Genomic DNA, 72089 nt, shown 5'->3' with positions numbered 1-72089 from the left:
TTTTCCTAATCTGAAGCATCTAGTTTTGGACCAGATCTACCTTAATTTTAGGCTTTTATTATTTAGTACGTTTTTAGCTATTTTTCCTATTTTGGATTTGCTAATTTAAGACCAAATCAACTTTTATTTAGGGTTTTATTATTTAGTACATTTTTTATATTTTTCTATTTTCAATCATGCCTTATAAATAGCATGCACTCATTGTAATAAGGGATTATTGAATAAAAATCATAAAAGGTGAGGCTTTGCTCTTCTTTTGGTTCTTCAAGAACTGTGAACTTATCAGGGATTCTTCCTTGTGGCCTTCAAACATTATACCTTTGGTTCGTGATTCATTATAATCATTGGGTCAAGGTCTGTTACTTTTACCTTTGGTTCGCGTTTCACTTATAAACGTTGGGTCAGGGTTCTATCAAAATCTGAATTTTAGCTTTCTTGGGCAATTATTCCAATATTGTTTGTTGGGTCTCAAAGCGTGTCGATTGAGGTTCGCATCAGAGGGAGAGAGAAAAAGACAATCAGAAAGTCCCAAAGCAATTCAAATATAACAAGTATATTGAATAGAGAGTACGTATGCATGGGGAATGCCTGAACATGTGACATGCAAAAGAAATTTTGTCATGGGCTCAGCCCAATCCAAACCTACCAGCACACAAGCATATTGCACACATCTAAATGCATGGAAATATCATTATAATGCAAATGTGATGCAATGTATGAGATTTTAAACACATTTAAATGAAAACCCATCCCAAAATTACAATAAACACTCATCAATTTTGAAAAACCCTAAAAATTTTCAAAAACCCCAAAATCTAGGTTTCAAATCATGAAAGCATGAAGAACGAAGAAATAAGAGAGCATACCAAGTGATTTGAAGCAAAGAAAGGCCGAAAATCATGTGGGTTGAAGGTTTTGAGTGAGAAAAGAGAGTTTGGGAGGTGAACTGGTGCGGATAGATCGAGAGAGATCCGAATCACAAGAGGAGCTTAAATAGATTCTCAATAAATCTTGATAGATGAAGGTATCGAGAGGTGTCGAGCCATCTGTCGAGAAAAATGGTCGTTGACAGATTCAGGTGTCGAGGAGGTATCGAGGAACAAAACATCAGAACCAAGAATAGAAGCTCGATCGATCGACCAGGTGTCGAGAAGCTATCAAAGAGGCAAGAGCTTTCTCAATCGATCCACCAGGTGTCGAGGAGGTGTTGGGATTGCGATAAGAAAAAGCTTGAGAAGCTCGACAGATAGTTAGGTATCGAGGAGGTGTCAAGCCAGCTTTTAAAAACGGTTTTTCAAGAAGAGAAAAACACAGACATAAATGCAATCTAACATGCAACTCAATCAATGATCCAATCAACATAATAAGCTCTCAAAATCATCCCTCATCAAGACTTTTAAGCACATGGATCCCAAAAACACACGCACACACACACACACACACACACACACACACACACACACACACACACACACACACACTAAACAAGTCTAACTAATTTTATATTTCAAAAAATAAGTCAAGACAGTTTAGTGACCATACATTAGCACATGTAAAACCTTGTGATCGTCAAATCACATTATACCTGCACATGTATCAAAAGTAGCAAAGAATATTGTGTGTTGTATGTGAAAAAATCGCAAGATTGCATAAGTGTCAACTAATTATGACGATTTGAAATATGAGAAAATAACTTTAACTCACATACAATCATAACTATTTTATGGGAACTATCAATTTCGAGGTACATCCTATTGTTAGGGTTTGTGCCCTAAAATCCAATTTATTGGCATGTCATGAATAATTAAGTTGCTTAATTATTTGAGACTATTTATGAACTAATGGGACATTATCTTAGTCCATGAGATGCATAATGTGATTTATGTGAAAAGTCATAGAAAGATATAAATCACAAGTTCTTTGTAAACTCAGAATTTTAGTTCGTAGTCGGTGATGAAATTGAGCGTTTCATCTGCGAAGACTATAACATATCAACTAAGATGATTTGTCTTGATCATGGAAGTGGAGACTTCTAGTTGGTATGTTGATATGTTTTAAGAGTTAAGACATATTGAACTGGACCGCTGTGAGATTTATTATTCTCCTATTGACTGTCAAATGAATAATAAAGCTCACAACTTCTATTTACATCAACTCTAAATCCTGAGAGAATAATGGACCTGATCATGAGATGTAGGTTACTTTGATATATCAGGAGTGAGATCTATAAATTATAGTCAAAACCTCAGTATGTTGGGCAGTCGCATTTAGTGTTGATGGAACATATATTCTCAAGATGGAATTCATAGTCTCTTAACGGAGATATAAAATATTCCCTTGAGATAAGTTTAATGGGTTTGGTTATTCAGAGTGTTGGGCCCAACCACTTTAGTAAAGAGTTATTAAAGTATATATATTTGTGAAATTAGATTTCATAAATATATATTGAATAACATAAAGGATTAAACTGGGTACTCAAGGATTAAGATATAGTAATCTACAAAGTGGTAGTCAACATTTCATGACTTTGTATTACTACGAATATTTTAATGAAGGGGTTGCATGTACAATAAAGTCTTGGGAAATAATTTATTGATAAGGCCTAGAGTGCAACTATATTTATATAGTGGTATTAAATATAGTTAATGGTAACTTTGGACTTGTCAAGAGTTGACAGAAAAGCCCAAGGCCCATTGGAGCTAGTGTCTTATTGGTCCCTTTTGGTCCCACTCCAAGCCACAAACTTAAGCTCAATTGGAAAGGCCCAAAAGGTCAACCCAATTAGATAATTGGTTAGATACAAGAAGGGAAAAACGTTCAGAATATTAAGAGTGAAAAAAAATCATTGTGAAATGGTGTGTATGTGAGTTTTTGTCACTCTCTAATCACCCTTTTGTTACCGATTGAGAGACCACACATCTTGGGTATCAAGTGGAATTAGGATCTCAATTTCAACATTATTAGCAGGAGGAACGAAAACAATATTACTAATAGAAGCAATATTAGAGGAAGAAAGACCATACCCTAAACCTGTTCAATTCGAAGCAGATTTCTGAATGCTAAGCATCTTATCAAGCTTTGCACTTGAAGTCCTCTCCAATTGAGCTCTGACTTGAAATAGCTCCGCTTCAAGCTTCTTGGCCTTGTCATCCAAGAAATTGTTCTCGAACTTCAGTGCTCCAATAGTCTGATTAACCTTATCAAACTTTATGAACAGCTCTTCATGATCAAGTTCCACATCACTGAGTTTCTTGGTGGCCAACCTATATAGTTTCTCATGATTCTCAGAGAGCTTGTACAGTTTCTCATAGGCTATATGGATATCATCTTAATCATTCATCTTCTAACACTTAGAATCCACCAATTCTTCTTCTTCGTCCACGTCTTCAACAATCCCTTCAGTAGGATTGACTGTGGTAGTGAAGGCTATTAGGACATATGCGTTTCACTTGTTAAGAACTTATGTCATTCTTTTATGTAATTGGCTAATCCTTTGACAAAATGCAATCAACTTGTAATTGGGTAGTTCTAGGTGTTTTTAATACTTCAAGAAATAAGGTTTCAAGATCAAGTGTTGAAGTCATCAAATCTATCCAAGAAGCAAGCTGAAGAAGTGCACAGTCATTAAATCTCGACGCCTGCTCGACAGCAGCTCAACACCTTCTATCTGTCGAGGTTTATAAAACTAGAATTTCTGATCTGATTTCTTGGGATCCGTGGATGTGTCTTTGGGCCTTCTTTTCTTCTAACCCTAAGCATATAAAAGGATTGTTTTAAGGGCCGTCAAAGGGTACACAAATTGCATAAGCATTGAGCAAACTCTGTTCAAACAAATTATGACAGAAGACAAAGTTATGCCCTAGTTTATCTCTTCTGAAGAAGTTGCTGTGTATGTGCACCTTTGGGTTTTGTGACCAAGTATCTTCTTGATATTCATCGTGGATGAACTGAAGAACTTTGCAGCTAACAACTCTTTCTAGTTGGTAATTGAAATCGCATACTGGGATCCGCGCATTGATTAGTCACGTACTTGGGAGTTGTGCATCAAAAGGGGGAACTGTCGCTATAGAATAAGTCCAATTGGGTATTGGGTTAAAAGTTCAACTATAGGTTGGTAAGGTACTTAGGATTCTTTTTCTTGTAACCGCTTGTTGTGATAATAGTGGAGTTTCGGGAGTAGTGACCTGATAATCACCCGGTGGGATTTTTGCTGTCAGGTTTTTCCCATTCGTAAACAAATCACCGTGTTATTTATTTTTCGTTGTATAATTAGTTTATTAGTGATTTATTTGTGTTACCACGTGTTTACATGTTAAATTGATTAATTAATAACTTAATTAATTAATTAATTAATTAATTTAATCACAAGGGGTCAATACGTTTGTGGCTTATCAAGTGCTATCAGAGCAGGCACACTCTGATTAGGTTTAATCTTTGCTATGTTGATCCATTGACCCCTGTTTGTCATGGATAGCGGATAGTCATGAATCATATCTCCTTTATTTGATGGCACTAACTATGCATACTAGAAAGTACGTATGAGTGCTTTCTTGCATTCTTTAGATGAAAAGGTGTGGCAAGCTATGGAGATTGGCTGGACCAAGCCAAAAGAAGCATCAACGAATTGGGATGAAGCCAAGATCAAGGTGGGAAACTTCAACAGCAGAGCATTGAATGCCTTATTTAGCGCAATCACCCATGAGGAGTTTAAGAAGATGTCCTCCATAGAAATTGCAAAGGAAGCATGGACCATCCTTCAGGTAACCTTTGAAGGTACAAAGGCTATCAAGGATTCAAAGTTTCAAAGACTCACTACAAGCTTTGAAGAAATAAAGATGGAGGAGGATGAGTCGTTCGGTAAGTTCTGTACCAAGCTTAAGGACATAGTGAACTCAGCCTTCAATCGTGGGGAAACCATTCCTGAACCCAAGATTGTGAGAAAAGTGCTAAGATCTCTACCCGAGAGATTCCATGTGAAGATTACTGCTATAGAGGAATCAAACGATATTGACAAGATTCCTTTGACTGAGCTGGTTGGAAACTTGCAAACCTACGAGTTAGGATTATCTAGGATTGACAAGTCGGGTAAAGGCAAGAGTATGGCCTTGAAGGCAAAGAACAGTGACACAGATGAGTCTTCCGATGATAAAGATTCCAAGATGAAGTTCTACATTATAAGGCAGTTCAAGAAGTTTATGAAGAATGTCAATGGGAGGAACTTCGATAAGGATCGCAGACAATCCAGTTCTTTTCAATCTAAAGGCCAAGACAAAGGGAAAAATGATACTAAGGATGGCGGTCAGTACACTGTTCCTACAAGACCAAAGTGTTTTGGATGTCATGGATTCGATCACATGAAGCAAGAATGCCTCACATATCTCAAGAGCATTAGGAAGAGTAAGGCATTTACTGCAACCTTAAGTGACACTGACCCTGAAGATGATTCCAATAATGAGAATGACGGAATATTAAATGCCTTCACTACCACAGTCAATCCTACTGAAGGGATTGTTGAAGACATGGAAAAAGAAGAAGAATTGGTGGATTCTAAGTGTAAGAAGATGGATGATCAAGATGATATCCATACAACCTGTGAGAAGCTTTACAAGCTCTCTAAGAAGCATGAGAAACTGTATAGGCTAGCCACCAAGAAGCTCAGTGATGTGAAACTTGATCGTGAAGAGCTTTCCACAAAGTTTGATGAAGCTAATCAAACGATTGGTGCACTGAGGTTTGAGAACAATTTCTTGGCTGAGAAGACGAAGAAGCTTGAAGCGAAGCTGTTTCAAGTCAGAGCTCAATTAGAGAGGACTTCAAATGCAAAGCTTGATGAGATGCTCAGCATTCAGAAATCTACTTCAGATCAAACAGGTTTAAGGTATGGTCTTTCTTCCTCTAATATTGCTTCTACTAGTGCTACTGTGTTTGTTTCTCCTACTAATAATAGTGAAATTGAGAACACTGATGTTAAAACTGAATTAGCTAGTGAGAATTTAGACAAGGGTAAATCTATCTTAGGAGCACTCCCTAAGCAGGATAAGAAAGATGTTAAAAACCCTAAGGCTAAGAAGGCTAACTCTCAAAAGCCTAAACAGAAGAAGCAGCATCTCTGTCATCATTGTAGAGCTACCGGTCATACACGAACAAATTGCTACAAGTGGTTAGCCACTTAACAGAGCAACGACATGATCACATCTGGAAGCCAAAATCAGCTTCAATCCTCTCTTGCTCCTCTTGGTGATCTTCTCAAAGCCCTCATGTTCCTTTCGAACTTGAACGGTTTCAATTCTTCTTCCTCACCACCGGTTCAAGGGTTTAATCAAAGGAAAGGTTCTTCCAAGGTGTGGAAGAAAAAGGACTCTAAGTGATTTTATCACTTTCTTCTATCTTCTTGTTTTTGTTTGTTGCATTATTTATGTGTTTTGCATTTATTTTGAGTCAGTCTAGTTTTATGCTTTTCTTTGTTTAACATGTTTTTGATTATTTGTTTTTCAGTTTTGTTTATTTTGTTTTTCATATAATAATTAAAAAAAATTGAAAAATCAGAAAAATACAAAAACAGTGTGTGTTCTGTGTACATTAGTACTTGTGTACCTTAGATGGCCATTGAAACAAAGTTTTCTAAACTTTGTATCATCTGTAGCTTAGATGAGCATTCTTATGCACAACTAAGCAAGTGAGCTTTGTGGCTCTTGTTTGTGATAAGTAAGATTAAGTTATCTCTTGAACTTAATACTCGTATCACTCTTTTTGATGGGTAGGACTAGAAAATCCTAAGAGAAAGGCATAAGTAACCATCTCACCACTGGCGCCTGTAGAAGGTCCAATGCTCCTCTAAGTCCACAAAATCTCCTCGGCAAGTAGTAGGGCACTCAACTTCGCCAAACCAAGAAAGTAGAAAGTCGAAAGGGATGCTACCTCCTAAGCCACTCCCATATTGGGTCAGAACATCAACAACAGGCATCTTTAGGCCTAAAAGCTCCGCCAATTTCTTGCAAAAGTGAGATCGAGTTGGTGGTCGATAAACTCGACACACAGGGGTAGGAAGAGAAAGAAACCGATCATACAACTCCAACATAGGGACCAAGTCCACATCCCCAATAGTGGTGCACCTCAAAGCAGGATCCCAACAAGTAATTATGGCCTTCAGTAAGTGCCAATCCAAAGAAGTGCGAAAAAGTGAAGCGACATCTCCGAGGAACTGCTTGATGTAAGCCCGATCCTTGGAAGAGAATGAAGCCCACCATCTCTTGAGCTCCCTCTCATGAAAAATCTCCCACTCAAGCTCCACCACAGTATCATAAGTCTTGAGCCCAAGAACATCCATGTTCATATCTGAAAGAATTTGGTGTTTTGATGCAGATCTGTGCATAAAATTGAAGAAAAATAATGTTTCTAAGAGCTTTTATTGAAGTAAAAAGGTAGGAGAAGACCCCAGAAATTACAGACCAGAATGTGGAAGCTCTAGGGGGGTGTGCTGCCTTTATGCACACGTCCCAAGGCCGATGCACCTTATAGGGCCGTCGCCCCAAGTGACGCACCTACAAAGACCACCGCACCTCGAGACACGTGCCAAGGTTTTTCAACCCCCTTAGCACAAACCCACCCCTATTCTGAGACTAAATCCAATGAATAGAGGGTTTTGGACAGCCCTGAAGCAAAGATTCCCTCGATTTTTACACTAACGGTGATGCACAACAGGTTCAACAGCAAACTTGCCTTTCAAAAGATTTTTTCACACAACCGAGACCGCACAAAGCCTACAAAGGGGCAGTTTATCTTTGTGCGTCTCGTTCGGCATACCGAAATATCTTGAACCTCATTTTCAAAGCCCAGTTCACTAGTTTAGGGGTCAATTCAGCCCCCATTATCAAGATATGTAATAGGATAGTGCCAAGGCCATTCCTAATCACCACTAGCAATCCATCTAGCATGGTATAAAGATCATAATGATCATTTCCCCAAGGGAACTCTTCTCAAAGCATCGGTCAATTTAGTTGATAATAGAGATAATCAATGCATTCCGCCGCACGGCGAGTCCAAAATCCCAATGGGGAGATCCATGATCATCATTAGGTTTGTCAAGGAACTCGTATCGCTAGTGCAATTCTGATCTCGCTTCAATTCGGTCGTTCATTTTAGAACCACGCAAAACCCTACACTAAGGCAGTTTATTTTGCACGGTTTAGTCTGTTAGTCGATATGCTCAAGAACGAGTCCATCCCGCCAAGAACCTTTCCTATCATGATGATAACTGCATAAAACCTACATTGGGGCTGTTTTATTTTATGTGGTCTTTCCTCTTTCTATGTCCCTCAACAGATCGATTAATGTCAGATTCTATCGGCAAAATCCGTGAAAACTCTACTAGTAAGTGATAGTTCCATTATGACTTTTTTTTTTTTTTTTTAAGGTGAGAATTCCACTACTCATGCCATGGCCCATGGCCTTTTAATTTGCAAATAAAAATCCTATGACCACATAAAAAATACAATTTTTTCTTCGATTGCCCATGTAACAGACAATGAATAGTGAAGAAAAAATATTAGATCTATATGAAAGTTATATGCAATTAGTCACAATTTACCACCTAGGATAGTTTATGGTAAAAGTTGCGGGCATTTGCAAATATCATTTTGAAGTATAAAGCCTAAAAGTGCATTTGGCATTGATTATTTTTGCCAGTTTATTTTACTATTCAGCTTATTTTTGCTACTATTCATGGGTCCCACTACACTTTTTGGTATTATTCATGAGCTCCACTGTACTATTTCAGCTAACTTCTACCTTTATTTACAGTACTTTCAGCAAAAAGTTTTCAGTTTCAGCTAAATAAGTTATTCCCAAACGGATAATGAATGCTCATCTTTTTGTCTTTTTTTTTTCTTTTTAATTTTTAATTTTTCCCCCATTTCTTGTCGTTCTATTTGTAACTTTTATAAAAATATATTTTCTTGTCTCTAAAATTTTCATGAAGTTTATTTTTTGTCCCTAAAATTTTAAAAATTATTTTTTCAACCCTAAAGTTTAAAAAAACTTTGAACTTTTTGTCCTACATTAAATAAAAATAAAAATAAAATTATAAAATTATAAAATAAAAAATAAAAAATAAAAATGAAGAAGAACACACATATGAACAAGTGGCATAAAATTATTGGTAACATATATGAAGATCTTTTTAAAATTTAGAGCTAATAAAGAATTTCTTTTTCTATAGTTCACATATGAAAAAAAAAATGATCATATTAATGTTGTAAAGACAAAAAGTGTAATGTTTTCAAATATTTTTAGACAAAAAAATTTAAATTAAAGTACAAAAAAAAATTTATGCAAGAATGAATACAATAATTTAGCCAAAAATTTAAATCATAGATAGGTTAGAAAGTTGGACTCCAAACATGTTTTAAACAATTTTTTTCAAACCCACTACGTGGCAATTAAAAAGACCATTTATGTGTATTTTTAATCACATGATTTTGCTAATGAGTTATGTGACCTTTTTTTTTTAGAATACTAAGTATTTTTTACACACACATGGGGAGAGAGGAGAATGTCATATATATATATATATATAGTCTTATAAATCATCTTGTAATGAGTTAGAAAAGATAGTTCCAAAAATATTTGGAGCCAAATTTTGTTGTGTTAGACAATATCCCTCTTACACCCTAAGGATTATATGTTTGATTACTATTTTTTTTTTCTTCCATGAAAAGGAAAATAATTTTATCCTTTATAATTAATTGTAAAATTTAACGCTATTTAGTTGATACTTATTCCTTTATTTTCTTTTTTCTTTTTTTGAGTTGATACTTATTATTCCTAACCTCTTGGTTAGATTTTATTTTATTTATTTATTTTTAATAGTCTAGGTTAGAAGTTAGAAGTTAGAAGTTAGTCTGATGTCCATGTAAAAAGAAAAAAAATTTACCACCAAAAGGACAATATTGTAAAAAGATATCATTATGAAGGAAAGCAAGGAGAGTGCGGTGGATATAATAATAAATAAATGGCAAAAAACTCATTTTTGTCCCTACATTTTCACGAGATTCTTACTTTGGTCCCTATCTTTTATTTTCACCACTTTTAGTCCCTAAAATCAGAAAAGCGATCTTGTTTTTGTCTCTACCGTCAATGTCCTAACGGCAAAGTCCTAGGTGGCAGACGGAACACCTTATTAGCTGACGTGGCGCTGATGTGGCACTAATGTAGCAATTAAAATATTATTTGGCATTTTTAAATGCCACGTCAGCATCTAAATTTAAAAAATTAATTTATTAATTTTAACTAAATTAAAAAAAAAAAAAAAAACAGAAATAAGAATCAAAATTCACATGAATTAAGATCTAAAAGTATCTTAAACAAGAACACCAAGATCACCAACTTAGACTTAAGAACAAAAACCCAGAAATTAGAAAAAAAAAAAAAAAAAAAAAAAAACAAACAAACAAACGCTTAGATCTGAAATGCGGTGGCACCAAATCCATGGATAAGAACAACGGAAACACTTCTCCTTGCACCACATAATGTAAAGCCCACAAATTTTTCACAACCAAAAGATAACAGAAACATGAATAGGATCGAAAAACAAAAAATGGGTATGCAACAAAACATCCATTCTGACAAAGAAGTCTCCTAATTCGAGAAGAAGAAGAAGTAAATTGAAAAGGAAAAATAAAGAGCGTAAAGAGCGAATAAGATCTTCGTATTTATAGGCAGATTTCGGTACTGAAACAGTAATGGGAGATTGTGAATTTGAAGATCTTTGAAGATCCGGTGTATTCGCTGGCGAGATTTTTGGCCCAAGTCTCGGAGACAATGAATCAAACACCTAAACCGCATAAAAAATAAAAAATAAAAAAATTTAAAATTTAAAATTTAAAAAAAAAAAAAAAAAACAAACAAACAAAAAACAAAACACACAACACAATCTCACATGTCAAAACCTAGAAACCAAAAATGAATAAAAAGCACGTAAAAAAGTGATGTGCTGATCCAGAAAGTGTGGACCTTGTCGTCGCTAGTGGGCTGGGCTTGGGCTCGAGTCTGGTGGTGGAGGTGGTGCTGTGTCACTGCCTGAGGAGCCCACATCTAAGGTGGGGCTTGAACCGCCGCACAAGGTTGGGCTTGTGGTGGCATCATCATGTAAGGTTGTTATGGGTGTAGGTGTGGGTATTGTGGCTGCTGGGTGGTGTAGGTGTGATGTAGTCGTGGGTTTAATTTTGTGATCTTATTTTTTGAGTTATTCGTGATTTTTGGTTTTTAATTTTGAGTTCTTAAGTCTGTGTTGGTGTTCTTATTCAATATACTTTTAGATCTTAATTCATGTGATTTTTTATTTTTGTTTTTGTTTTGACTTTTTTTATTTAGTTAAAATTAATAAATTAATTTTTAAAATTTAGATGCTGACGTGGCATTCAAAAATGCCAAATAATATTTTTCAATAATATTTTAATCGCCACATCAGTGTTACATCAGCGCCACGTTAGCTAATGGGGTGTTCCGTCTGCCACCAAGGACTTTGCCGTTAGGGCACTGACGGTAAGAAGAAAAAAAAATATCGTTTTTTTAATTTTAGGGACTAAAAGCGGTGAAAATAAAATATAGGGACTAAAATAAAAATTTCGTGAAAATGTAGGGACGAAAATGAGTTTTTTACCTAAATAAATTAGAAAACGGCAGAACCTAGAAGGAGGCAAATGGTATTTCACTATTTCTACAGCAAAAGCAACAAAAAAATAAAAAATAAAATAGAAAAAAGAAAAGAAAAGAAAAAGACTATCTCTCTCTGATTCTCTTTCTTTTCTGTCTCTCTCTTCCTTTACCAAGTAAGCCATTTCTCTCTCTTTCTCTCTCTCTCTCTCTCACACACAACACAACAATAACATACTGACTCTCTCGCCTTACCCTATAACTAGACATATATAGTGTTTGTGGCCATGGCAGCACAACCTCAAAATCAAGTGTTGTTGATGTTGGTAATGAGCACAATAATAAGCATGGTGGTGGTGGTGGGGGTGGAAGGAGCATCGTGGTGCGTGGCAAGGAGTGATGCAAGCAACCAGGCATTGCAAACAGCCTTAGACTATGCATGTGGGTCTGGTGCTGATTGCACTCCTCTTCAGTCTAATGGCCTTTGTTTCCTTCCTAACACCATCCAAGCACACGCCTCTTATGCTTTCAACAGCTACTTCCAACGAAAGGCCATGGCTCCTGGTTCTTGTGACTTTTCTGCCACTGCCACCATTGCTCAAACCGATCCCAGTAAGTATAATATATGCATGTCCTTTCTCTCTCTCTTTCAAGTTGGATGTTTTATATTTATAATGTGTGTTGTCTGTTTCTTTTTTTAATTTTTATGTGTTGTTGATGTAGGTTATGGATCTTGTGTGTACCCATCTTCAGCAAGGTATGTGCCTTTTTTTTTTTCCCTTGATTTATTGGTAATAAGAAACTATTGTTCCTTACATACAGGCATAATAGATTTTTTTTTTTTTTTTTTTTGGGGGTGGGGGGGGGGAGGTGTGGTAAGAACATTTTGTAGCACGACATTAATTAGTAGGTATGTTACTTTTTTCCCTTATGTTGGGGGGTTTTAAACTTTTAATAATAATAATAATATATTGAGATTTTATTTGGTGCAAATCGTTTCTTCGGCTTCACGTAAAATGGTTGAGGGATACACTTTTCCGGATTGATTATTGATTATTGAGAGAGAGATACACTTTCCCTAAATAAAAATTAACATTCTTCCTTTAATTTCGCTTTACAAATATTTGAGCATTACAGAGAAAGCATTAGGTCTGAAACTGGCGCAAAATCAGTGTTCTACGCCAGTCAATGAGACCAGACCACGTCAAAGTTCACGGGCTCACAGCTTAAAGAAACAATATGACCTCACGGCCAAGTATGCTATAATATTTAATATTATTTTATTCTCTTTTTCCTTTTTCTCTTTCATATGACTGTTCTCCTTCGCCCTTTTCCTTTTTGTTTTTTCCTCTTTCCTCTTTGCACTCTTCTCTCTCCTCAGACAACTCTCGTCACTCTCCTCCCTCTTTTAGGTATCTCTCCATTCTTTTGTCCCTCTATCTTCGATGGTGGTGGTTGTGATTCCTGAGGATTCAGATGGAGGTGGCACATCGTGATGGTGCTAGCTGTTGTGGGGGTGGATCGCAGTGGTTGGGTCCGTAAATCCTCCATTTTTTTCTGTTTTCAGCTCTCCCTCTCTGCATTTTTCAGCCAAACACCTCAAGTAAATTCATTTTCGCATTGATTAAACCAAAATTTCTTTATTTTGGGTTGATTTTTGGTGGTGGCAGACTGGGTCGTGGGTTTGTTTGATTAATGGGTTGTGGGTGGTGGCTATGGCTTGGCTTTGCTGGGCTGATTTTCTATTGATTTGTGTTTGATATATTTGGTAACTTGGTTTGAAACTGAAATGTTTTTTCTTTTAGGTTATATTGTTTCTTTAAGCTGTGAGCGTGTGAACTCTGACGTGGTCTCATTGGCTGGCGTAAAATACTGTTTTTACGCCAGTTCCGAACCCAAAAAGCAACGCAGATGACTCAAAAAGCAGCACTCTCTTTTAAGCCAATTTACTTTAAGTCTTGGGCTTCCCATCTTCTCTGTTTCGGTATTATTTGTAATTGTGATTGTACTGATCGCCAATAGTTTTAGATTATATATATATATATATATATATATAGAGTTGGATGTCTTTCCATTTCCAACAACGTCCACCATCTTCGATCAATTCAATTACACTCCAACCTTTACCGCACTCTTTTTCCTTTTTCACCACACCGGCCCTCTCTCCCAAAATTGTTCATCCTCCTATCCCAAATTCAACTACTCTTTCTAATATTAATAAATATAATTTCTATCTTATCCTTTTATTTTATTTAATATTTAAAAAATCAATTTTATTTTTTCCTATAGTTTGTGCATTTTTAAATGATTGACATTGCCCTATCTGATATTTCTTTTTAAAAAATTTAAATTTTCTAAACATGACATTTTGGGACGCTATTAGTATTATTTTACATTACATGCCAAATTGTGATTATTTTCACATTATCTCACTACTTTTTTTTTAATATTCACATACTCTCCTAGCCGGACCCATTATACTATCATACATCCACATTTTCAAAGATGAAACTTGAAACAACCTTCAAATGAATTGAGCGAAGCCTAGTTTTTAACGAATTCTGTCAGGGGATGTGACCTAAGTACACAATGTCACAGGCCCTTTTTATTGTGTACTAGCTAGTCTACTCCCATAGGTTTTTTCATGAATACATATTATTGTCATACCTTTTTGCCTTTTTTTTTTTATTTCATCAATCATAAATTGTTATATATTTATTTAATTATTTTTTATAAAACAAGAAAATTTTAAATTAAAATAAAAAATTAAACATATAACATATCATAATTAGTGAAATATAAAATAAAATACAAAAAGTGAGAGAAAGAATTAATAATAAATAAATTTAAAAAATAATATTTAAATAAAATAGACTTTAGAATAGGAAATTTGATGTGAGTGAAAAGGAAAAATTGTTAGCTAAAATGAAAAAGTATGTTCTATTCTAAAATAGAGAGAAAATTTTAGCTAATGTGATGCCAATGCTAGGATTCTGGTATTTTATTTTTATTATTTAGTTTATTAAGCATATTTTTAACTTTAAAAGCTTAAATCTCTCTCTCTCTCCCTCTCTCTCTCTCTCTCTTTGGATTGAATTTTATTTTTGTTCGGTTTATTTTATTTTTTTAGTTTAATAAGCTAATAAAAATAAATTCTCCCAAACGGAATACAAATATCTCTTGAGTAATCATGATTTTTTTTATCCAAAAGAAAGTTCCATATAAAGAGTGTTTTTGGGTAGTATACTTGTATTATTGTAGGCAGCGGACCTAAAAAGGACCATCCTTCCTATAAACCCAGTGACATATGACAAGATATAAAATCGATAATCTGTAAAACATAAAGACGAATGTTATTTCCGCACCCAGAGGTAGGAGTGTCCACGGGTTGGGCTAGGTCGGGTTTGTGCCTGACCCGGACCCGACCCGAATTTATCGGGTGGGTGAAAATTCAAACCGAAACCGACCTGTTTTACTGGTCGGGTTTTCCGGTTCGAGTCCATCGGTTTTCGGGTTTGTGCCGATCGGTTTCGGGTTTCGCCGCCGGTGCCGAAATTTCACAAGATCCGGCAAGATCTGGCCGATATTCCGCCAGATCCGTCGAGATCTGGCCGATATTTTGCCAGATCGGTCGAATCTAGACTAGATCTCGACGAAATATCACTAGATCTAGTGGATTTCAAGTAGATCTTGGTCGTAAAAACAAAAATATCGCCGGTATTTGTCATTTTTTTGTCGGAAAACTTGAAAATGTAGCCGGATGTTGTTGATTTGATGGTCGGGTCGGGTGGCTCGGGTTTTTGGGGAGGAAAACCGCCAACCAACCCGAAGGGCTCGGGTTTTGTGGGTGACGACACGCTGCCGACCGTCGGATTGGTTGGTTCGGGTGGTGGCCAATCGGTTTCGGGCGGGTCCGGTAGGTTGGTCGGGTGATGAGGAACCGTGGACACCCCTACCCAGAGGTTTGACAGAAACAAATAAAGGCGTGGAAATAAGAGCCCTTATTAGGATATAGTTATAGTAGTTTTTTTTTTTTTTTTTTTTTTTTTTTTGCTAACCTTATAGTAGTAGTAGTAGACTGTAGATCTTAGGGTTTAAAAATATTGTTAGCAAAAAAAGTAGTATGATAGATAGAGCCTTGACATGCTTGAAATGTGTTTAGATATCAACATTATTATTCTCTCTGACAATAACACGTGTGTGATGAAATCAAATTTAACAACAAATACTTTATGGAATCTCACTAGTTTAGAGAAATTAGGAGCAATTTGGTAATGTTGTTCTGGTGATGTTATTTGTATTTTTTGAAAATTTGTATGGGTGAAAAGTATGTGAAAATACATATAATGTTGTTTAAATCTCGATCCAAGACTTTCTGTAGTTCTATTTGTATACTGCTTTTATAGGTTTTATAAAAGATGCTTACATTACTTTACATTACCTCTGTGTTTTCCACCTAGGAAATATATAAATTAAAAAATAAAATAAAAATTGTTATAGAGACAAGGTTTGGTTGGTGTGTGTGCACTGTACAAGTTGAGTAACTCTAGAACACGATTAATAGTACTTTCTCCTCTTACATTTATGTTGAAGTTCGCTAATTAAATTTATGATAAAGTATCAAAAATGTGAGAAAAGAGAGCACAATTTCGCTATACTTCAAAAGTGCTTATGTACTACTTTACTTTACTAGGGGACAAAGACAAATGGGCTTTTTTTCCCCAATCCCAATTTGAAAATATACAATCTGTTGCTAGTTTAGTTGCTACCAAATCTTTTGACCAAACCATCATGATTTGATTTGATTTTGGGTGAGTTCCGTTTTACTTTAGACAGATGAGGTAGCTCGTAGTTTTCAATCAATATCAGGCTCTCAGATGTACTAATATATATATATATATATATATACATGAAACAATAAATATAGTTCCATTTTATTTTATTTTATATTTATAGGAGTTCTAATTACTAATTAGCAATGCATTGCTATAGTATAGTATCGTCATGTTCATCCACTCAACTCAATGACACATTCTTTATTCACCAATATTGGACCCAAACATCTTTGTTCATTTTTGTGTTACCAAAGCAGCAATGAGAGGTTTAAGTGTGGTACCTACCAAGTGTGTCATTGAGACTGGTGGCTATATGATCTGTTAAAGTCCTAAGATGGCTTTCAGGTTGGTGAGAATAGATTCTCTCAAGAAGTCCAGATGCCCCTTATTAAAGTGGCCCAACTAACAATTCTCCGTGCACCTTTCAGATTATAAATGCCCCAAGAAACATTTTTTGAGAAATAATTACAATATGCTACGAATTTCGCAGTTCGAATCCTTTCCCTCCTAGACCCTCAAGCACTTTGTACATGGAGAGGTGTCAATTCAGCTATAAAGCCTTTGACCGCCAAAAGGCATTTGCTTGAACTAATCTACAGGAAATGAGTTTTTAAATATGTATATAATTATTAAGTTAGTTTAATTAGTACATAATTAATGCTTTCATTCAGTCACAGAATCACTTCGTTTTCATGACATAATTGCATTGTAGATTAAAAAATAATTATTGTTGATCCTTGTAAGAAGAAAATGAGAGGGAAAAATAATTCCATTTTAATGATGAGAATGTAAGAAAGAACCTGTGGCATACAAAAATAGGTAACTTTGAAGATGCTGTTTAGTGGTGATCAGTGTCACTCCGAAGGATCTACTTTTTTTTCTTTTTTTTAATGAGAATATTTCATCTGCTCCTAAAATCTAGTAGCCAATGTTATGCATATCTTTCACTTCAACGGGCAAGCCATCTATGTGCCATTTCTTGTGTTGAAAAAGGAGAGAAACGCAATAACGAAACTGTTAAGAGTTGTGTCTCCCATTGTCAAACTTAAATTTAATTGAATTGATAATAACAAGTTAAACTTGATCTGAATTGTATGTATATTTTTATGAAGATCTGAATTGTATATAGATATCAATTTTAATTATTACTTTATTATTTTTCTCTAAATTATCACTGTTGTTTCCATATTATTAAAAAGGAATATCATATTACACTAGATTTTGCGAGAAAATTTTACTTTTGAAGCTGTTTAATCCAGGTTAGGGAAAAATTTACCTCTAATCCAATCAATAATTGTCACTAATTACTAGAATTATTCAAACTTGCAGCACAGCGGGAGGGACTATTACACCAACACAAACTTCAAATAACCCAACTACTCCAACGACGACGACTACAACACCTGCCAACGGTGGTTCTGGTGGACTAACTCCAGGATTGACCCCGCCGTTCCCTGACAATTCTAAAGCATCTTTGGAGTACATGATCTCATCAATCTTAGTGCCTCTCTCCATTCTACTTGTTCTTACCCTTACCTTTCAACCAATGTAGGTGTTCTTAGAAACATTAGAATTGGCAGTGGAGGAGGCTTACACAGTTTTGTTAGAAGTTAAGCCTTCTTTGCCTATCACCATTGAGAATTATAAAATACAATTTGATCTTTTGAACTTTTTTATCTACTCATTCAAATTGTTGTTCACTGGCTGGTTAAGAGAAGCTCATCTGGCTTGGCGAGTTGGAGCCAAGCTAGGATTCTAGGTAGGCTTTATTATGGTCCAAAGTTTGTAGGTCTTACAAATTCAATTCAATAGTTCAATTTAATTAGTCTATTGTTGAAGATTGAGATTGTTAAGAGTATGATGTAGCCCTTCAACCAAGCATTTTCCTTTAATTGATGAATCTTTACATAGACAATTTTTTTCTTCAACAGCATATTTAAGTGGGATACTACTCATTTCATGTTAGTTTCAACATATAAGAGCATTCCCATCGTCTTTGTAATATAGAATAAGCCCCACATTTTATCCAACCAACCCCCAAAACTTCCCACATCAATTTATGTATAATTGCATAAAATTCATCTATAGCTACAGTAATTAAGTAAATTTATACTTACACTATTCATTTTGCATTTAGTTTTTTATTTTTTTTTTACTTATCTCGAGAACGAAGGAAGAAAATAGATGGTAGTTATTGGGTGTGAAGAGGGAAACAATTTTTAAAAATCAAGAAAAAATTAATATTTTAATAAAATAGAGTTTAGAATAGATTATTTGATGTGAGTATTTTTGAAAAGTGATTTTGTAAAATAGAAAAATAAAATAAAAATAAAGAAGTAGGTTTTTATGTTAAAATGAATATGAATTTTTCCATAACTTGACGTGAATGCTCTAAAAATTAGAGAGAATATTCAATTTTTGTTGTATTTTTCCTAACACATTAACAATATTAGATGGCCAAAGACCAAAAAAATTATATTATATTGTGTGTTTTATGAGTAAACAACACTAATAGTGCCTCTTAGAAATTGTGGATCATGTTGGGGGTAAAAAAAAAAAAAAGCTTAATAAAACTACCTAGACATTTTCAATATGTAATCCAACGGTTTTTGTTTGTTTGTTTAGACCCCTGGAAATATACTTAGATTGTTTAACCTAATCAATTAACCAATTTGTTACTTAAATTTATTATGCAGATCTAGGTTAAACAATAATAAATCATATCATGTACAGCAGAAAAGTAAAAAAGACAAATGATATGATGAACTAGGAAAACCAATGAAACCGTCCAATTTCAAGGTAAAAAACCTGGAAATGATTTAACTTAAAATATTCTTAAGGCAACAAATTCACTATGATAGAATGAAAGTTTTACAATAGATTTTTCCCTAAATCTGAAGCTACCTCTTGTAGTACTTACTCACATGAGCACATGCAACTCCGAATCCACAAACTCCTCTATCTGAATTTGTCACACACAAACACCCTCATTTGTGACTCTGAGATCCCACTCAAAAATTTAAATCATCAGCTATGTATGATCTTATAGCTACAATTTCAGATCTACCGATTCTAATAATGTGTAGATGGAATTCCGGTAGTGACTTTGAAAGGAAAAGGCACAGTACTTTTTAGATCTCACAAGAGCACCTTGAAAGTCAAAACAAAACGTACCTTATGGTTTCCTTTAAATACTAGGAGAATTAGATCTGAAACTCTAATCACTTGATGTGCTTAATGGACTGTTGGGCCGAAATTAAAATCTACAGAAACACATCTCTATTGGTTGAGCCTTCTTCTCGATTAGTCAAACCTAGCATATTTCGAATTCTTGAACCTACAGCTTCTTTATTCTTGTATTCTGACTTGCAGTACCTTAAGCATTTTCTAATATACCATATAGAATCTAAGATCTATATTTAAACAAGTTTGTGTTCACAGTTTGCCAATTGTTCTAAATTTTTAGAACCTAACAATCTCCCCGTTTGGCAATCCATGACAAAACTCACATACATAATGCAATACTCAAATACAAGAACAGCCATATTACAATAAAATGCCCAATTATATCACAAATTCCAATATAATACTTCTAACCCAAAAGTTGCAAGGAGAGGTAGAAGGTCTTGATCGAAATATACCAATCTTTCTTAAAACACTCAAAAGAGTACATCACCGCATGTGTGGAAATAAAGACAGACCAAAAAAAAAAAACCCTAATAAGCAATAATAGCAAACATGCAAACTAACTCTCCCCCTAAGTTAGATACATAAAATAAATTTTATTTTCTCACCCTTTCAAGAACAATTTCATCTCCCCTAAATAAAAATTGTTAAAAACATTTTTCAAATTTCATCTATTTCTCCCCCTTTTTACCACGTATTGACAAAGACAACCCAATCAAGAGTAAATACACAATAAAGGTCAAGAGAAAGTAGAGAATCAGGGAAACACAAAAGATATCAACTCTATAGAAAATAGAGGCAACTCCCTTTATAAACAGCACAGGTTTTAAAAACAGCTTTCCTCCTTTATAAAAAAATAGGAAAAACAAAACAAGTTTTGGGAAAAAATAGTGTTAGGGAAAATTTAGGAGGTGGTGTGGACACAAGGGGGGAGTCGCCACCTAGTTTTTGCAATGGTCTAGGAACCATATATATAGCATCCTTTCGAGGAAGGACCTTTGATCTTACTACCAGAGTATGGGTTCGGAGTTTAGGTACGCTCTTGCGAAGGTGTTAGGCACCCAAGATCGCCCAACCCTAAGGTTGGCCTCCCATCATCGTGTCTTATGTCTTAACCCTATTAAAAACTAATTCAATACTTGTATTCTAAACTTACACACACACTAATCATGCATCTAACACACAACATGGCATATTTATCCCTAAACAAGCATACTTATCTATTCATAAAGCAAAAGAGAGACAAACACACATAAGAAACCCTAGCATTCATCTAACATAGCAAAACCCTATCATACTTCTAAACAAGGCAGCAGCCCTAAACATGACAGCAACAATATCATCAAGCAACACATATTATGAACAAGGCATTAACTTCATACACATATTATCAAAGGGGGTTTTAAACAAACAACATGCATGTTCATGTGAATACATGACTTACCTTACTTACCTTTCAACAACTAAGCGTGGCACTATGCATGAGCATGTGAATGCATGTTCATAGCATCAAATATAAAACCCTAATCTAAGCATGTTGAAAGACAAACAAGCATGTGAGGCAAAGGCACAAATACGAATGATCATATGAAAAGGCTTTTAAAAAGGGACAAAACATGTGAAACAAACCAAACAAACAACTTAAGGAATTTGGATTAGGATTTTTGGACAAATGCCTGCGTACGTAGGACTTAACCTACGTACGCATGCTCATGACATGTGTGCGTGGGACTTGTTCAAGAACCCTAGCCCAGAAACCCGAAACAAAAAATAGAGCACAAATAAAAACCCTAATTCTAACTATCTAACATGCTTAGAACACAACAAAACTATAAAACAAACTTAAGCAAACATATTAAACCTAAACTACGCAAAGAAATAGGATTAAACCTAAAAAGAAAGACAGAAAAGGAAAAAGGAAAGTAAGAAAGAATACCTTAAAGCAAAAGCTCCTAGGCTTGATTTTTTACCATTCCCCTCAGTCAAATCTATCACAATTCAATAAAACAATGATTAGAAACTTTAAACTCAAAGGATTGGGGCAAGAAAATGTCCCAATCAAATAAAAATGACTTGAGGGTGTTTTCTGAAAAACTCCCTTTTGATTCACTATTTTCTAATGAATCTTAGGTTTTTCTAGTGGAATTTCTGTATGTTTTGAAAATGTACCATGTAAGACTTTTTATAGTGGAAAAAGCGGGGTTTGGAACGGCTCCCAGACGATGTGGGATTCATTCCAAACCTCAGCCATTATTGCAGAAAACTTGTCTTTTCCATGTTTATGAAAGCCTAGCTGCATACGCAGGATTATGCCTGCAGGCACACGCTTTGGCCCACGTACACAGGCCTCTGCCCACGTATCCCACATACGTGGGCCGAGGCCACTTTGGTCTTTTATTTCCAAAAATAGGTTTTTGTGCATTTAAAAAGTGATATTTTCCATTTTAACACTCCTCAAGTCAATTTGATATCTGATTGAGCTCTAAACTGGCCTTAGGCCTTAAAGTTCGAGCATCATTAGGGAGCGAGAGCCCTAGTCGTAAGAGGTACAAAATGCGGTGTTACAGGTGGGGAAAAATAAAGAAACACAAACCAAACTTTAAAAAAATAAGTTGAAGGTTCACATGAATATAAATATTCTCTATTTCAATATATGCAAACTTGACACTATGTAACCCACAAGCATACAAACACTTCAGTCACAATCAGTTAAGACTATACAATATATAGATATCAATGATATAAAAATTCAGCATGTAATGTGTTTTCATGTGTCAAGGTATTTTGAACTTAAATCAACCTTAAGAGTTGAGAAAAAATTTTCACATTTAGTATCCACCATATCTCAAAAAATATTTTCTATTTTCAGCAATTCACACATAAAAAAAAAAAAAATAGCATACTAAAATGTACAGAATTCAAAAATCAATTAATCAATATTTAGCTCTAGTGGAGTACCCAATTTAGCAAAGTGTATGCGTATTATGTATGAAAAAAAAAATGAGAGATATAACTGCAAAAATGCAAGATAGATAAATAAAACAATGTAATGCATGTCATAATCTATATGTGCAATGCATGTTAATCCTATCACAAATGATGTATGAAAAAATTGATTAGTCAAGAAGAGTAAGAATCATTCAAATTTGCACTTCGATTAATCAAGAGGAATTGAAGAAAATTCTTGGGAAATTTCAATCGGTCGAACGTCAACCGGACATCAATCGGGCATCAATCAAATCAAGTAGAGACTTTTGGCCTAAAATTTGAACATTTTCAATTGGTCAAAGATATGGTTCAATCGGTCGAACAATGTAAAGTTTAAAACTTTAAAAATCTGGAAATTTTTATGCAGAAAAACAACTTTGAAAAGCAGTTTTTAAGACTCAATGCAGATGCACATGATCCAGAAAAGTTTTAAAAACAAGATGCCTCAAATACTCATTTGGTCTAATCAAGAAGTTAAAATCACATAATTAAAACTTCTAACACATTTTTTTTTTAAAACTCCCAACCAAAATAAATTAATTTGCATTTACACATCAAATCATATGCAATTAAAGATGGCCAAATTAGTCAATACACAATCATATGTACAGAATTTAGCAAAGATTTGCATATAGTATGTGCAACTAGTAAGTGTACAAAGTACAGAAAATGTGATATGTAAATAATAATCAAACAAATTTCCTGCATCATCAATCACATTGGTTTGAAAGTGTCTATCACCTAAAGATTTATATCATATAACTCTCACTTCTCTTAGAAAACATGCTTGCAACCATGGAAAAGCATGTTGATTTTTTTTTTTTTTGCATTTTGCTATTTTTTTTTTCTTTTTCTTTTTGAGCACAATCAATGAAATCATGCATGGGCATATAGGAGATAGAAAAGAAATACCATTGTTACACATTTTTTTAAAGATAACACCTCATTTTATCTTTTTATGCAAGTGCTACACCTTACCGAGCATCATGATTTGCACACAGGTGTTCATGATTGGTGACTTTCTCCTAGGATTTTCTAGTCCTTACGATCAAAATATGTGACATCAAAATCAAGATCATTTGTTTAAAGACTATAAACAACTCACACAATTAAGCACTAAATAGCACAAACTAGCAAAGTGCAAAAAGTAGCTCATCAAGACTAAGCAAAGTACACAGTCATGAATGCAAAGTTTCATTGGCCAACCTTAATTACACGCTTAGTTGTGTGCAATACAAAAAATAAATAAAAATCTTTTTGTGTTTTTAAATTTTGACCAAAAATAAAATAAAAAACACACATTATGCTAAATGAATAAAATGCAACAATAATGCAAGACAGTGCTAAATTAAGTTATAGAGGGTACATAAACAAGAAATATCAATTCCTTAATTAACCCATGACTACATGTACAATCTAGTACATACTCATACAAAATCAAAAATAGCTCATGCACTCAATTATGCAATACACACTTTCTATGTTTCTCCACAATATCAAGCATATTCTAAGTCGAGAGAGATATATTATAATTCATGAAATCCTCAAGAAAAATAAAACTAGACACAAAATAAAATATTTTTGTCTTTTTGAAATTTTCAATGTTTTAAGATTTTTACATTTTTTAATAACCAAAACAACTTAAGAAAATAAAATAACCAAAAACTAAAAGAAAACATGTCCACAAATAATTAAAAGAATTAAATCAAGGACAAGTAAACAACACTCACCTTAACAAATCTTTTCTCACCCACACAACATGAGTTTTTGGCTTTGTAGGTGAAGAACCATAAGAAGCAGAGTGTATTTGAATGATTGCAAACTTCTTTTGAGAGAAACTGAAATCCTGCAATTTCCTTTCACAAGCCAACAAACTTAAATTTTTCAATAACATATGAAACAATTTTTCTACACTGGTAGCAGGAGATATATCATCACATATCTTAGAATGAAACAAAAAATGCTTAAGTATCAATTTATGACTTTTAGGACAAATGTGACCATAAAGACCACAAAAGTGACAGACATGAAAAAATTTAGGAACATTAGTGACGAGTACTGGAATTACGGGTTCATCATTTAGCTGACAGACTTTCGATCCTCAAGATCGTCCATGTAAGATGACAAGCATAAAATCCACAAGGTCGTCGTATGAGAAGACGGCCATATAGCATTAATGGTGAAACCATTAATAGTTTTGAAACTGACGAGCTCCAATTGTCAAAAAGGCCAATCATGAGCTATTCAAACCTCCATTTAAGCTCAAACAAACGTTACTCAAACAACCAAAAGAGCCATAAAGAGGCCCACTATGGTTACACTAATAATAAGGCTCCCAACGGCTATATCAAGGCTATAAATAAGCCACCAAAAACCGGAAACAAGGTACACAATTCTAAACACAAAGAATTACCTTCTTATTCTCTGAAGATATTGAGAATTCTACTGACTTAATCATTGGAGAACTGTTGGCTAATGCCACTCCGGTGTCTTTCTCTTTCATCTTTGTAGGGAACTTTACCTCATCACAAGCTCCGACGAGGCTATCGACTAACGACCATTTTTGGCTTCATCAATCAGTATTGCTAGAAGAAGATCTAGTCATAGATTTTGGTTTTTGTCTCAACAAGAAACAATTTGGTCTAATGTGACCCACAACACCACAAAAGTGACAAGTAGGCACAAAAACAGAGTTCTTTTGCACTTTTGTTTTTGTGCACTCTAACAGTAGGTTTAGACATAGGTTTAGAAATTTCAGCATCTACATCAGAACTTTTACCTTTTTCTAACCTAGCAAAATAATCATTTTCTTTATGATTCCTCTTAAAATGAGGATTATAAACTTTTTCATGTGTAGGCTTAAGAGGAATAGAAACAAATCTATCATCAACAACAGGCTTGTTACTAGTCAAATTTTCAAGTTTAGCTTTAGACTTAGCTAACTCTGGTTTCAAGCTTTTCATCTTTTCATCTTGAGAGGAAAATTGATTTCTCAAAAATTCATTATTTTTATTAGATTCATCTAGTCTCACAATCAATTCATCCTTTTCAAGATTAGCCAATTTTAACTCTTCCTTAAATTTCTTAGTAATTTTCATAGATTTATATAATTCCTTACAAAGATTTTCACAAGCATCAACAAAATCAATAGAAGCATTAGTGTCCTTTTTATTCAAATCATCACAGCCAAAAGCAGTAAGACACTTAAAATTATCCATGATAGCAGGGATAAAAAATTTCACTCAGGACGTTAATCTAATCAGAGTGAACCAGCTCTGATACCACTTGTTTGTTTGTTTAGACCCCTAAAAATATACTCAAATTGTTAACCTAATTAATCAACCAAGTTGTTACTTAGGTTTATTATACAGATCTAGGTTAAACAATAATAAATCATATCATGCATAGCGAAAAAATAAAGAAGACAAGTGATATGATGACCTAGGAAAACCAATGAAATCGTCTAGTTTCAAGGTAAAAAATATGGGGAGAATTTAACCTAAACTATCCTCAAGGCAACAAATTCACTATGATAGAATGGAAGTTTTACAATAGATTTTTTCCTAAATCTAAAGCTACCTCTTGTAATACTTACATGACCACACACAGCTCTAAATCCATGGACTCATCTATCTGAATTTGTTGCACATAAACACCCATATTTTTGACTTTAAGATCTCACTCAAAACTTTAAATCATTAGCTATGTATGATATTGTAGCAGCAACTTCAGATCTACCGATTCTAATAATGTGTAGATGGAATTCCGATAGTGACTTTGAAATGAGAATGCACAATACCTTTTATATCTCACAATAGCACCTCAAAAGTCATAATTACTAGGAGAATTATATTTGAAAGCCTAATCACTTGATAGGCTTAATGGACTCTTGGGCTGAAATTAAATTCTGCAAAAACGCATATTGATCGGTCGAGCCATCTTCTTGATCGGTCAAACCTAGCATGTTTCGAATTCTTGAACCTGTAACTTCCTTATTCTTGTATTTTGACTTATAGCACCTTGAGCATTGTCTAATATTTCCTATAGAATCTAAGATCTATATCTAGACAAGTTTGTGTTCACGGTTTGCCAATTGTTCTAAACTTTTAGAACCTAACAGTTATATTTTCAAAATTCACATTCAATAAAAAGATATAGAGGGAGTTTAAAGGGTTATTACATGCAAGAATCTTTTAAGGGTGGCCCTAAGGTGGGGCAAGAGATTTTGAATCCAAGATCTCATGAATATCATGAGTCTTTAGAAACCACTAAGCCAACCCATTAAGGTTGCATCTATATTTTTAGTATAGAAAATATGTTGGAAAAGATAAAGATTAATTTTCAATTAGTATTTCTAGGTTCAATTATAAGTTTATAACTCGAACCAATTTTGTAATGGACAAAGTTTACCTCAAAACCAATTTGAAAGAATCTCCTCCAACCCAATACATGATAATTTATAAAACCATCCACGTATATTATTTAAATAGGGTACTACTTACACTATACAATTCAAATTTTGTTACTTTCCCGTTTGGTCCTTGAGAAACTATAGGAAAATTCCTTGAACATACTTCAAAAATTTATTTTATAAAATTAGAATTTTGTGCTAGTCTTTTTATTTAAAAGTAAATGACTTTTGTTAGGGCTTATCTTCCAAATTCCAAATTTTTCCTTTGGATATATTTGTAATTTAAGAGTCAATGAGAGATTATTTTTGTATTATAGGGTATTGAATTATGAATGTTCTATATTTCATGCAGGCCTGGTGCATCATTTGGAATACTGCTTGGCGTAGTAACACTTCCGTGGTTATGCTTTTAAAGTTGATACAGCTGTCACTAGCATTCTTTTTGCATCAAGTTCTACTTGAAGGTACCACCCCACTTTAATCAGTTTTTAAGTTAATCATGTTGGTGGGTTATAGATTGACCCTAGTTAATTAATTCAATTACCCAAGTTGATTAATTATGTCAAATTACATGCAAATAGTAGAAGTACCAATAAATCACCAAATAAACTATGTGAAATGGAAATTAAATCGATACGATGATTTCTTGACAAATGGTAAAAACTTCTTACAAGGCAAAAACCCTACTGAGTGAATTTTAGATCACCACTCCCAAGAATCTACTAATCAATAATCAAGTGGTAACAAGTATGAGGAATCTTACCACTACCCTGGCCTATCCCAAAATACCAACCTACAGTTGAACCTTCGCTCCAATACCTAATTGGAATTGATCTTGTAGTAGACTTATTCGCTTTGCATGAATCTCCAATCTATGACTAGCTCCTTTACATGGCCCTAGTACGTGATTAACTCCAACAACTTGATTGATTGTTATTGGCTACAAAGTTCTTCATTTCATAGATGTTGAAAATTGGGAAGCACTTGGTTACAAAATCCTAAGGCGCACAAACGCAGTAGCTTCTCACAAAGTGTATGAGTTCTAAGTCCCTGTTTTCATACTTAATGTCTTTTAAAATAAGCTTTATATATGACTAGAGTTGTAGAGAGAGAAACCCTAATCATTCAAGTCATCAAGGGCTAAAATTCAAATCTGAGAATTTTGAATTCGTAAGTCTCGATAGTTCGACTGTCATGCTCTCTCATTGAATCTCAATAGTAGTTAGTGTCAAGCATTAATGAAACAACTTTTCTTCACTTGTTTCTTCACTTGTTTCTTCACTTGTTTCTTGGATCAATCTTCATGTCTTTAATGATACTACTGGTAAAGTAAACTTCACACACGTGTTGTTACCTCAAACCCAACTTAGATCTACCCAATTACAAGTAGAGTTAGTTTTGTCAAAGAATTAGTCAATACATAGAAAATATGACCCTAAAAAATCATAATTTTTTTTTTTGAGAAAAATTTAATCACAACGTGAACATACGTATTTCATAAATTAGTGTAGCTGAAATATGAATGATATGATAGATAAGTAGAAATACCATAAAAGATAAGATTTGAAATGAGACAATTTGCTTAAATGTACAAGTATTCTCTATTGATTAAAAAATGAACGAGTGGGTTAAGTGGTGTCATGTAATATTTGTTTTAAATATTGCAATTGCTGAGTTGGGCTGAACAGAGACATTTGGTACACCACATGGCATAACCGAAGGGAATTGTGGAATTGACTTCTACAATTATATAGTATATATGTCACATAAATAATAGACTGTATGACTAAAATTACACGTGAATGATTTATTTGAAAAGTGTCTAAGCAATCATTTGTCATGAGATCAAACCAAAAAATTACTTCCGGAAAAGTGCAAACAAATTCTTTTTTTTCCTTCAAAGTTCCACCATGCAAATTGCAAATAAATTTTAAAACCATTAAGAAAGAGATATGTAAAGATCTATAAATATTTGTTTGTAAGTTTTAATGACATTACATTCTCTTTAAGCATTACAAAATATATTTTATTATACTTTATATTATTAATTAAGGCTGCTTGACTTTTATCCTTACTCTCCAGAAAACGCTACTTTGGTGCCGAAGGAATGCGTTTGGAATGATGTCTGAAAGTTTATTAGTTGGAAACTGATTAAAGTATAATTGTATCTTCAAAAATTGAGTTTTATAAAAGTTATACATAAGCATATAAGCTAAATTACTGTATAATCCTATGCATATGCATAGATAAATAAAAAAAAAAATCACAATTATACTTATATATGAGTTCAAATTATACCTAGTATTAGAGTTACAACTTACACATTTTTAAACCATGAATTTCTAAAATATGTAATGGTTTCTTATATTATATATACAAGTTGCTAACCCGTACAACGCACAGGAATAAATACATGATGAGTTTTAGAGAAAAAAAAAAACTATTATTTTTTAGTTGGAGTAGTATGCAAAATTGCATGAAATTAAAAAAAAAAAATTGATATTGAAAAAAATAGCACAAAGTTTTATCAGTTAAGAAGAAGAAAGGTTTCTTAAAATATATATACACCAAAAAATACCTATTGAAAGATCATAATCCTTCAAATTAGATATATCGAAAAATGTCTATTGAAATGCCATAACCCTTCATATTAGATATATATTAAAGGTGTCGAAAATGTATTTATTGACTGAAAAATATGCTTATTGACCGAAAATGTGCTTATTGAATGAAAATGTGTCTATTGACGGAAAATGTGCTTATTGAAATGTCATAATCTTTTATGTATAAATAGTGGTTTATATTCATTTGGTAACTTCTTCTCTTTCATCTTTCTTAAAAATACAAGGAACATATGGGTCTTCTTCAAAAATTGTAATTTATAGAATGATTTGGAACTTTGCTAGCTGGTGAAGTCTTGGGTTCTGAAATTATTCAGGAACGCTTATTTGGAGAAATTGTTTTAGTGCGCGAAGGAATGTAAATTTCGGAGAGACAGAACAAGAGAAGGGTATAGACATAAAAAGATAAGAAAAGGTTGTTGTTTGGTTTTTTTATAGACAAATCTAATTCTTTAATCTTGATATGGAACGTTAGAAGTTGGAACAATGGCAAATAGCAATAGGTAATAAAGTTTCAAACCTTTGACCTGGTCTTAGTTATCTTACGTGCCAAGCCCCATCAAGCTATATCCAACCTTTTTTTTTTTTTGGTAAACAGGAGAATTCATTTAACTAAAAATCAGCAACATGACAGCAAAAACGCGGCCAAATTGGCCATATACCATGAATTTTCGAAATTTTTTGCACGATGACACTGTTTCGGAAATTATTAGGAATGTACCACTTTTTTTAGTACTCGAGTTCACCAAACTCGAGTACTGTGTTTTATATATCCACCGTGGCATGGCTGACGGGGCGTGGGGGGATTTAAAAATTCCAAACAGTACTCGAGCTCCCTGAGCTCGAGTACTGTTCAAAGTAATACTCAAGTATGTGAGTACTGTTCGAGTAAGCTTAGTACTCGTGCTTACTAGACTCGAGTACTGTTTTACTGAAGTACTCGATTTCACGATGCTCGAGTACTGTTCTGCCTTAACAAATTTTTTTAAAAAAAACCTGGGTCATCTCAGTTACTTACACTCTATCTGTCACTCTCTCATCTATCACTTTCCCAATATCCCTCTCAATCTCGCTCTCTCCCTCTCAATCTCGCTCTCACTTTCTCAATCTCCCGCTCAATCTCGCTCTCACTTTCTCAATCTCCCTCTCAATCTCGCTGTCAATCTCCCTCTCAGTCTCGCTCTCGCGCTCTGGCTGTCTCGATCTTGCTCTGTTCTTCGGCACCACAAGCTGTTCTTCTTTCTCTATTTCTCACGGCAACACAGGTTCATCACTCTAACCTTTCTCTGCTTCGTTGACCTCTCTATTTCTGCTAAAGCTGAATCCATATAGGCTATGGGATGTGGGTTTCATTTGATATATATATATATATATATATAGATTTTTTTTTTTGTGGGTTTGCTTGAAGTGTCATTCGATTTATTGTGGGTTTTTTTGGGGTTTTGTTCATTTCTTTGTGCGTTTTGTTTCATAGTATTTCCAATAATTTGTTTTGGGTTTGCTGTTATTTTCTATTTCTGTTATCTTTTTGTGGGTTTGTAATGCAAGTTATGTGTTTGATGAAATGCATGTATGAACTATCTATGAAATGCTTCTATGAAATGCTTTGTGGACTCGTTGAATTTGGGTTAGGATAACATTTGCCGGTCTCATTTGGCACATTTAGCTTGTTTTATCAGTTTAGGATCTTAAGGGTTGGGAGTTTAGGAAGGATCTACCAAAAAAATGATCATCTTAAATCAGCTACACGGCCGAACAAGCCTCTACAGCAACAAAATCTGCTGTACCATGCACCAAAATGGAGTTTGATTGTTGGTCAAATAACTTTGTTAATCATATGATATAACTCCAAATATGGACAGAAACTTTCAGATCAAACTTGACATATGACACAACAAAATAATGCAGATAGCAATCTTTCAATGAATTGCACACTTTTATAAAGCCTATTCTATAAGATAAAGATTGATAAATTTTACCCAATAGAGTAGGTAACCAGTTAACCCCAGATCAACAAAAAAAACCAAAGACTCATTCCTCACTGGTTACTGCATTTCCTACTCATTGCATTACCAATAATTGGTCCCAAAGCTTGAGAAGAACATTAATTAAAGCATATTAATATAGTCTATATGCATTGCTTTCACTCCCCCACATCAAATTAGACCATATCAAATATGAAACAATAATACAAAAAACAAAAAACAAAAATTCTTCTATATGCATTGCCAACAAAATTTGCTTCCAGGATCACTAAAAAAAAAACACCAAAAATAAAGAAAAAAATATTTATAATCTGCTTTGAGATTGACAGTCTGCTTTGAGATTGNTTTTTTTTTTTTTGTGGGTTTGCTTCGGTTTCATTTGATTTATTGTGGGTTTTGTTGGGGTTTTGTTCATTTGTTTGTGCGTTTTGTTTGTTCCTTTTCCATTCCTGTCATCAAAATTTTAATTAGACACATTGTTTTTGAAATTTGTAGGACAAGAAAAAAGAACAATGTAAATTCTTTGATTTGTTTTTTTTTTATTCTAATGATTTATATCTTTGTACCTAAAACTGTGGTGATGTATTGACATATATGGTTGATAGTGATAATTTCAAAATCAGAGTCAGATAATTATCACTTTGAGGAGATGACTTTACTAGGCAACTAACACTGCAGACTTGGTTTATACTTTGATGAGGAGGTGGGGCTATAATGGTTTCCATTGTAGTTTCTACTAAAACTAATTTAGGCAATTACAAATACCGCCTCTATGGAATACCCTTAAAACTAGCAACTATCTCATGTTTTATTTTATGACACTTACCTCCCTTGTGTTTAGTAATGGACTAATAAACTAATGCTGTTAAGGCAACGTGAATACGCACAGCTTCTCTTTCTCCCTTACTTGACTAACTGCTCATCAAAGTAAATTGGGGTAGAATGTTCTTTTTTTCGATTCTTTTCTACTAAGTTCATTTGCCACATCATCAAATTCTGTTTTTGATAAATGGAAATGTCTAATAGAGCAAACCACAGGGGAGGTAAGTGTCACAAAATAAAGCACACGGTAGTTCCTTGTTTTAAGAGTATACCACTAGGATGGTATCTATAATTCTCTTAAGTCATAAACACCCTATTAGTCTAAAAATACAACGAGTGGCTTATACATAAAAGCATGGACTTTTGGAGTTGGATTTAGATTGGGGTTCTTGATCAAGAACTTAAGTTTCTTAATTGATCAATATCCTTGTTTTGGATTGGCGTCCGAATTTAGATCAAATGTTCATTTTTAAAACCTTTCTTAAATGTCTTGATGAGAGGTAGTGTCATTGATTCTACCCATGTCCTTCACACACATTCATCAATGTGTCCATATACAAAACACTTGTCATTACATTCATTTTATCAATGTTCTGAATTCTCACAAAGAATTAAAATAGTGGGCATATGAATTGTAAGTAAGTGGCTTAAGAACATAGGTGTATATATTATATCTTACTAACCTAACCATGCACATCCACACACACACATTTACATACATACATACATACATATATATATATATATATATATATATTTGAAGTGAATTTTTCCCTGATTGTTGTTGTCACCAAATGCCAGATATGGACCCACATCAAGCGGGACCCTCTATACAGACTGTCTTGAGGAGGCAACCTATGCATCGTTCAAGTTTGCTTTGGGATGCTCGTTTGGAAGGCGAGGTATGCACTTATCCAAAATCGTAGTCAATATATGTAGTAGAAAGAGTTTTGGAATTTAAGAAGCGTAAGTAATACTAAGCTGCTTTGTCTGCAGGGAGTGCCAGGTGTACTAACTTGTCGTCACCAAGATAAAGGTTTGCTTGAAGATGGTGCAGTTTTAGATCCACGGATTGCAGCTTATATCACAAATGCAGGGTTAAATGGGCTGCTTCGGGTCCCACATATGGACCTTGACCATGCATTGATCACGGCATTGGTGGAGAGATGGCGGCCGGAGACGCACTCATTCCACTTGCCCCACGGTGAGATGACCATCATGCTACAAGACATGGGGGTTATAATGGGGGTACCTGTAGATGGCTTGCCGGTGGTGGGATATACTGATAGGAACGATTGGGCCCACTTCTGCTGGGAAATGCTAGGGCATAGCCTGCCGGGAAGAGATGTTGGTGATCGTCGCAAGAACACTGCAATAATAGAAGGGCCGAAGGTAAAAGCCAAATGGCTTGAGGATCGTTTTAGCAACCCTTTCCCAGCTGACACCACCAAGTAGCTTGTGCAGCAGTATGCTCGGTTTTACATATTGGAGATGTTGGGTGGTACGCTGTTTATGGATAAGTCTGGCGAACGGGTCTCATTTTTGTATCTGCAATTTTTCAATCCAATCAGCAACGGAAAGAAGTATAGTTGGAGTAGTGCAGCACTAAGTTGACTATATAGACACATCTGTAATGCATCAAAGAAGACAGCCAAGCAGATTGGCGATGCATTGCTATTGGTGTAGTTGTGGGCGTGGGCGAGGTTTCCACACATATGTCCTGTGATGAGGCATCCACACGAGGCACTGCCCGCAGGTCCTCTTGCTATCAAGTATGTAAGATCTTAGATAGTTACTGTTTTACATTTCCGCATTAAGTTTTTATGCATGGGAATTATGTAAGTAACTAATATGGCTTTTATGTCTCTGTTGTTTGCTAGATGGAAAGGGGCTAAGATAACAACTGAACATGGAATGCACGTCCTACGCGCCTATTGTGTGTCGCTTGCTTCACTACGGCCAAATCAGGTATCGTGCCTTACAAGTGGGAACCGCTTTCGCATGTAGTTGTTGTACTTACAATTTGCTTTGGAATGAATAAACATTTATTTATTTTTTTTAAGAGCAAAGTTACATGTATTGTTCACATTCATTACACATTTTTTTCTAATTATATTGTTAATATGGTTGTTTGCATCGGTTGGATCATTGCAGATTGTGTGGGAGCCATACAAAAATTATTTGGGTTCCCTTCCCGCATATTGTACGGCAAGCCAACACATATGGAGGTCTATCGTGCCACTCGTACATTTTTGAGTGGTTGAAGGCCATCACCCTGAACGTGTTCTCCAACAGTTTGGGATGAAGCAAGGCATACCCCCAGATGTCGATACTTCAGTTGACCTTCACAAGATAACTCTCCAGGGCAAGCAACAAAAAAATTGGGCCTAAGAACATGCCACGCATATTGCTAAATGGGCTGCGCACGCCACAATTGCCGATGCATAGCCCTTTCATGGGGAGATGAGCTATAATGACGAGTATATGGTGTGGTTTTATCCCCTTACTGTTCGCCATATTACAAAAGAGACCTCGTACTGGGACACTTTGGTAAGTTTACAAAGACTGTTTTGTTATAAATGTACCTTGCTTCGCATAGTTTAGATCAACCTACTAAGACTACTCTTGTATATTTGTGACAGGTTGAATCACAGTTGAGGATTATGGTGAAGTGCGAACCAGGGTCTGAGATCTACACCGATTGTATTAAGGCCTTGCAATATGTTGAAGAGATTGGTCGGTTGACCTTGGACGATGCACGCGATGTGAGCAACACAAGTGAACCGGCTGTAGGGCGTGGTCGACAAGCAAGTGGACGTCAAGGGCGTAGAGGCCATCAATCTAGTCAGCGTCCCACATCTACTCAGCCTCCCACACCCGTGCCCACATCTAGTCGGCGTCCCACATCTGGTCAGCGTCACACACCCGTGCCCACATCTAGTCGGCGTCACACATCTGGTCAGCGTCACACACTGGTGCCCACATCTAGTTGGCGTCCCACATCTAGTAGGCGCCACACACCTGTGCATGACCACACCATGGAGGAAGTAAGTCAGACAGCAGATAAGATGTGCTTGGACACTGGTTATGACATGGGCTCCATGGCACACGATGATGTGGGTCCATCCCATACGTTTGCCCATGGGGACACATCTCGATCCCCATCCATGCGGACCGATGGTACCTACCCACCCACATCCCCTACTACATCCCCGTTGCCCACCATCCGTACGTCTCCCCCACTGACTACCGGCATTGCCCCCGCAGATGTACATGGTAGAGATAAGATGATATTCATGCCCACTCCTGGCCGACCCACCCCTGGTGCTGTCCCCCATGAGTTTGTGCATACCGAGTTCATCCAGACACAGATACCCACCCCCCCACCAGAGGCTTAACACATTGAGGGTTGCCCACAAAGGCCATAACGGACATGGACACATCCTCCTGACTGTAGGACTGGACATGGTACTATAGTTCGATTCAATACCAATTACATATACATCTCTTTATAGTTAAATGATTTGCATATTAGTATTTGCTTGTGTTCTTTTCAGGCAAGGTGAGACCAGTCTAGGAACCAGTGAGGAGAAGAAAACAAGAATGATTCAAGAATGGTCAAGAAATTATAGGTTAGCTAAAAATTTTGTTTTCTTATGAGCATTGATATTGATTTAATTCTATATTGTAAATGAATAATCAAATTATTGTAGAGCCTGTTTACAATAACATAGTCATGGCTACGAGCAAGCCTCGGACAAGCAGCTTCTCTCGTAACCTTGCAACTGTACCATCTAGTACTCCGGGGCTCAAGTATGGTCCCAATGGCACTATCTTTATTTCATCTGGGATTCCAGACCTTGACAGTAATTCTCTACATTTACCTCTTTCTTTGGATTAGTTATAGACTGAAATTCGTCAAAAAAGCAATGGAATCATTATTGTTTAACAATTTATGTGTATAGTCAGCATTTGTGGAGGTTTTTGATTGGTTGTCTTTGATTTGTAGAGATTTTAGGCGGTGGGTTTCCTTTAGGAAGCCTAAATGGTGATGAAGGATGCAGAAGCTCCCCATCACATGCTTCTGTTGAGGAATTTTATGTCACAAGGACTTGTTCACAAGCAACCCCTTCTCTATGCCAGTCCATCTAAGGACCCAAAAGGATTTTTGGGTACTCTGCCTACTCCAGGGTCATCCAAAGATGATAAATCTCGTGACCGTGATCCTGAAAATGTGTCTTGCTTCTTCCATTTCCTTTTACTGTTTATTTATGTGATTTTTGATTTGGATGAAGTTTAAGAATTTTAATACTTACTTTGTATAAATTACAGGAGAATGGTTTGAGGATTGCTTGGCAATATAAGAAACACTTCGGTGATAATCAGCATCATTTTGATAGTAACAGAGGTAAGCTTGTCTACAACAATGCTCTCATTCTTTTTTATTTATACTTTATGCTGATGTTGCTTACGATTTAACTGTCTCAATATATAGTTTTTAAGTGGCATAGTTTGTGAAATATAGTCCTAAACATGAAAAATAATAGTTTGCCAAAAGAAAACTAATATTTATATTGGTGATAAGAACCTTGGAAGTGAAGCAGTCTATACAGTTTACATTTTTTATGATGAATAGTGTACATTATTATTGTATACATGGTACAACTGTACAAGTTTACAAGCTTGTCGGTATGCAATCATGGGGAGAGCTAATTATATAATAGTCATGCAGATGTTAAGCACGAGTATTGCCATGACTTTGACTTGCGGAAGCCCTTAGAAAAGCATTTTATAAGCCCTTAGAAAAGTTCTGGATGTGTAAAGTCTTTCATAGCAAGTTTGGTATGTATGTCTGCTTCCCCTCATTTTGGCTTCCTGTTAGTAAAGAATTGTTCTGTTATGTTGATTGGAGTTCTGAAACTATACAGAATCTTGTGGATCTTGCTGGAAGTGAACGTGCCTCCCAAACAAATGCAGATGGCACAAGATTGAAGGAAGGCAGTCACATCAACCATAGCTTGTTGACACTGACAAAAGTGATCAGGAAGCTAAGGTAAGCAACTGCAAATACTGAAGCACCACCATTTAATACATCTGGAACTTCAATTTTCTAAGTTTGTTTTAATGCTATATTGTCACATTCCCAATATAAAATTATTGGTAATTGAACAAGAGATGGTTGAAAATCTGTTCAAATGAATGACTTAGTAGTAGGTTCTGATGAATGAATCTATACAGGCTTTGTAAAATGAGATTTAAAGTAAATTTTATATATAAGTATCTTAGTATTTGTCTTCTTCAATGAGCTGTAGCTCATATCACATCTCCTCCTCTCTTGTAAAAGTAAGGTGTTTTGGGGGGGGGGGGGGGGGGGGGGGGGGTGGGGGGGGTGAGGTTAAGGGAGTGCTTTTCTATAAAAGCCAGCAGAAGCTCTTCAATGCATTTGTATTGATCTAAGTTTAATGCTGATAAAGTTGTTAGAAACTATAATTCAGGCTGATATACTTTTCTAGAAGGTAGGATCTTTTGTCCATGTACACCACCGAGTCCGACCACCCCAAACCCACTTCCGACTCAGATGAGTTAGACCTTGACTCATTTCCACCTGAGCAATCTTCTTCTCCAACCCAAGACTCCAATCCTCAACAACAACAACGCACGGTCTTCGATTGGCCCCTAGAGAATGGATTCGATGTGGGCATTTACAAGGTACATTTTTTTACATTGATTGATTTTTTTGTTCATTTTTCTTGATTTTTGGTTCGAGTGTATAAATGGGGTTTTTTATTTGAATTTGTAGGCGATATTGGTTGGGCAAGTGGAGCAGAAACCATTGCAGAAGACACTGAAGAGTGGGAGGACAGTGACGATGTTCTCTTTGGGGATAGGTGGGATTCAAAACAATTGTAGGCCATTGGATAACGAGGATCCAAGGGAGTACGCGAATCGCTGCACGATTCAATGGCATCGGGTTTCTGTCTATCCCGATCGCCTAGGCGGGATTGTCAACAAGCATGTTGTTCCTGGGTGAGGACTCAACCTTTGTTTTGTTTTTGTTTTTTCACTCCTAATTTATATGATTTGGCACATTACACACATATGCATAGGACTATATATTTGTAAAATGCCAAAATTTTATGTCTATTGGGTTTTTGGGTTTCTGTTTTTTGCAAATTCGCTGAATGTTGTTGACAAACATTTTTGAATTATTGCCTTTTTTAATATTGCTCCTGGGCATGAGCATGGCTGACTGGGGTGAAAGTTCCTAGATTACCCAGTAACTGGTTCTGGCAGGTGCAATCAATTGCCTGTAAGTTTTACTAGCTAGAGGTGAGTCCATAGGGCTCTTCTTCAAAACTTTTAATATACATATTTTGTTTTAATGAACAAAATGCACTTTCACAATGCTAACAAAAAAATGTCTGTGCATTCCATGTACTTTGTTATAATTATTGTGTTTTGACTTGGTATTGAAGGAGAATTGGGTTTGATAGTGTTTGGAAAGAAGGATACCATGAGGGTTTTTATTTTATTTTTAAACCATTTAAAGAAAGGCCTAGTGCATACAAATTTGCTTATGTTTGCTTGATTCAATTATATTTCTTTGTCGAGTATTGCTTTCTTTCTTCTTCTTATTGTCTTATGTAGGACTTCTTCCTCTAAATTTCTGGTTTTTGTTCAAATCTGGCTTTATTGCAGATCATCTCTTTGAGGTAATGACAATGTTTTGTTTATTGTAGTTCAATTCTATATTTGGAGGGCAATTTGGAAACCAAAATCTTCACTGATCCAATAACTGGTCTTGTTCGACGTATAAGAGAGATTGCCATTCGTCGAAATGGTATATACTTGAATTTATATATATGCTCTATTGATATTGTTTATAGATACAGAGGAAATTATTGAGCCTGACACACTACATAATATATATTTTTGTTGCATCTATATACAATCATTGTAGTGTTTTTTAGACATTTGTGCTTTACTAAAAATATTTATCATGAATGAAATGTATGTTTTGATTCTTAGATGGACATGCTGATTTCCTTATCTCTTTCTTCCTTCCCTCTATGCATAGGGAAAAATCAATTGGAGCCATTCCACCCCCTTGCCACACCACTAAGTACTGAGTTTTTTGGTCCCTTGGAGATATATAAGTTCAATGAAAGTGCCAATCGAATCCAAATTTACTTATTAGGGGGCTCATGATCAGCCCCAACAATTTCCCACATTAATGTTATTTGCTTTGACTTTACAATGTTGTGATTATTCCTTCATTTTGCAATGCTTTTAGGTATTTTTTTATGTGTATAACTAGCAGAGATGTTAGAAATTTGAATTATGGTCACCTATAGCTGACATTCTCAACAATATTTTGCTTTATATTTCATGCACAAATGTGATTGACATGATGAAAATTCAAAGAGAATATGCTCTGTTCCTTACCTGTGCAGTATTCATGATGGACAAGCTTTGCTTGTTTTGGTAGACAGTTTGATTTCAGTCCATACTCCCATATTTTTCTGTGAGAATATGGCTACGTAGAGGCCACCAGAGCCTAATAGCATTTATTATTTTGCATCAAAAGTTTGTACTAGTCTAGATGTTGAAACCTTCTGAAACTGTGGTTAGTGAAACAAGCATAAGAGTTAGTGGAAAATGCCTTAGAATATAGTTTTTTTTTTTTGGGGGTGAGTTTCTCCATTATATATGATGGGTGCTTCTTTTGTGGACTTTGTAGGTCGCCTTGTATTTTTAAGTAAAGGTGATGATGCACAGCAAGCATCACAATCAGAATTGAGAGGTGTTGGCTATTACTAGAAGTGTTGCTGAAGTGGGAGTGGCTGAAGGTTTATTTGACAGAAACCAATTTTCACATTTGTAATTATGTCATAGCCAATACGGATGAGGAAAATTTGAAGGAAACACTAGCGCATGGTGGCCTTGTGTCTTTACCTATTGTCACTTCTGTTTTGGAAGTCAGTATAAGGTTGGGAAAGCAGTTTTATAATCTTCATTATCTGTTCATCCATCAGATAGGATATTACTGAGCCTCCAGTTGGAATGGGCTTGTGAGAGAAGTTGACCCTTTTATGTAATTTTTATTTTTCATGTTTTGATTGTCTAATGTCATTTAGATGTTCGGTGGTTCTAATTGTTGCACGCTTTTGAGTTGTTGTAAAGGTGGGTGTAGAATCACTTTCTTTTGACATGAAAGTACAGCTGAATCACCAGCCACTCTTTGTATGGATGCAAATATAAGAATGGGAAGGGTTGGGTTTGATATAAAACAAAAATCTGGAGATATCAGAGTATCAGTTGATAGCACCGTCCTAGAAGGTGAATTAAGGTGTGACCAATTTTGATATGTAGCTAGACGAAATAGAACATTTCTTCCCTCGGGTACCAATCTGCCTTAGCAAATATTTTTTGAAAAAGCCCTGGGCCAAAAAAACCCAAGGCAAAATGCAATAAGGCAGATTGGTACCTGAGTCTGTCAAACTCAGGTACCAATCTGACTCGGGTACCAATCTGCCTTAGCAAATTTTTTTGAGGAAAACCCTGGGTCAAAAAAACCAAAGGCAAAATGCAATAAGGCAAATTGGTACCTAAGTCTGTCAAACTCGAGTACCAATCTGCCTTAGCAAATTTTTTTTGAAGAAAGCCCTAGGCCAAAAAAACCCAGGGCAAAATGCAATTAGGCAGATTGGTACTCGAATTTGTCAAACTCAGGTACCAATCTGCCTTAGCAAATTTTTTTGAAGAAAGCCCTGGGCCAAAAAAACCCAGGGCAAAATGCAATAAGGCAGATTGGTACCCGAGTCTGTCAAACTCAGGTACCAATCTGCCTTAGCAAATTTTTTTGAGGAAAGCCCTGGGCCGAAAAAACCCAGGGCAAAATGCAATAAGTCAGATTGGTACCCGAGTCTGTCAAACTCGGGTACCAATCTGCCTTAGCAAATTTTTTTTGAAGAAAGCCCTGGGCCAAAAAAACCCAGGGCGAAATGCAATAAGGCAGATTGGTATCCGAGTTTGGCAAACTCGGGTACCAATCTGCCTTAGCAAATTTTTTTGAAGAAAGCCCTGGGCCAAAAAAACCCAGGGCGAAATGCAATAAGGCAGATTGGTACCCGAGTTTGTCAAACTCGGGTACCATTTTGCCTTAGCAAAATTTTTTGAAAAAAGCCCTGGAAAAAAGCCCTGGGCCAAAAAAACCCAGGGCAAAATGCAATAAGGCAGATTGGTACCCGAGTTGTGAAACTCGGGTACCAATCTGCCTCAGCAATTTTTTTTGAAAAAAGCCCTGGGCAAAAATCTTTACATTGATTTGATTTTTTAGTGAACAATTTTTTTTGTTTGATAAGTTGATTTTGGTGAATGAAGCTAGAACTTCATGGAAATGGACAAAAGTCACAGGACACTGCCAAACCCCATGAAACATGCACAAAATTTCCTCCATAACTAAAATATGGCTTATATTGAAATAATCAAAGCGACCACCATTTTAACAATTGTAGATTTGCAACAAACAATTTCAAAGTTGGTACAACTAACTTCAAATTAATAAAAATATAAAAGTCATTTGTAGCAAAATTTTTTAATCCATCGATTGAACTTGGGATGATATTTGCGAACAACATTATCAATTTGTAGTTATCACCCATGCTTTCCCATGCATTTTTGAAATTGGAGACCCCCACTTTCAACATGTAATCAGCTGCTACAACCTCTAGGTCCTCTAGCTGGTATTCATCTTCAACACCATCATCCTCTGTCTCACCAATGGTTGGATCAACCTAATAGTATCACCAAATGCATAAGTTAATAAAACAACTATGATATGTTCATGGTTGACATAAATTTTCCATATCCCATCCTTCATTTTGATCATGATAACTTAAAGAATCTATGCATGGAAACAACCTGTGATTTTATGCATGGAATCAAGTTGCATTTAGAAGGATGTCACGGTTCAAACTTAGCGTACCTACTCCACGAGACCACCACTCGTTGGTATCTCGTTCCGCTTAGGGCATGTTCTTCGGTTTGCCCCTCTTGGTCACACAACCTGCATTGCCCCTTCCTCCCCCCCTCCTTCCATGGTGTGGTTCTCGGCCGTCTCCCACCCTCGTCCATCTCATTCCTGATTCGTGTTGAGACAGGGCGACCTTTTTCTCGGATCAATCGGGGGGTTAGGGAGGACTTTTCGAGTTTCTTCTGGATCCGGCCATGATAATCTATCTTTCAACACAGGGAAAACAGGAGCATAGCTTCAGAACAGTGCGTCCACATTATAGCATAGGTCAATGTACTGCTCTGCATCATGTCGATACCTAATACAAACTGCAATGACATGTGAACATGGTATCTTGTACATTTTCCATTTCTGACATGTGCAAGTTCTTTGCAGCAGATTAACTCCATGTGTGTGATCCCCACATCCAGCAGTCCCTGGATTATGTGATGTATCTACTTGATATGATTGTTGTTGCGCGCTCAATCTCGTCACCCTGTGATGCTCTGCCTTCACCTTATTTCTCATGAAGATATCCAAGGCATATTTAGTCCATTTTTGTCTCGAATTCAACTGTGCTATGCTCTTATTGCGACGATCATCGAAGTAAGCATTAAGTTTGAACCATGTGTATTTCACCATTGCCGTAATGGGCAGGCTACGAGTACCCTTTAGAACACCATTGAAGCACTCAGAGACATTTGTAGTCATCGCCCCATAACGGTAACCCTCCTCAAAAGTTAGAGCCCATTTCTTTTTGGGCACATCCTTCAAATACCGGTGTGCATCCTGGTTGATATTCTTAATTAAATCAAAGGTCGCATTGAACTTTCGCTCCTGGGTAGCACTTGCTGCCCTCCATACTAGATTCTTTACAGTTTCATTGTTACATCTACTGTTGACGTTACTACATAGATGATGAAGGCAGTAACGATGTTCTGTCATGGGAGGCCGTAAGGAAAAGTCTTGATTAGTGTCTTTAAAGATAGCTTGTATCCTAGGGTGTCTGTCAGATATGACATACAAGTGTCTCCGGTCGGTAATATACGTTCTTATACAACCCAAGAACCAACCCCAAGTCTTTGTGCTCTCGCTCTCGACAACGGCAAAGGCTAGTGGATAAATCTTGTTATTAGCATCTGTCGCCATTGCAATCATCAATTTTCCTTTATATTTTCCATAGAAGTGGGTTGCATCAATGCTAATCACAGGCCTACACTTCTTGAACCCAACAATACATGGAGGAAACGCCTAAAATACAGACTTGAATGTACAGGTTCCCCGTTCATAATTATCATCTACTAGTAACTTATACTGTGTACCCGGACTTGCATCCCGAAGTCCTGCCAAAAACCGCGGCAACTCTGCATATGACTCCTTAAAATCCCTGTATATAGCTGCAACGGCCTTTTGTTTGGCATCCCATACCTTGTATGTGAACCATAATGATTACGTTAGAAATGAATACAAGTTAAATAATTATAGTTGAAGAAAACAAATCAGGACTTGTAAGGCTATAACCTATATAAAGCATTTCTTTCTCTTTATTCCTTTTTTTCTTTTTCTTTTTTCAATTTCAATTTTCATAATATAAGGTATTCATGGGTTGTGGGGAAAAAATATTGTGCTTATACTTCACATAAAACTAATGTTTCTACATTGTATTGAAAAAAGAATGTAAGTTGCTAGAATACCTTGTAGTGAGATACTTCGTGTTTTAAGTCTGCCAAAGCAACGTGGCGTAAGTTCTTTATCTTATACGCAGGGTCTTCTCGTATATAGCGCTCAAGTACGTATGCTAGAAACGCTGAATCAATCACCCGACTATCATGAGCATTCTGAATTTTGTCGCACGTGTGGGGGCCCTTGCATTTTGCGATCTTCCAGACATTGTCTCCCTTGCAACAAATCGCATGAACTGACCATGGACAAGAATCATCCTCACAACTCATCATAAGCCTCTTTGAGTCTGAATGCTCAGTTTTGAAGCTAAAATTCTCTCGCACTGCGTACCAGGTCAATGCATGTCGCACTGCTAATTTAGTCGCGAATACCATCCCTTTCAGTGGCTGCTCCCCAGGTGTCCAACTTGATATTTCCGCTTGCATAACCGGTGATGGATCAAACATATTATCCCAAGTGTTTTTGGTGAACCATTCTGGTGTAGGATCGGGACCGGGGCATGTGTCTCTATTCTCTTCTACAACCACATCTTCAATATGATTAACATCCTCATGTTCACCCATGGTATCTAGGAACTCTTCGAAGTCATCCCTAGTAACATCAATATGAGTTGCATCATCAGTAACTCTGTAATCATCTTCATTTTCAAATGTGCCCCCATGCAGCTCATCATGAGATAAATGCTCTCCTTCATGCACTTCCTGGGGCCCTGCCTCCTCCTTAGTTGAGTTCACACCAGGAAATGTCTGCCATGGTTCATTGCCATACCCATCTCCTGTGTTCTCTGCACACCCTTGATAAGACTGTAATGGTATTGACTCGATGTGCTCATCTATAGTTCCATCCAAAACAGTAAGTTGTGAACCCTCTCCAGCCTCTACTATGGTGGGCTCAACAGTGACATAGAGCTCCGAAGCAACAAATCCTTTCACCACCATTTATTTAACAACTTCCCACATCATCTTCACTTCGGCGCCACCCGATAACTGTAGTGACTTGTAGACAACTGGGGTGCCTACAACCAGTTAAGGTGCTCGATACACAATGGAAATGTTATGCCTAGACTGGTCTAACCCCATCACCTTCAATATTCTTCGTTTCAAATTCATTAGGCCTATCCCACGCTTCACCTTAACACATTTTTGCTTTTGGTTTGAGCCTTGGTATGAACAACCCATTTAACTCATGATAATACGTCTCTCCATCGTAGTACACATAGAAAAAGTGAAAATCCATCACTGACCTATTAGTAACAATATTAAAGGTTGTCATAAACTATAAATAGTTACATAAATTTGGCATATGCAAAAAACAATTTCTATTCAAACTCAACCTCCTTGACTATGTGTATAGACATATAAATAATTGAATCTCGATCATAATGTGCACTTAACCATATATATATATATATTTTATACACATCTAAAATTAAAAAAAAAAATGTCAACCATTTCGACTTTATTTTATTAAGCCAATTTCTTTGTTGAGAAATGAATTCATATTATATGCAAGTTTAATATAATGTAAGTATGAGAAGGAAAGATTATATTAAGAAACGGTACAGTAGGAAAAGGGAAAAATATACCAAACCGTATATACAGCCCCACTTTTATATCAAATAATTTTAAATTGTGAAGAAATTGATAACTTGGTATAAATAGAAAGAAAAAAGGAGTTTACATAATTCATAAGTTTATATTAATTGCATATTATTATTTTGTTTTTTACTTTATCGAAAAAATAGTTAATGTTATTAGAATTTTATTAGAATTTTTTTTTTTTTTTTTCAGTTTACCTTAAAGATAATAAGTCACATTAGTGAAGTACAATTCTCAAATTTCTAACCTTGAACGAGTAAATGCTATCAATATGATTTATGTTTTCATTTCTTTCTTTATGTTTAGCATATAGGTAGAAAATATTTCTTGTCAATTTTCATATTAATTTTATATTGATGGTTCTAAACTATTAATGCCAATGAGTTATAGCTTACATTATACTTGCCTCTTACCGTATATAGATTACAAGGTCAGGATTCAAAACCATCTGGATGTGTGACTAGGTGGTAATAATAAAAAGATGTTTCAGTTGACATTTCTACTATTATATTATGTAATTAAATTTAATACTCGTTTTGAGGTGAAAATGGCCAAACTCATTACACAATTAAATTTCCACTATATATATAGAACCATGTATGTATCAGCTATTGTACACAGTTAATATTGCAAAACTCATTACATGAAACTCATGCATAAAAATCTCATACGAAAACAATCTAAAAACTAAGCATTGAAGTCATTTAACCCATGCATAAATATCAAAAAACTAAGCATTTAACAATACCTCTATCTACTGGTCACAAGAGGGTTGACCCAATGGTGAAATGGATAGCACGTTGGTTGATGGAGACACTGACACAGCTCAAAGACTTGCAGATGGTGACTGAACAGCAAACTTTATGCTGGAAAGATCTCACTCACACATGGTGGAAAGAGGTCTGTGCTGAATGGAAGTAATAATGCTGAGGGCGTGATATTTGGTTAAAAGGTACTCGACCTCAAAGAACTCGAGTACCATTAACTTTGCATTTACTCCGACCGTTGGAGCCAGTGCGAAATTGTGAGTAGGTGGGTAATAAAGAAGTGTGGCAGTAGGTACTCGAGTTTCAGAAACTCGGGTACCAAGCTGCCTTATTGAAATTGGCCCAAGATTTTTTTGGCCCAGGGGTTTTTTACAAAAAACTTTGCTTAGGCAGATTGGTACCCGAGTTTCAGAAACTCGGGTACCAATCTGCCTTAGTCCATTTAGCCCAAGGCTTTTTTGGCCCAGGGCTTTTTTCAAAAAACTTTTCTAAGGCAGATTGGTACCCGAGTTTCTGAAACTCGGGTACCAATCTGCCTTAGTCATTTGGCCCATGGTTTTTTTGGCCCATGTTTTTTTTAAAAAAAAATTGTTAAGGCAGATTGGTACCCGAGTTTGGCAAACTAGGGTACCAATTTGCCCAAGCGCACACTCTGCATGTGGCCATTACAGAATGGCACCCGAGTTTAGTAAACTCGGGTACCACAGTAATATAGTACTCGAGCTTCGTGGGCTCGAGTACTAAGCGGAATTTTTAATCCAAGTGCCATGTCATTGTGCCACAGTGAAACTGGAAAATATAGTACTCGAGTACTTAAAAAGGTGGTAGATTCCTATTTATTTCTGAAACAGTGTTTTCGTGCAAAAAAGTTCAAAAATTGATGGTATTTGGCCAATTTGGCCCAAATAATTTTATTCTTTAATAGTTGAAGCAAATAAGTCAACAGTTAGGAACCTTAAAAGAATCATAAAAGAACCATTTTATTTATCCTCGGCTCTCTGTTTGTTCCCATAAAAACCATTAATTCTCAAACTGGAGATATGTTCCCAAGAACTCAAAAGTAGCAAAACATCATTACATTAGCATTGGTAAAATTTTCTACAATTGCCCATCACTTCAAGAATAAAGTATAGTGCTTAAAATAATCATATAATAGACGCATCCAAGGTGAAATTTGGCAAAAATTAACTAGCAAGCCCCTCCTTTGCAGCTTATATATATTATATTCCCTTTGTTAGTTGATACAGAATATCACTCTGGAATCTTGAATTTTACATTAACAGGTATATCATGTTTGGACTAAAGTGTAGCAATATTGCTAAAGCTATGTTCCTCTAGTTTACCTCACTATATATATAAAATAATTCTGGTTGATGTAAATTGTTTAAGGTTGCTCTTACCCAGAAACTATAATTGAAACCCCAAACTAAAATTAACCAAAACAAGACTAAGACAAACCCATTAACCAAAATTGAAACCTTCATCAGAAATAACCAAAGGAAAACTCTTCCAAACCTCAAAATAACTCAAACTCAGCAACTATAATTGAAAACCCAAATCAAAACAAACCAAAGCAATAATAACACAGACCTAATAACCAAAATTGATACATAGATCATAATCAACAAAAGAAAAACTCTACCAAACCTCAAAATAACACAAACCTAGCAACTAGAATTGAAAACCTATAATGAGATTCAGCTAATACATGCCAACAAATTTTCTTAGTGCTAGCCAACCAATCTGCAAAAACAGAGCAAGATAAAGAATTCAGAGAGCTAGATTCGTCTATTCCATCTAATCTGAGTGAGAGAGAAAGAGAAGAACAGAGAGAGAGAGAGAGAAAGAACGGTAGGAGCAAAGGGTGTTTGGTGGGAGTTCAAGAGTCAAAATGCTTTAGTCTGAAACGAGGGGAAAAAAAGAAGGAAAAGAAATAAATAGAGAAGGAAACAGCAGTATCAATGTTAAGTAAGTGGACAAGTGTTTTAATTTTAAGAGGGGCACCTAAGGTACTGTATCTCAGGTATTGTATCTAAGTTTTGCCCATTCTCAAAAGCCTTACCAATATTACACATAAATAAGGATATTTTCTTCAAACTCTTCAATGGAACAAGGGTCTTGCAAAGGGAAGAAATTGAAACTTTCGCTAATCTGATTCCCTTTAAATTGTGTAGAGACCCTAAAAGTTGAAAATTGCTGAACTCAACACGAAAGAAACCATAATTAGTGACTATCAAAACCTTGAGTTCATCCATTTTATCCACAAACTCAGGTAAGGTGTAATTCTTTGTTTGAAAATTCAAAACTAAAACCTCAACTTTGGGAGCTTGAATGTTGCACCAACTCCAAGAGAATGATTCGTCTGCAAAAAGAATTGTATACAGTGTGACAGGCAATTAGTATTTCGTTGTTTACATAGTGTATGTGTATATGTGACACAGGACCACCAGAACAAAATCTAAACAATAGAAAAATAAAATTATATGACCTAGGAGTCAGTACCTAGGCCTTGGAGTCAGCACCAAACCAAGGAAAGACCAAACGGCCATTGTTTTTTTCATTCATCAAAATATCAACTATCTCCTCAAGGAGTACAATAGGTTGCTTATAAAGAATTGCTAAACCCTAGTTCTAATTGGCTTATTACAAAAATAATCTTGCTTCTCAAATTAAAATACTAATAGCCCAATAAACTACTAGGACCTAAAACATAAAAATACAATTGACTTGCACACATAAATAATATTAAATAATAATTTTTTTGCATCTCCCGCATCATTCTCCTCTGGTTGGAGAAAACTCGACCTCAACTTTTAAAGCATTGAAGGATTAGGATGCTGACAAATAACACTTGCTTCAAGTCTGAAATCACCTTAGGGAGCACAGGGAAAAGAAAAACCTTGAATTCCACCACATCAAACTCATTTGGAATAACGAAATCAATGTGTGGAATCAATATAATCTCTTCTTGAACCTTATGAACCATAGGAAGCACTATGGTTTTAACCCTTTCGACTTCACCAAGATGTAGATCTTCAAGGATTGTGGAGGGTTGATCAGAAGCACATTCAACAACTTCAACTTTCACATCATGTGCACCCTCTAACATAATACTCTCTTTAGGCACCATCTCTTCACCTTGTTGCCCTTCAATAAATTCATTTCCTTGCACGCATGTTAAAGCAACATTTGTCGAGGCATGTACGTTTGTGTCAACATTAGGCTTTGGTGTTACTAGAGGATTCTCCACGACCAAAATATCATCATCAATGTTATCTTCTATTGGGGCAATAATAAGTTCATTGTGATCTAGTATCCTTGGTTTCCCAATTGAATCGGTTTAAGTCTTCTTTGCTTCATCTGAACAATCCTGTCTTGAACATTTTTCATGAGCTCCTTTAAATCCTTGGTGGATAATTCTTGGGTAGATTGTTCAAAAGTGCACCGAGGACATGAAATGGGATGAGGATGAGGATTCATCGTATTTGCTTCAACTTGAAAAGTACCACACTGAGATTAGGGTAGATACTTAACTCGATAGTATGGTAACAAATACTCATCACGAAACTTTTCTTTCATATCTTCCCATACACTAATAGCAGGTTCTTAATCCATATAGCAGAAATATTAAAGATTCTCCAAAAACCTTTGTGATTTACCTCTTAACTTCAACTTGGTATACCTAACCTTTTTGTTATCTGCAAAATTTGCTTACTCAAAGAATTGCTCCATCCCATTCATCCAGTTGACAAAATCACATGGACAAGTGTCATAACCATCAAAATAAGGTGCTTCTAATATTACCATGATTCTCTAAAATAGTGCTTCAACAAATAGTTGGAAGTTGGAACAAGAACCTGAGTTGCTGTGATGTTCTCTGGACAGATTGTTGGAATAGGCTTCTAAGACTATTCTCTCAATAGTTGCTAGGACTGGGCTGGTTGACAAGTTTGGATTTTGTGGGCTAGGCTTCTTTTTTTTTTTTTTTTTTTTGCAAAAATAATAAAATACACTATTGCTTCAAGACATTAAAAACACAGCCTTAAAAGAAATTCAAACGGACTTAAAAGAAACTACAGACACAGACTTAAAAGAAACTCAAAGTACAGACTCTAAAAGGAACTCAAACCACGGACTAAAAAGAAAGACTACATAAACTAAAAGAGACCGGCGATGGGCTTGCGGAGCTAGGGACTGGCGACTGTGGCGGCGTGACAACAGGGAAGGCAGCGGCAACATGATACATGGAGGAGTAGTGATGATGGTGTCGGCGGCGATGACTGGTGGGTCGGCGGCAACTAAGTGCTAATCTGTAGGTTTCGGCGATTGGTGGGTCAATATCAGCGGTGGTTGGTCAAGGTTGCCAATGGATCTTGACGTGGGTCTCTTCTCTCTTTGTGGTTGCAAGGGATTTGGAGACTTGATCGTGGATTCTGGACTAGAGGTTTTTGGTTGGCTTCAAAATCTTGGGTTTTTTTTTTTTTTTTTTTTTTTAATGGGAAACACAACTGTATAACAACTTTCTTGCACCAAGTAGAAAAATGACAAAGACAACTCTATGGTGGAGAAAAACACGATGGTGATGGATTTTTTTTTTTTTTTTTGGGTGATATTTTCTGACTCTTTCCTATGATGATGTTTCAACAGATTGATGTTTGCTCTGATACCAAATATAATGCAGGACAATCAGAACAAAATCTAAACAATAAAAAAATAAAGGGATATCACCTAAGAGTCAGCACCTAGGCCTTACTTGGAGTTAGCACCAAGCAGGGAAACCACTAGGAGTCAGCACCTAGGATAGACATGGAGTCAGCACCAGACCAAAGACCAAACGGCCATTATTTTTTTCATTCATCAAAATATCAACTATCTCCTCAAAGAGTACAATAAGTTGCTTATAAAGGATTGCTAAATCCTAGTTCTAATTAGCCTGAAAACCCTAATTGCCTTATTACAAAAATAACCTTGCTTCTCAAATTAAAATACTAATAGCCCAATAAACTACTAGGACCTAAAACATAAAAATACAATTGACTTGCACACATAAATAATATTAAATAATAATTTTCTTGCATCTCCCACATCAATATGTGTCTTTGTTAGAGAGAAAATGTGCATACCAGTTGAAATAGATAATAAGCGAGCATTAATGAGTTGATGTTTCTGTTCTCTCCACCATCTTGGTAGATTGTTTTCACTTATGTTCATAATCAATCTTTGTCTCTGTCCTATAAGCTCCTGGCTGCTCTAATGCAAAACAAGCTCTCTAAGAACATCATGTTGTGTGACAAAGTCATCATTGTAATATTTGTGCACCTTATTTGCATCTTTTCTGGTGAATGGGAAAAATTAGAAGCTTAGGACGTATTCAAAATTTTCAGAGTATAACTTTGTAAAGAGCTAACATAAGACAACATATCTTTTAAAATATGACCAACGAAAGAGTGAAACACATCTCCACGCCTAAGAGAGTTGATAACAATCTCTGAATTACCTTTGAAAGATGACAGGTGAAAGCTTGTTTCAATGGTAAACTGCACTGCTCTTCTTGCTGCTAAAGCCTCCACAGCCACAATAGAAGGTTCTCTAAAGTGCTACTTGAGAAGCCAATTCAATTTGATATCTTTCTTAGCCACCTCAATGTTAAGCTTGGTGAGGACGTCCTTGATAGGCTCCCATAACTTGGCCCTCTCTTCGTCACATACCACAATCATTAATTGCTTAAGATCTATTGTTGATTCTGGCAATGGATTACATAATCTCAAGCACCCTTTCATGTTAAGCACTTTTAAATTACACAACTCACCAATGTATTTTGGCAACTTGCTAATGCTTAGGCAATCAGATATGTCAAGAATGCTTAACTTATGGAGGCTTCTAATTGACTCTGGCAACTCTGACAAATCAATACAAGACCTAATCCTTAGCACTTCTAAATTCACCAGCTTCCCAATACCTTTAGGCAGTATAGACAACTTATGACAGTTGGTGATGTAGAGTTTTTTTAGGTGGACAATGTCACACAACCCAACAGGTAGTTCTACTAGATCATTGCAATAATCAATGTTTATCTCTTTTAGATTTGGCAATGCATATGAACCCTGGATAGTACAATTCTCAAAAGCAATACCAATATTGCACATAAATAATGATATTTTTCTTAAACTCTTCAATGGTACAAGGGTCTTGCAAAGGGAAGAAATTGAAATCTTCTCCAACCTAATTCTCTTTAAATTGGGTAGAGACCAGAGCAGTTGAAATTTTTTTATTTCAGCATGAAAGAAACCACAATTACTGACTATCAAAACCTTGAGTTCATTTGCTTTCTCCACAAATTCAGGTAAGGTGTAAGTCCTTGTTCGAAAATTTAGAACTAAAACCTCAACTTTAGGTGCTTGAATGTTGCACCAACTCCCCAAGAATGATTCATCTGCAAAAAATACATTGTATACACCAAAAAATTCTTCAGGAAGGCCAAGCTAAATATAAAATAAATCCAAAGAAAAACCTACACACACAAAATATGTTTGTAATATTATTTAACAAATGCTATTTTTTACATATAACAAAGTATATCTAACATTAATAAAAACTAAAAGATTTTTAACTCCTAACCATGAAATCAACATTTATTGTTTCTTCTAAAAGGGGAAAAAAAAAATCATATCTTTAATTTTCTAAATGAAAAATTATAAAAATAAAGAATGTTTTTATTAAAAAGATTTACTTACATATTTCTAGGATATACTATTATGGTATAAGAGTATAGAGCATTAATAATATATAAACTTTTTCTATTTTTATGAAATACATTAAATACACTTTAAATTAAGGACAAAGTTTAGCTACAAAATCGATTGTAGCCTTAGGCTACAAACTTACTCAATATATTTTTATTAGAAGTGAATTTTGACAAATCCACTATTGGATTACATCTTCTTCTTATATCCTCCATGTTTGCAAAATTTCAAGAAAGGCCGGAGGGGGGGGAGGGGGGGATTATTTAATTTATATCTAAAGATGGATTTTTTTACCAAAAGCATAAGAGGGAGGATGGATTTTTCAAAAGTCAAAGGGGCTCATTGAATATGATGTGATTAGCACTCAATATTATGTAGGTTACATAATGTGTATGTGTGTGTATTTGGGAGAGAGAAAATGTGCCAACCAGTTGAGATGGATAATAAGCGTGCATTGATGGGTTGTTGTTTCTGTTCCATCCACCACTTTGGTAGATTGGTTCCACTTATGTTCATAATCAGTCTTTTCCTTTGTCCTATAGGCTCCTGGCTACTTTGATGCAAAGCAAGCTCTCTAAGAATATTATGTTGTGTGACAAAGTCTTCATTGTAATAGCTCTTGACCTCACTTGCATCTTTCCTGGTGAATGGGCAAATTAGAAGCTTAGAAAAATATTTAAAAAAAAATCATTTTTCACAAACACACATTATCCAACAAAATTAAGAATATAATTATAGGAAGTTATAGACTAACAAAAGTTAAAATCCCTCTCTTTTCCTGGGCAGAGTAATTGACATCTCTTATTGTTTCTAGTTTGGTATAAGTTTCTTTCTTTCTAGCTCTTTGTTGTAATCACATTTCACATCAATGAGATAAAAAGTTCAAATTTAGCACCAAAAGGTCAAATAAACTATAATAACAAATTATCAATTGCCATCAAAAGTTAATTAAGCCATAAAGGGTCATAAATAGCTAGCGTACCTTGTCATCTCAAGGTTAGCCAGATTTCGAATGGTGAGTTCTTGCAAATTGGCAATCGTGTGGATGCCATCTTCATCTAGTTCATATAATTCTGCCCACATATCAATAAGGATAGCAGCAGAGATCCTTTGTTCTGCATAAAATGAACCAAGGTCCATGAAGCACTCTTTGATAATGATCTTGTCATCTGGAAATTCTAGGCTTTTTTGAAGATGAGGAAGCAACTCAGTATCAGAATTGAAAAAAAAATGACCATCAGACCATTTCAAAAGTCTACTGTGCCATACAACTGCATGTTGCCCACACAGTGAGCCACCAATCATTTTAAGGACCAATGGAAACCCCCCACAACCTCTTACTATCTGCAATGCAAGGAACCAAATAAACTCAATTACTGTTCAAAATTCAGCAAGGGTAATTTTTTCCAAGATTTAAATTATCTAAACAACATTAATTATTCAGAAATATGAAAACAGAGTGGGTGACAAAATTTTCCCCCTTTTTTGCAGTCTCATTTTGGAAAGTTGGGTTATTGGAAACAAAACAAGCAAGCTTAAAAGTATGTATAAGTAGGAATAATGATTTTGGCAAAGTACATGGTATTATGTATGTACCAATAAAAAAAAAATATATCTTCTGATATATATATATCACAGATTCACCAAGTACCTTTTTGATATCTTCTTCTGGAATATAAGAGCTCTCATCTTGTAGGAATGCTGAGTGACAAAAAAGAGTCATTGCATCCACATCATTTAGTTGTTTCAAGTTATATGCATATTTAAATCTTGGAAATGCAGTTCTTGAAGTAACCAAAATCTTGTAGTTTGGAATATTAAACTTAAACTTTTCAAAAAGGGATTCTGATCCAAGCCAGACATCATCCAGGATCAACAATATAGGATTAGGTCCAATATGACTCAACATTTGTGGTAGTTGGCGGATTGCATCAACTTCACTTTGAATTTGATACTTTGGCTGATAACCCTTATAACTAAATAGGTTTTGTACAATGACCTTCACATTGGGAGTTTTAGAAATGTTGACAAAGAGAATATTGTTCGCAAACATGCCTGTATATCCAAAAACAATGTAGTTAGAAAACAGCCTTGGAGGCACATTTCATGTCTCGTAAAATTACATTAAAAAAAACTCACATAACGGCGAAGTCATGAACACAATTCCCAAGCCCAATCAAGGGAAAGGGTGAGAAGTGAGCCCAAAAAAATTTGTGAGAATCAACACAATTATAAAGAAATGAGATAATGAGAATTACCTTTTTTTTTTTTTAATCATCTCTTAAAATCACATGTTAATTAAGGAGGTGATAGAGAATATGACTTTGGACAGAATAGAAAAATGGAAAAGAGTACAAGTGGTCAATCATACTTAGTTTTTTGACAATTCATAGCCAACCACCAAAATTTGGGAATAAGGCTTAGTTATTGTTGTCGTACTTCTTTTCATTTACTCTTTATCTAAGGAAATAATCAAAGTTTTGAATTCCGTTCCAAAGACTATTCCTGATTGACAATTGGAATAGAATATTCTGGTATCAGTGTGTTTCAGTGCACCGTTTCAAGACTACACACCAGATATATACACACACACATATATACCTAATTTATATATTTATAACTTTATATTTCATTAAATTCAATTAGCCAAAACAAATTTTAAAATATGATATGGGAATAAAATAAGTCAAATGATGTCAATGTCTAAAAAAATCTAACACAATCCGAAATAGGCTGGAATAACCGGAATTTGTCTGGAACACCAAAATGGAATATTTTGGCCAGAATAGAATGGAATTTAAAACATTGGAAATAATTCCAAAAGATAAAATATGTCAAAAACATTGCTTCAAGTGTTGAAAGGGCCAAAATAAAAGAATGAACATGATTTGCCATGGCCACAACTTGTTGGGAAAAACTAACCACTTCTTAGTGGGACCAAAGTCTCCCTTAGTAGCGTCAACCAGGTGTGTAGTTACCAACAAAACGGAACTAGACGTTAGCCACAGTAGATACCGACGCTAAACTAGAAAAATACGCAATTTGATTCTAAGAGACAAATTATCAAACACATAAAAGGCATAAACAATGCTCGTAAGATTTACATGGTTCTAAATGAAGCCTACATCCAGTTGAGCTCCGACAATCCACTATACGGTTTTTGGGGTTTGATTTGGTGAGGGGCTTGATTTTGGTTTCTTGGTTGTTCAACTGTAGGAAACATTACAACACCATTGCCATTGCCATTGCCATTGTCTTCACCCAACCTCACCTCCCATTTAAAAACCAAGGCCGGTAATATAACCAACGGAACACTTAGATTTACATACTTTATACTATCATTATATTTATTTTAGATTTACATAATTTATAGTTTTTCAACTTATTGTATTACCTCTATCTCAGTTCCTTCTAAAAAAAAAAAAAAAAAAAACTCTATCTCTATTAATTAAATATTACCAAATTTGTTTTCTTTGCTAAATTTACTTGTGATTACTACAATAATTAAAAGTGATTTTTTTTTAATCAAAATTATTTCTACTTAAAGGATTATTATACAAATTTTTTTTCATGCTTATTCATGTTGTACTATTTTCTATTAACTTTATAATATCATGTAAATTTATTTGAAAGTATGTTTCAATTGTTTTAGATATTTTTACAAATTTAGATATTTCTACAAATTTAGATATTTTTACAAATTTACAAATTTGAAAGTATGTTTCAATTGAAAGGATTATTATACAATTTTTTTAGATATTTTTACTTGAAGGAATATTTACAAATTTAATATACAAATTAATTATGACTTCATCACGATTCAATCTCGATTTGACCTTAAGAACCTTGAATTTCTCTATTTTCCAATTCTTTGAATGATCTGAGTTTGAAAATCATGCCATGAACTGTCTTAGCATGCCTTATACTATTCCCTAAACAACAGTCTTGGAGTGCTTTTGATGTGTACTCTCACTTATTATTAGTACAATGACACTTCAATGGTTTCTATGTCTCTCTAATTAACCATAGCTTGAAATTGTTGAAATGGTTGAAACACTTGGGTCTTTTCTCTTCAACAAATTCCCCACATCTTCCTTGATGCATCATCAGTAGATGAGACAAAATATCTATTGGCACCCAAATACTCCACCTCAATGAGACCACAAACATCGAAGTAGACTAATTCCAAATGATTAGATTTCTTGTGAGGACATAGCAAAAGAAACTTTATGTTGTTTACTGAAAAGACAATGATTACAAGGGTTTAGTGTTTTACCTTAGAAAAGGAATAAGATACTTCTTTGCTAAAATTTGAAACCCTTTATCGCTTATGTGAGTCAACCATTTATACCTCAAGTTTGATGAGTCATCTTTCACAACATATAATACATTTCTACACACCTTCACTAGTGTCTTGTAGAAAGTGTGATAAAGCTTGCCTTTAGCCACCATAAATGACCCCTGGTTAAGTTTACATTTTCCATTACTGAAGTAATTGTCATGGCCTTATCCAATGTGGATATGGAAATAAGATGATGACACAATTCAAGAACATGTCGCACAACCTTCAAAGTCATTGTTCACCTGACATTACTTCAGATGCAAATATCACCAATTCTCACAATTTTTGAATAACTTTTGTTGCCCATCTTCACAAAACCAAAGTCTCCAACCATGTATGAAATAAAGAACCACTTGTTAGGAGTACAATGTACGGAAGCAGAACAACCCACTCAATTTCCTCCCCAACATGCAAGCACTCATCCTTCCCCCAAGAGAGAACCATTACTTTTTTACCTGAGCAAGTAGCCATTATATTCTTGTCATAATCTTTCTTTTGATTATTTGCCTCCTTTTGTTATCTTTTCCATGCACCAATAGTTCATTTTCGTATGGCATTCATTACCACAATGAAATCATTTGCCTTTCTCATCAGATTTCCCTTTAGTCTGAGATCTTCCCATGGATTTGTCATTACCCTTATGTTCACTACTCTTGCTTCAACCCATGTTCTATATAACAAGAGCTTGTGCATTTTTTGTACTAGTTGACTTCCTTCTTGTTTCTTCATTGACCAAACTACTATTAACTTGACTCGTGGACAGGCGGAACTAGGATTTTGAGATTGGGGGGCAAAAATAATAGTAAATTGAACCAATTTAGAAGTGTCATATACAAGAAATAAGAAGAGTTCCGAAGGCTAACTACATATCTTATGAAAACTTCAAATAAATTTAAGGGTAAAAATCTAATATTTATGAAGTTTGGGGGGCCAACAATATATATTTTGAAAGGCTTAAGTAAACGTAAGAGTAAAAAACTAATATTTGAGAAGTTTGGCCCCACAAGCTTCAACATAGTTCCACCCCTGGATGTTATGATATGTACTATAACATTTTTGATTATATAAAAAGCTAAATTATTTCTAAATAAGTTTATCTCTTATAAAATTTTACTAACAAAACATGTTACATTTGCTTTTACAAAAAATAAAATGTTCAAATTCAAATTAATAAAACCCTACTTAAAATAGATTAGGTTATAAGAAGATCTTGGATTAGCTATATTATCAAACGAGGAGAAGTAGATACTAGCAAAGCCAAAATATAAAAACTCTATTAATAATGCTACATAACAAAAAGCAAGAGAAATAAATTTAAAATAAAATATTTATAATTGATTTTATATATTAAAAAGACCGTCGCACACAAACTTACAGACAATTACGTGAGATTAGGTGTGTATAATAGTCATTTCCCTTAAAATTTTGGGCCCTAATACCTATAGAGAGAGAGAGAGAGAGAGAGGAGTACCTTTAATTTGTTTATCCTGACAAAGCATTTGCACTAACGTGGTCTTCCCGCATCCAGCCGGAGCAGTCAATAGAAGCTGATGCACCTCCTCCTTCAACAGCAGTGTCTTCAACTCCATCATTGGCTTATCAAACCCAACTGTAAAATCCGGGGGTCTACGAACCCCACAAAATACCCTTTTTTTATCCAAGTTCGAATCCTCTTTTTCTAGAGTAATTTTCAAGTTTAAGGATATCTCGGCCCCATTATTCCTTGTGCTATTTGCTTCCGTATCATCCTCACAGGACCTTGCGCTGTCCTCGTCCGACTCGGTGGGGCAACAGACTTTAAGACAGCATATCCACCTCAGGCTTTTCGAGCACTTGCGGGCTAGATTCTCACCCTTTTTCACGTCTTCGATCCAGCTCTTTGTATTCTTTTTTGGGAGATTTAATCGCTTTATACCATCTATGACCAAACGCAATAAACGATATAGCCTGCGCCTGGATCCGAGGCATTTAAGAAGGGCTTTGTTTTCCCCTTTCTTGAATGTGTCATGTAAGGCCGCAATGACCTCTGCAAATATTTTTTTTTTTTGATAAGTGACCTCTGCAAATATTTCCTCAACTCCAATCTTCATTGCTACTGCCATAACTCTTAAAAACTTTGCTTCGATCGACAAATGAACCCAAATCTTCAAAAGATTGTAAACCCAATCTAGTATTTCGAAACCCAATTTAGAAACAAACTGACAGAGACTTCCACTGCCCAACAAATTTTGTTTAAGGATGTTTTAGATTTTCCTTCAAATGAATGAAAAAACTGCAACACAGTATAACTTAAATAAGCTGCGAAATCTTAAAATTACGAAGCTGAAGTAACACCTTATATACTGCTACAGAACTTTATAAAGATGCAAACCCTTCAATTTCTTCTTAGTTTCTCTGCGTAGAAAAGGAAACGGAGCTGAAGAAATTAAATAAGACAGTTGAGTACTAAAAGAGAAGAGCATTAAAGAAACATACATGCTTCTTTCGAGGAAAAGAAAGAATTAAAGAATCGGGTAAAGCACGACAATAGAGCAACCAATACACGCTTTTGACTTTTCTCCGCAATTTCGCATATCTTTATCACGAACATGGAGCTGGAAGTTAAGGACAAAGTTACATAAATGTTTTTTTTTTTTTTAGGAACCAACCAAGTTATGGACCCTAGCGACGCGGCACATACTTTTATTATGTCATTTATGGACTAGACCAGACCTTTCAGAACTGGAATAAAAACAGATCAGAAGCTTTCACGTTCGGTTTTCAAACTTTAGCCCAATAGACAAGTTAGACAGATCATAGCTTTTACATCAGGCTTTCAAACTTTAGCCCTATGCACAAGTTGGACAGATCATGCCTTTCACATCTGGTTTTCAAACTTTAGCCCAATAAACAAGTTGGACAGATCATAGCTTTCACATCTTTCACATCTGGTTTTCAAACTTTAGCCCAATAGACAAGTTGGACAGATCATAGCTTTCACATCTAGTTTTCAAACTTTAGCCCAATTTACAAGCTGGTTTCAAACTTTAGACCAATACACAAGTTGGACAGACCATAGCTTTCACATCTGGTTTTCAAACTTTAGCCCAATACACAAGTTGGATGAAAAAAGTTTTTGTAAATGAGATGTGGGGCGGAGGATATATTAAGATGTGTTTGAATACTATTTATTTTATTAAAATTAAAAATTTATTATTGAAAGTACTATAAATAAAAGTAAAAGTTAATTGAAATAGTACAGTAGAGTTTATAAATAATAGTAAAAATAAGCTAAATAGTAAAATAATTTTAATTTTTCATCCACATCCAAATGCACACTAAGCAAACTGAGAATCTCTCCTTTTTATATCTTGTTAAATTATCAATTCTCTCAAAAGATTAAATTATTGAAAAATGATAAATTTAATCATTTAATAACATAATTCTAAAATTACAAACATTTAGCAAATCTATATAATATCTAAAAGTTAAAGTGTAACATTTCAATTCACTTCAATTCATTTGGTCCACTTTGGTGATGCTTTGGGAAGAGGAGAGGATGTGTAGAAAGAGGCCTCATTGACAATTATGTCATCTTCTTAGCATAACATTAGTAGGTTCTTACTAAAATTACATTTTTCTTATATTATTAAAATCTTACATTTTTTTTTTTCTAATGTAAGTGATGGATTTACTTATATATGCTACATTTTTTAGGTCATTCAAGACATATAAATGACAAACCGTTTGTAAGGAGTATTGAAAACAAATTTCAATAGCACATTATTTTATTTACAAAATATATCATCTTATATAATAATTGAATGTAAAATGCATTATTTTTGAAAAAAAAATTGCAAAATTAAAAAAAAAAAAAAAATCAAATAACAAGTATAGATAGCTTAATTTAGAAAATCAAATATATTTTATCAATTATAATTTGTTAGAAAATAATCACATTATTTTAAGAAAGGTTTGAAACTAACACTTATAAGTTTCATCTACTATTTTCATTTTCACTTAACAAAAAAAAAAAAAATCGTTAAATTTTTCTGCATGTTGCGCAAGTCTACAACCAACTACAAAATACAGTAAAAATTATTAAACTTCATACTCATCAAGCGTATGTTTATATTTGATTTTTTATTTTAAATTTTGGTTACTTGGGAAAAAAAGTAAGAAATGTTACAAATAAAAAATTATTATTGTTGAGTTTATAGATTGAGTCTAGGTTTTTTTTTTTTTTTTTTTTTTTGGGAGAAGAAAGACATTAAATTTCATTNGTCGACTGATTTCTTTGAAATTTCTGGGTTTGGTGTTGGTGTTGCTGTTGGTGTGGATGGTTGTGATCAACTGGTTTCTTTAAAGTTTTTGGGTTTGTTGTTGGTCTGGAATGTGGATAGCTGTTTGTAGGTTATTTCTGCATTTTTTGAGTGTTTGATTTGCTGGGTTTCGGTGTTTTGATGATCGCTGAATTTTGTGTTTCCAAGTTGGAGCTGATTTTGTGTTTCTAATTTGGATTAGTGGGTTTCCAACTTGGAGATTGGAGTTGATTTTGTGAACAAAGAGGATGCAGATCTATTGATTTTGACTGGTGTGCGTTGGGTTCAAATTTCTGGGTTCAAAATTATGGGTTCGATTTCTGGGTTAGGTTTTTAGTTTCAATTTCAGATTATTGATTTGTTGATGTTGATTATTGTTTGATCTGAGTTTTGAATTTTAATGTGTTTGGTTGTAAAGAAAATACAGGAAAGACAAAGAAAAGAAAATAAAACAAGAATTAAATTGCGAAGAACATGTAAAATCATGTTCTGGGAAAGATCACAAAGAACATGAACATGTTCTTCCAAAAAATTAACGAAAAGAAAAGAATGTGAATTTGGTTTGTTGTTTTCTCATTTTTTGTTTTTAATTTTTTTTCTATTTTTAATTTTTTTTTCTTTAGTTAAAATTAATAAATTAATAAATTAATTTTTTTTTATACATTTTTTAATGTCAAATAATATTTTTTATTATTATTTTAATGGTCATGTCATCTTCCGTTTGCCACATCAGCTATTTCCGTTTCTGATGTAACGGCAGGGACCAAAACGGAAGCGTTTTTCAGGATAGGGACTAAAAGCGGTAAAAATAAAATGTAGGGACTAAAATGGAAATAGCCTAAAAATGTAGGGACGAAAATGTGCTTTTCGCCTAAGGAGTATTGAAAACAAATTTCAATAGCACATTATTTTATTTACAAAATATATCATCTTATATAATAATTGAATGTAAAATGCATTATATTTGAAAAAAAAATTGCAAAATTAAAAATTAAAAAAAAAATCAAATAACAAGTATAGATAGCTTAATTTAGAAAATCAAATATATTTTATCAATTATAATTTGTTAGAAAATAATCACATCATTTTAAGAAAGGTTTGAAACTAACACTTATAAGTTTCATCTACTATTTTCATTTTCACTTAACAAAAAAAAAAAAAAAATCGTTAAATTTTTCTGCATGTTGCGCAAGTCTACAACCAACTACAAAATACAGTAAAAATTATTAAACTTCATACTCATCAAGCGTATGTTTATATTTGATTTTTTATTTTAAATTTTGGTTACTTGGGAAAAAAAGTAAGAAATGTTACAAATAAAAAATTATTATCGTTGAGTTTATAGATTGAGTCTAGGTTTTTTTTTTTTTTTGGGAGAAGAAAGACATTAAATTTCATTAAGGGAAGTCGTTAAAATCAACCTATAAAACAATAACGACGTCTAGTGGTACATCTTCCATCCAAACTTAGAATTAGGGGTGGAAATTGCTCGTCTCGTAAGCGAGTGAGCTACAATGTTACAATGCCTACAAAATAAGAGGCAAGGAACTGTATATCTTTTGCAATGTGGTCGAAGTGCAATAATGAGTAAGAATCATCCTTAAGTGCTGGGATAAGGATCTGTGAGTCACCTTCCAAGATAACCTGGTCAAAACTTGTTTCCATAGCCAGTTCAAGAGCCCGTCGTGCCACCATAGCTTCGACTTCGATAGCTGTAAAAGGTAGGGGGATGCATTGGGATAGAGAGACCATAACCTAACAAACTCATTTCTAATTATCATCCCAATACCAACACAATTTTTTGATTGAAAAAGAGCGCTGTCAAAGTTAATTTTGCATTGAGAGTTTTCTGGAGGTTGCCAGCTTGTAGGTTGTTGCCAAATTGGTGCAATCATGGAGGTGTTGTGGAGAGCAAACTCACGCAATCTATCTCTTGCCTAACTTAATAATTGATCCAACATACCAATAATGTTTCCAAGCCTGAGATTATTCTAACAGTTCCACAGCACCCAAATCACCGTTAAGAACAAAGTCGAGTCTCTATTTTTTGCAAAAATACACCCTAACAAATCGACGAAGGTTGAAACTTGCTTTAAACTACTATGATTAATATGGGGACTTTATACCAAAGCTCATCCAGTTTTGGACAAAGGTATAGTGCATGCCTCATGTCTTTTTGGTGATCATGGTAGAGTTCACAACTGTCCCTAGTGATAATCTATCGCTTAACTAGATTCTTCTTCATAGGTAAAGAATTTTTGGCTACTCTCCAAACCAAATTTTTTTACCCTACACAGAACGGTTAAAATCCAAATTGCTTGCCACAAAGGTTTCAATTGTGCAATATCGGATTGACCTGGTTGGCTATCCTGAAACTCCAACTGCAAAAACTGGTACCCTAACTTACAGTGTACTCTCCAGGGGTTGTAAGGCCATGTGAGAATTATGTGCAAATTGATTAATTAGTCCGAATTAGGTGCAAATTTAATCAACTATTTACCTAAGTTGATTAATTAGTCCAAATTACGTGCAAATTTAATTATGGCACAATCAAATCACCAAGCAAAATAGAGTGTAGCAAAAAATAAGTTTGACACAAGCATTTGATTACAATGAGGAAAACCTCATAGGTAAAACCTCATCAAGTAAATTTGTATTTAAGTTTTCCTGTATCTCAATATGTCAAGCAGGTATCGAGATTCATTTATTGTCAATAAGTTGATAGGTATCAAGACCTGCACAACATCTTTTCTTGAGTAGTCTTGTATTTTCAATAATACCACTTGTTAATGAACAATATGTTGGGAAATTTAGACCCCTGTTGATAAAATTAGCAAGTTTTAAATCCAAGTTGTTAATTAGATTTATTATAAATAAACTTGTTAAAACAAACAAACATCAATATCATGCCAAAATCATGCAGCAGAAAATAAATAAGATAAGATATATGATGACCCAGGAAAATCAATGAAACAAACTAGTTTCACAGTAAAAAAAAACATGAAGGGAAACCTTCCTGAAAAGCAATCTACTATAGTAAAGAGAAGTTTCAAATCTAGTACAAAACTTTTGTCCCTAGACTCTACAATCCCTGTAGATGATCTCATAGCAGAAACCTTCTACCGTTTCAGAACTTCTGAACTCTTCAATATATGAATACCACTCTTTTTAATGCACGGATCCCAGTATGTAACTAGCCAATTGCGCAAATCCTAACTCGCGACTTAATCACCAACTAGAAGAAGATTGTTGGTTGCAAAGTTCTTCAATTCATCAATAACAAAGATCAAAAAGCACTTGGTTACAAAATCCTAAGGCGCAAAAGACGTAATAACTTCTTTTAGAGAGAATAAGGCATCGGTCACCTTTTGCATATGTTCTCCTTGTATTCTCATATGATACGGCTTCTAAAATAAGCCTTATATAGGTCTAGGGTTGTGAGAAAAGAAACCCTACACATACATGTCATCATGGGTCAAAAATCAAATCTGAAAATCTGAATTCTCGTAACCTCGATCGATCGAGAGGTGTCGAGCTTTAAACTTCGACAAATACAGATATCGAGAAGCTATCGAAGAGCTGTCAAGGGGACAGAAGATTTTTCGATCGATCCACCAACTTTCGATAAGCTATCAAGATTGCGATAAGAAGAAGTTGAAAATCTCGATAGATAGCCTAGCTGTCGAGAGGTGTCGAGTAGCTATCGAGCTATCTGTCTGCAAGTGTCGAGCTATCTGTCAAACTTTATTGAATAGCCTTTCTTCACTTGTTTCTTGGTCCAATCTTTATGTCTTTAATACTAGACTTGAACAACATGTTTCCTAAAGTACTAAACACATCCTAGATCTACTCAATTACAAGTAAAGTGCGTTTTGTCAAAGAATTAACTAATTACATAAAAGAATAACATATGTTCTTAACAAGTGAAACATATATGTCCTAACACAATATGTTCTACTTAAAAACACTTGAAACTAAGTATCCGTTTGGATACAAGTCCATGTCCACGTTTTCAGCTCTAGTGCGTTTTCAACTTTTTTTTTTTTTTTTTTTCTTCAGCCGCAAATGTTGACCAATTCTCCCATGAATAGTGCACCCGTGCACTATTCATGGAACCCACAAACTTTACTTTTTAGCAACTTTTTTTAATTAAAAATGGGTCCCATGGCAATATTCACACATTTAAAAAATTATTTTGCTACAGTTTTTTCAGTTTCAGCAAAATAAATTCTATCCAAACAAAACCTAAGACTTAGTTACATATAAAGTGTATGTTGATCTCATATATGCCAATACATAAAAATATAACCCTTACAATTATACTTAAGGAAATAACTATTATATACTCAATGTACACCCAAGTCATCTTTTGCACTGAAATCATTACTTCAAAGCACAATTTGAAATCAAAAAATTTTGAATTGAAATTGTTTGAAGTCACGATTTAAGTACAAAAGATAATTTGTGTTCTTTGTATGCTCTAAGTGGTGTGTAATAAATACCACTCACTTTTTACTCATTAGTCATTCAACGTATCAATTATGTTTGATTTTTTTTTTTTTTTTCTAATTTTAGTTACTTGAAAAAAAAAATGTATGAAATATTGCTATTGGTAAAACGTGAAACGAAACAATTAAAGTGGAACATAAAATTTTTATTCTAATTTTACCTTCTTTTTTTAAATCTTTCAAATATGCTAAAAGAGAAAATTTTATTTAAAACAAAATTTTTATATAAATAAATAAATAATATTAGAAGCGCATATGAAACTGTCTTTTTCTTGATTACTATACTCTTCCATTTGAGGAAAAAAAAATTGAAGAGTCTGCTTTCATTGCGTATTCATTCTACAGTTAAAAATTGTATTTTACCATTTATGAGATAGAGAGAACGGGTTATACTTATAGAGTTATAGGATGGGGAGATAACGTAAATGGTGGTGTTAAACTTGGTCTATTTGAGTTTTAAGTAATCTTAAATGATATGTCACTTTATAATGCTATCACCTAACTATTTGGTTGTATGAAGCTAGACATTCACAACATCAAGAAATTATACAGTTTTTATGGTGGACCATCATCAATTTAACCTTTTTTTTTTTTTTTTGCAATTTTAAATAGATAGGAGTCTTTTAATAAAATGGTAGACCACGTCACCATAAGAATGATATAATTTCTCTGTAACTTGCCAGAAACATTGGTATACCTTATCATGATTTGGAGGAGTTGTTGCTAAACTTTTTCCTTGAAAAAGTATATATAATGGTAATAGTCAGAGTATACCTACCTGCTGCATCTGAACATTTGTACTCCACCATATCCAATTCAAAACTATGACTGAATTAATAGATAAGAGTATTTTAATGAAATGGTAGACCACGTCACCATGAAGATTGCATAATTTCTCCACAACTTGCTAGAAACATCGATATACCTTCTCACAATTTGGATGAGTTGTTGCTAAACTTTTTCCATGGAAAAGTATGTATATTGGTAATAGACAAAGTATTCTTGCCTGTTGTATCTAAACATTTGTACTCCAGTACACCCAATTCAAATTTCTGACTAAATTAATAGATAAGAGTCTTTTATTGAAGTGGTGGACCACGTCACCATGAGAATTGTATAATTTCTCCACAACTTGCCAGAAACATCAATACACCTTCTCACGATTTGGAGGAGTTGTTGCTAAACTTTTTCCTTGGAAAGCATGTATATTGGTAGTAGACAAATTATTCTTACCTGCTGCATCTAAACATTTGTACTCCACTACACCCAATTCAAGACTGTGACTGAATTAACAAGTAAGAGTCTTTTAATGAAATGGTGGACCATGTCACTATGAGAATTGTATAATTTCTCCACAACTTGCCAGAAACATCTGTATACCTTCTCGCGATTTGGAGGAGTTGTTGCTAAACTTTTTCCATGGAAAAGTTTGTATATTGGTAATAGACAGAGTATTCTTACCTACTACATTTGAACATTTGTACTCCATTACACCCAATTCAAAACTATGACTAAATTAATAGATAAGAGTCTTTTATTGAAATGGTGGACCACGTCACCATGAGAATTGTATAATTTCTCCGCAATTTGCCAAAAACATCAATATAACTTCTCATGATTTGTAGGAGTTGTTGCTAATCTTTTTCCATGAAAAAGTGTGAATATTGGTAATAGACAGAGTATTCTTACCTGCTGCATTTGAACATTTGTACTCCACTACACCCAATTCAAAACTATGACTAAATTAATATAGGGATTATCCAATCAAATTAAAGATTCAACAACTTTATATTAGATACATCTAACAAGCACTTACTTCGAAATTCCATTGCTACCTTAAGGAAGAAACTAAAAAAACTAAGATAACTAGTCACAATTGTATCTTAACATCAAATTTAGTTGAGAAGAATCAACCACAAGAAAGGAAAGATACAAATTGCAAAAACTTTATGCCTTGTTTGACTTGAGGGGGAGGGAGGAAAAGTAGAGCAGAGTTGGCCAAAAATTAACTCTACTCTACTCCTCCTCCCTCGCCTAATTTTTGGCCAACTCTACTCCACTTTCCTTCCCTTCCCCTCAATCCAAACGGATCATAATTAGTAATTTATCCCATTTGCTATGCAGAACATACACCTATAATTTTTGTTATATACACATACGCAATTCAAAAGATTATATTATACATGTTATCACATCCTTTTATAAACCAAGGTATATAGATCCACAGGGGCGGAGCTATAGCAAGGATTGGCCCCCCCAAAATTTAAAAAAAAAAAAATTTATATTATTTATAAGTATTGAAAATTTTAAATATTTAGCTACATAAATAGAAGTTGGCCCTTTCAAACGTTTGAGTTAGTCCAATAATGCTCTTAAAACACAATAGAATTTGTCAATTAGTCTAGTAGTTATATATAGAGATAAGGTAGTTTTTGTTTTCTTTAATTCATTTTTTGTACATATTTAATATCAAACTAGACTGCTTTTGTATAGTATTGGAGTTTAAAAGATTATAAGTTCTCCTAAAAAATTATCTTGTTTTTTTCATGTGTAATATTAATATCTGTGTTTTTTTTTTTTTTTTATGATAAAAAAAATAATATATGTGATCTTAAAGGCTAAAACACAATACAATTACAAACATTACTTTAAGTTAGGGTGTTATATTTTTTTATTAGTAAGTTAGAATGTTACATTAAGTTTGAGTATTATATTTTTATTTATTATTAATTTAGAATGTTATATATGGATATATATGCTGATTTAGGGGTTGATATAACTTATAACCATTTGAATGAAATCAACACTAAAACAAATGATTTAAATATCAAAATAAGAAATATAAATTAAATTTCTTTTGAGTGTACAAGTACAATTTATTTTTTAATTTTAAGTTTTGAATTAATTCTTTTTTCATTTTATTTGTTATTAAATTTAATTATATTATCAAAATATTTTTTATTAAGCCGTGCATCGCATGGACATAATACTAGTATATATATATATATATATATATAAAGGTTTAAGAACTTAAAAAATAATGAAAAACCAACTATTAATAAATAATAACTAAAACAATAGTATTATCACGCACAATGCATGGATGTGCAACTAGTACCTATAATTTTTGTTACATACACATACACGGTTCAGAAGATTATATTATACATGTTATCACATCCATTGCCACTGCTCCAATATTTCTACAAAAGGACCAGGGTATACGGAGAATCTTTCAACGTACCTAGACCTCCTATAAAAACTATAGGCCATAGCAACTGTTTGCCATTGCTCCAACCACAGCAACAGTTGTGAGAACATCACTTTGTTCCCATCATCCTATCCAGCTTGACAGTTTGTCCAGTCCTTTCTTTTCATGTGCTTTGGTTTCTTTGTCACTCTGTTTTGATCCATCTCTGCAACAAAAAACTCATTATTAAAGTATGGAATATTGTTATTGGTAAAGCATGAAATGGAACAATTAGAGTAGAACATAAAATTATAAAATTTTTATTCTAATTTTATCTTTTTTTTTAAAATCTTTCAAATACACAAAAAGAGAAAATTTGAATTAAAAACAAAACTTTTATATAAAAAAATAAATAATATTAAAAGCGCATATGAAACTGGCATTTTCTTGATTACTGTAGTCTTCCATTTGAGGAAAAAAAAAAGCATTTTGAAGAGTCTGCCGCCATTGCGTATTCATTCTACCATTAAAAAGTGTATTTAATTATTTATGAGAGAGACAGAACGGGCGATAGGATGGGGGTTAGTGGGTGACAGCAAGAGGAAACCAGAAAGAGGAGGGAGATAACGTAAATGGCGGTGTTGAACTTGGTCAATTTGAGTTTTAAGTAATCTTAAATGAGGTGTCAATTTATAATGTTAACTAACTATTAAGCAAGCTAAACACTCATAACATGGAAAATTAGAAGGTAATTATGGTAGACACATCAGTTTAACTAATTTTTTTATATTCTAAGTGACTCAGCAATTTTAAAGAAGCAAAAGTCTTTTAATAAAATGATGGATAAGTGACGTAGTTCATAATGAGAATTGTAAAATTTCTCCACATGCCTGAAACATCCATGTACCTTCTAGTGATTTGGAGGAGTTGTTGCTAAACTTTTTCCATGGAAAAGTATGAATACTGGTAATAGATAGAGTATTCTTACTTGCTGCATCTGAACATTTGTACTCCACTACACCCAATTCAAAACTGTGACTGAATTAATATAGGGATTATCCAATCAAATTATAGATTCAACAAGTTTATAGTAGATACTTCTAACAAGCACCTACTTCGAAATTCCATTGCTACAATAAGGAAGCAACTAAGCAAATTAAGATAACCAGTCACAGTTGTATCAAAACATCAAATTCAGTTGAGAAGAATCAACCATAAGAAAGGAAAGATACAAATTGCAAAAACTTAGTAATTCATCCCATCTGCTATGCAGAACATATGCCTATTATTTTTGTTATATACACATACACGGTTCAGAAGAGTATATTATACATGTTATCACATCCTTCTATAAACCAGGGTATATAGAGCCACTAACAAACTTGAACAGCTATTGCCATTGCTCCAGTATTTCTACAAAAAGACTAGGGTATACAGAGCGTACTTCAGCCTATACCTCCTATAAAAACTATAGGCCATAGCAACTATTTGCCATTGCTCCAACCACAGCAACAGTTGTGAGAACATCACTTTGTTCCAATCATCCTATCCAGCTTGATAGTTTGTCCAGCCCTTTCTTTTCATGTGCTATGGTCTCTTTCTCACTCTGTTTTAATCCATCTCTGCAATAAAAAACTCATTATTAACACCCTGGCAACAGCCAGACACATTCTCCTTACTGTTCAAAGTGATATTTTCTCGGTGCTTCTTGCTTTTCTTCACATCCCCATTAGGAAGCTTCTGTTCATTTATTTTGCCACCTTCCTCAGTGGCTGCCCCATTTTTCCTTTGCATATAATCAATATTACTTTATGCTCATCTATCGGTTGTAATAATGCCAATGATTGACAGGGCAAATCATCAAGTAGAAACCAAAACGACAAATGGAATGATCCTTATTAAGAGCAAATGTGAGAAAAGCTTTCCCTTTTTTTTTAACACATAAAAATGTATGAAGAACTTCCAAAAGACTTTCCTTTCCCTATGTCTTTCGACAATTAAAAGACTCACGTGCCAGTTATAAAGCTGATAATAGAACTCACATTGAAACACATGGAAGCAAAAAAAATGTAGGCTACGTTTAGAGTCTTTAGACAGTCACAATGAGACAAAGTAAGGAATTTAAACAGATTTAACAGACTACTGAATACATTGGATGTTAACGGATTTCTAGTTATAGGCTGAATTGGGAGGTAATTGGCTACTTCGAGGGATCCATTCTCAGAGAAATAGAGAGAGACAGAGACAGAGATGAGGGAAAAGATAGAGCTAAGAACATTTTATTACTTCCATAATTCTGTACATGTTACAATTTCTCTTTAATAGTCTACTCAGGTACTCAACTGGTAATTACAGTTAGTTAGTACCTTAACAACTTCTTAACCAGCTAACTATTCTAGAAACTGACAGACACAGTAACTAACTTGCAATAGACACAACCCC

General features: G+C 34.6%; 5 protein-coding genes and 1 long non-coding RNA gene across 9 annotated transcripts; 3 read left to right on the top strand and 3 right to left on the bottom strand.

Moving 5' to 3' along the window:
* The first annotated feature begins 11799 nt into the window (after window positions 1-11799).
* Window positions 11800-18402, top strand: LOC112012394 (PLASMODESMATA CALLOSE-BINDING PROTEIN 3). The gene is made up of 3 exons (XM_024044793.2): window positions 11800-12264; window positions 12376-12409; window positions 17817-18402. Exons 1-3 carry the CDS (start codon window positions 11940-11942, stop codon window positions 18037-18039), a joined length of 582 nt encoding a protein of 193 aa, XP_023900561.1. The 5' UTR covers window positions 11800-11939; the 3' UTR covers window positions 18040-18402.
* Window positions 18403-36594: 18192 nt separating this feature from the next.
* On the top strand, window positions 36595-37585 carry LOC111991814 (uncharacterized). The gene is made up of 4 exons (XR_010629973.1): window positions 36595-36734; window positions 36833-36908; window positions 37233-37342; window positions 37429-37585. It is a non-coding gene; the product is annotated as an uncharacterized LOC111991814 (long non-coding RNA).
* Window positions 37586-38010: 425 nt separating this feature from the next.
* On the top strand, window positions 38011-40615 carry LOC111991818 (single-stranded DNA-binding protein, mitochondrial). The gene is made up of 4 exons (XM_024023627.2): window positions 38011-38209; window positions 38301-38527; window positions 39241-39341; window positions 40242-40615. Exons 1-4 carry the CDS (start codon window positions 38033-38035, stop codon window positions 40319-40321), a joined length of 585 nt encoding a protein of 194 aa, XP_023879395.1. The 5' UTR covers window positions 38011-38032; the 3' UTR covers window positions 40322-40615.
* A 388-nt stretch (window positions 40616-41003) lies between these two features.
* On the bottom strand, window positions 41004-43664 carry LOC111991819 (uncharacterized). Its single transcript, XM_024023628.1, has 3 exons — window positions 42846-43664; window positions 42162-42297; window positions 41004-41062 (listed from the first exon to the last, which is right to left on the bottom strand). Exons 1-3 carry the CDS (start codon window positions 43662-43664, stop codon window positions 41004-41006), a joined length of 1014 nt encoding a protein of 337 aa, XP_023879396.1.
* Window positions 41966-45597, bottom strand: LOC111991812 (uncharacterized). 2 transcript variants are annotated; one of them, XR_010629980.1, is made up of 3 exons: window positions 44210-45597; window positions 42489-43943; window positions 41966-42297 (listed from the first exon to the last, which is right to left on the bottom strand). XR_010629980.1 is itself a non-coding variant. In XM_024023626.2 (2 exons), the coding sequence occupies exons 1-2, from the start codon at window positions 45134-45136 to the stop codon at window positions 43767-43769; spliced, it is 1104 nt and encodes a 367-aa protein (XP_023879394.1). In that variant the 5' UTR covers window positions 45137-45597; the 3' UTR covers window positions 41966-43766. The 2 variants fall into 2 exon arrangements, 1 of the variants encoding a protein (XP_023879394.1); XM_024023626.2 differs by having other exon boundaries at window positions 41966-43943.
* Window positions 45598-48497: 2900 nt separating this feature from the next.
* On the bottom strand, window positions 48498-60248 carry LOC111991843 (probable disease resistance protein At5g66900). Of its 3 annotated transcripts, none has more exons than XM_065776037.1 (7): window positions 59120-60117; window positions 54958-55361; window positions 54289-54650; window positions 53735-53946; window positions 52061-52996; window positions 51687-51898; window positions 48498-48925 (listed from the first exon to the last, which is right to left on the bottom strand). In XM_065776037.1, exons 1-5 carry the CDS (start codon window positions 59748-59750, stop codon window positions 52161-52163), a joined length of 2445 nt encoding a protein of 814 aa, XP_065632109.1. In that variant the 5' UTR covers window positions 59751-60117; the 3' UTR covers window positions 48498-48925; window positions 51687-51898; window positions 52061-52160. The 3 variants fall into 3 exon arrangements, with proteins under 3 accessions (XP_065632109.1, XP_065632110.1, XP_065632108.1); XM_065776038.1 differs by lacking the exon at window positions 48498-48925 and adding an exon at window positions 60124-60248 and having other exon boundaries at window positions 51384-51898; window positions 59120-60042; XM_065776036.1 differs by lacking the exon at window positions 48498-48925 and having other exon boundaries at window positions 51384-51898.
* Window positions 60249-72089: the final 11841 nt, after the last annotated feature.

Source organism: Quercus suber, unplaced genomic scaffold (assembly GCF_002906115.3).
Source record: "Quercus suber isolate HL8 unplaced genomic scaffold, Cork oak 2.0 scaffold_125, whole genome shotgun sequence".
Taxonomy (NCBI): Eukaryota; Viridiplantae; Streptophyta; class Magnoliopsida; order Fagales; family Fagaceae; genus Quercus; species Quercus suber.
This window is presented reverse-complemented; position numbering and strand designations above follow the sequence as displayed.

Excerpts from the sequence above, each read along its gene's own strand:
- LOC111991819 (XM_024023628.1), bottom strand. The coding sequence starts at position 43,664 with ATGGCGACAGATGCTAATAACAAGATTTATCCACTAGCCTTTGCCGTT. Across the intron at positions 42,298-42,845 it reads CATGTTCACATGTCATTGCA|GTTGATCCAACCATTGGTGA; the intron begins GTTTGTATTAGG and ends TGATACTATTAG. Across the intron at positions 41,063-42,161 it reads AAATGCATGGGAAAGCATGG|GGTTTTCCTCAAAAAAATTT; the intron begins GTGATAACTACA and ends TTTTTGACCCAG.
- LOC112012394 (XM_024044793.2), top strand. The coding sequence starts at position 11,940 with ATGGCAGCACAACCTCAAAATCAAGTGTTGTTGATGTTGGTAATGAGC. Across the intron at positions 12,265-12,375 it reads CATTGCTCAAACCGATCCCA|GTTATGGATCTTGTGTGTAC; the intron begins GTAAGTATAATA and ends TTGTTGATGTAG. Across the intron at positions 12,410-17,816 it reads GTGTACCCATCTTCAGCAAG|CACAGCGGGAGGGACTATTA; the intron begins GTATGTGCCTTT and ends TCAAACTTGCAG.
- LOC111991818 (XM_024023627.2), top strand. The coding sequence starts at position 38,033 with ATGTACACCACCGAGTCCGACCACCCCAAACCCACTTCCGACTCAGAT. Across the intron at positions 38,210-38,300 it reads TCGATGTGGGCATTTACAAG|GCGATATTGGTTGGGCAAGT; the intron begins GTACATTTTTTT and ends TTGAATTTGTAG. Across the intron at positions 38,528-39,240 it reads AACAAGCATGTTGTTCCTGG|TTCAATTCTATATTTGGAGG; the intron begins GTGAGGACTCAA and ends TGTTTATTGTAG.
- LOC111991843 (XM_065776038.1), bottom strand. The coding sequence starts at position 59,750 with ATGGCAGTAGCAATGAAGATTGGAGTTGAGGAAATATTTGCAGAGGTC. Across the intron at positions 54,651-54,957 it reads CAGAAGAAGATATCAAAAAG|ATAGTAAGAGGTTGTGGGGG; the intron begins GTACTTGGTGAA and ends CTTGCATTGCAG. Across the intron at positions 52,997-53,734 it reads CTTATTATCCATCTCAACTG|ATGAATCATTCTTGGGGAGT; the intron begins GTTGGCACATTT and ends TATTTTTTGCAG.
- LOC111991812 (XM_024023626.2), bottom strand. The coding sequence starts at position 45,136 with ATGGTGGTGAAAGGATTTGTTGCTTCGGAGCTCTATGTCACTGTTGAG. Across the intron at positions 43,944-44,209 it reads ACGAAGTATCTCACTACAAG|GTATGGGATGCCAAACAAAA; the intron begins GTATTCTAGCAA and ends TTCACATACAAG.